The sequence below is a fragment of the Pyrus communis genome, chromosome 6, assembly GCF_041283825.1.
Source record: "Pyrus communis isolate YQ-2024b chromosome 6, ASM4128382v1, whole genome shotgun sequence".
NCBI classification, from domain to species: domain Eukaryota; kingdom Viridiplantae; phylum Streptophyta; class Magnoliopsida; order Rosales; family Rosaceae; genus Pyrus; species Pyrus communis.
In genome coordinates this window covers 13048132-13120220 of record NC_142570.1, presented here as the reverse complement: position 1 = coordinate 13120220, position 72089 = coordinate 13048132, and the positions used below count along the sequence as shown (strand labels likewise).

Sequence of the window (72089 nt, the reverse complement as noted above, 5' to 3'; positions counted from 1 at the left end):
ACTCTATAGATGATCACACATTTTTATTTCATGGTTTCACTCAGTGCTTACCATGCGCACTTAGTACGTAGTGTAGTGCACTCTTATGAACTGGTCAGTACATGAGTAACTTACATGCTAGAAGTTTGCTCATGAGACCAAATATATTGTGGTAAGCACTTAGTACGTAATGTAGTGCACTCTTATGAACTGGTCAGTGCATGAGTAACTTAGATGCTAGAAGTTTGCTCATGAGACCAAATATATTTGTTAATGCTCAAATATATCTTGTTAAGTTATGCTTGGAGCTAAACCTTGAACAGCTCGAGCACTAAGCCCACACTATATATTCTCCACTATAAACATACACATTTAATTACTGCCGGAATAAGAAAACAAGCAAGCTTCTCAATGCAATATGTGTAGAAACCCATGCTCAACAAGGCTAAACAAGTTAAATCAAACATGTAGTGCCAATAACAAGATCATGCTAATCGCGCGAAGTAGGAATGCATACCAAGCTATTAACTATGTGACTGAAATGCTTTCGAAATGCAGAAAAGAAAATCGTTTTTCCTGCACCAAATGGCTCGAGCAAGAGATTGAGTACTTCAAGCCATGCAAACATGCTGATTCAAGAATTCCTAGCATAGTCGATATTTCAACATACCTAGCAAGTCTGAAGTATTATCAGCCCCAAGCAATTCAAGAAATTCAAGCATTACAGTTGACTCAGGAAACCTCAATCAAAGTCAACAGAGCCCACACCCTTTACCTTTTAGGTTTGAGTTAGCTACCAAACACATGTTGATTGTTTACTATAACCATAGCTTCTGTAACATCCCACATCGACCAACGGAGAGGGGATGATGTGCCTTATATGTACATGCCCACCTCCATATAGCATGAGGCCTTCTGGGAGCTCACTAGCTTCGGATTCCATCGGAACTCCGAAGTTAAGCGAGTTCGGGCGAGAGCCTTCCCAGGATGGGTGACCAACTGGGAAGTTTTCGTGTGAGTTCCCAGAAACAAAATCATGAGGGTGTGGCCCAAAGCAGACAAGTGAGTTCCCAGAAACAAAATCATGAGGGTGTGGCCCAAAGCAGACAACATCGTGCTACGATGGAGTCGGGACTAGGATGTGATAGCTTCTCCGCCTAGATTTACTTGTTTTTTTGCCCTACTGTTTCCACTACATTTTTGCATGCTAAGCACCCTCATGCCTTCACATCCTAAAAAATACCATTTTTCATCAGAAACTTTATGCGAACACCTTTTCCACCAGCAACTTTATGTGAACATCCTTTCCACCAGCAACTTTATAGGAACACCATTTCCACCAACAACTTTATGCGAACACCATTTCCACTAGCAACTCTATGCAAACATCACTTCTACCAGTAATCACATTCAAAATCATAATTATGCTTTATCTAGGACAATTCGAACAAATTTTTACAATATCGACGCAAGCTTCCTCCATCACCAAAGCCATTGTTGAGACCCAAACTTCTTTTGTGGCCAAACCTAAAGAACTATAACCCGATCTTGACATGCCAAAGATTTTATGATGACCAAGCACATGATGAATGAAATTGTTATAACGTGAAAGTTCAACCGACTTATGCTAAAGTGTCATGCCTACAAGATGATACCGAGGTTAATAGACAATACCAAGCTATGAGCTATGCAAGTGAAAATATATGCCTAAACCATTTGAACAACATTCACGTGATTAAAAAATTATATCCAAGAGAGATAAGTTTTACATGTATCAGACACTCAGTTTTGGTGCAAGAAGCTTCCTTGCATCCATGCACTTATCCCATGCTTATTATTCCCCTTTCCTACCATGCCAATAAGCACTTGAATAACCATTTAGTGGGAACATGAAGCAATGCCATGTAGATGTCCATGTCAAGAGTGATAAAATTGAGGTTCCACCATAAAACCAATAGGCAATATAGGGAGTAGCTCAAGATTATATAATCTCATAGCAAGACATGTCCCTCACTGATGTGGGACAAACTTTTCCTCATATAATCAAATCTCAACACACCCCCGCACGTGTGGCCGATTTTCAAGCTACACATGGACAGCAAATGGGTGACGCGTGAGCACGTGTGGCCTTTGGACTTTTACACGAGGGACAACATGTTCTGATACCATGATAAAATTGAGGTTCCACTATAAAACCAATTGGCAATATGGAGAGTAGTTCAAGACCATATAATCCCATATCAAGACATGTCCCTCACCGATGTGGGACAAACTTTTCCTCACATAATCAAATCTCAACAAAGAGCAAGCTAAAAAGCACATGAAGAACTAATCATGCGAAGTTAACTACAATCAAGTGACCATGCCGAGCTAGTCATTATACCTTGACAAACCTTACTTGAAAAGCACTGTCAAACAATCAAGCTAGGCCTAGAGATCCGCAATTGCAGAGCATGCATGGGAACAACAAAAGACAACAATGACATACTAAATTATGAAGAAAGACACTCCTACTGCAAGAAGCACAAGCCTAATTTCATTAGAGAAATTTGTGCCCATACCTTCAAGCCTTAGTACTCGCCTAAACATGACAAGCATCAAGACCCTAAAATCCCTAGTAAGCATGCAAGCATAGGAAAAGTCAAAAGAAAATTCTGCAAAAATTCTTCTTCAATGAAGCAATAGGCGAAAATTTCCAAAGAGAAGACATGCCTATCTCTCATGGAAATCAACAAGGAGAAGTGGGAAAGAATAAGGATTTGTCATTAGGAAAGAAGAACATTAAACTACTAGCCTTCAACCAACAAGAACACCGAAAGTCCTTTTCAGGAAAATGAACTAAGCACGCATAACTATGAAAAAGATCATCCTGCTGTCGTCAGTTTGTACACAAGGGAAGGGAAAGAGTCCCATCAGGCAAAATGTGTTTTGAAGTTTTGGCCCAGGATTTTATTTTTTGGCCCAATCCAATTCTCTCATAACCTAAACAATCACGGAGGCTAATGTTGGGGCCCAACAATCTCACCTACAAGCCCAATCAGGTCTCAAAGCCCAATATTTACAAAAGCTTCACAAGCCAAGCTTAAATCCATGCATACAATGCAAAACAAAGAGTATGCAAATTTATGATCATGCCACACTAATAAAATAATAGTTTATTGGACGCCAATCTTATGCAAATCATGCATATTTATCGTGCCAAGCCGTATTGCAGTATTAATATATTAATATTATAACTTGAGTCACGCCAAGCATGTAACACGCTTAAATGAGCCTAAGCTACATAACGGGGCTTGCCGAGTGGTTCATGGAATTAGAATTGTGGAAGACTTTAGGTTGCTTGGGAGCACCAAAAGTCCAAGCTCATGATTTTGGATTCATGTGGGAAGGTTTGAGAGGGAACAAATCAAGTTTCCCCTTTCTCTTGCAAACCAACTAGGAACTTGGAAAACAACTAATGCCCAAAGTCGAGCTATCCAAATTAGAACCAAATCACAAGTTTACCTGAAGCCGCGCACCACATTACTAGAGAAAGAAGGAACTTTTCCTTTCCTTTCCCATCTTACACAGAAAAACAAGGAGAGAAAGCAGAGGCGAATGTTACCAAAGATGAAGTCGTATTGATTGACTTGGTGCAAGAAAGGTGTTGTGGGACTTGGTGCAGGAAAAGAGAAACTTTGGGCAGTATGCTCAAATAGGCTTCATGGGGCTCCTGGCCTCTGCAATGTTATACCAAAAGGGAAACCTGTAGCTGCAGCCATGGAAAGAGGAAGGGAAGACTTAGCAAATTTGGAGAATGAGAAAAAGCCAAGGGATTCTCCTAGCTAGAGCTTGGAAGGATCCATGCTTCTATATATAAAAGGCATCAATATGCTACAAAAGGAGAGACAATCACGTGGGGGGAAGGAGAACGACAAGGGTAGTAATGCACCAAGCAGAGCAAGCTTCTTCTAAGTGCAAGAAACCCTAATTCTTCAAAGATAAGCTTTTCTTTCATTCTAAACCTTCCAATAAGCTTCCTTACCTCTTGAAAAAACTACAAAACCATAGAACCAAGAACAACTTCTCTCTCTCTCTCTCTCTCTCTCTCTCTCTCTCTCTCTCTCTCACGCTAAATAAGTGGGATTTTGGCTTCGACACCATGCATCATTCAAGCAAGTCATAATTTATTATGATTACTCATTAATTCCCAATGTTTGTTAGTTTAACAAATACTCCTCAAAGCCACCGAAATCAAAAGGGAAACATTCGACTACTGAGGGAAGCACTTCGCCAGCGAAGGAAACATTCGACTAGCATGGGAAGCATTCACACTCATCGGAAGAGCTTCCATGGCTACGGGAAGAGCTTTCACGACTGCGGAAAGAGCTTCCACAGCTGTGGGAAGAACTTGAACTACCACAGGAAGCAACTCATCATCGTTGGAAGCACTCAACATAACACCAAACCAAGCATCCAAGAGCTGCTGGAAGAACAACAAAGCATTCCCTAGGACTTGCTTTTTCTTTGGGATGTTTTGGGCTTAGTCCTCGCTAGGTTAGACATGAGGTAGGTGAAGGTTTTGGCTCGCCTCTTAATAACAGAAGCGCATCATAGCCCTTCGGCACAAAAACCACCCAACATTTTTAAAGAAAGTTGAGCACTAATATGCTCTAGTACTACGAAAATTTTTATCAAACTAATTTGATAATATTAAAAATATTCTTAAAAGCACATATAATGTCTCTTAACTTTTTGAAATGGAACAACACTCACCATCCTCCCGTCTTAAATTCTCCTTTCACAAGGCAATTGAAATCTTGTTCAAGCAATCTTCACAAGAGGGTGTCTGACGAAATTTAACATACTATGTGTTTGATTTATTTATTTATTTTTATATGGTTTTGTAGTACCAAGATATTTTATAGAAACGATAAAGCACAATAACAAGTTTTTTCAGGATAAGCACGTGGCAGATTTTATATATATGATAACGGAAACATTTGTGAAACTATAACTATATCGTGTTTGATGCTTCTTTGACATTGTCTTTGAAATTAGAAGACAATAAAGCCGTTGCATTTCCCTCCTCACATTCCCCACTCACCTTATCTTTTCATTAGTTGTTTCTCTTTGCTTTCCCTCCAATCAATCCACCAGAAGAAAAAAAATGAATCCAAAATCAGATACCAAAAAACATCTGATCTTCATTTACTACTCAGCTCACTCAGTAACCAGAGAATTAGTGGCCTTGCTCAGTTCCAATGGCCACCAAATTAGGCTTCAATTTAACATCTCCAACCCCTTTTAATCCCTCTATTCAGAGACCCTTTGTGTCTGTTTCTTCTCCCTCCTCCACTAGGGTTGAGTCTTTTCAGATCAGTGGCAGACAGCTATGCCTCCGCCTCCGCCGCCGCCGCCTTTTGGTACTTCCGGCCAAGGCTACTGCTGACCAACAAGGTTAGGATCATATGTCCATCTAAGCTTCGAGTTTGATTTTTTTGTTGTAGCCGCTTTAATTGTAGTTCTGATTAATAGTAAATGAAAATGATCCATCATGTAAAGCAATATTCTAAACTACGGGAACGGAAATTAGAATGTAAGTGCAAAGGGTGATCACACTATTCTGGTGAACTGGCTTATCCATGATAAAGGGTGTACTAATTTATCAGCAAACAGATAGTATGTGGAAGATTCAATTTTTACTTCATTACATAGGTAGGGGCAGATTAGTAGGACCACTAACCTAGCCACCGCCATGAAAGAATATAATATAACAAGAATCTTCAATTTGAGATTTATTTTCTAAGTTTTAATGCAAAATGAATAAGGGACTTATTCATGACTCAGTCTTAAGTTATTTTAGCTTACACAATGGAGTGTGGACATTTTTTCCATATCAAGTTTTCTTGTACTATTTAATGAGTAATGTTATATAGATCACATTTATTAATCTCGTTTTTTATTGGTATGAGGGATCTTTTTTTTGTCAAATGATTGGTTTGTTAGATTAGATGTTAGATTAGAGAGCTGACGGGGTTTGAACATACGTAGTGGTGCAAAGGCAACACTTTTCTCCACCACTATGGTAGAGGGCCACTTGCGTACGAGGGATCCAATTGCATAATTTGATATCATGCGAGTCTTGTCCCTGTGAAAATTTTAATCAGCAATGTAGTCAATTCTTGTAAAAGTAGTAAGGAATTCTTGACGATATTGAGCTAGAACAACCTGTTTTTCCTGAATACCTCGATTCAACGCCAAAGAATTTCGTGCTGCTACTAGGGATGGGTTCGGTTTTTTGCCAAAATCGAAACCAAACCAAAATTTCAGTTCGGTTCAATTTTCTTTCGATTTTCTTCGGTTTGGTTTTTTTTTTCAGTTTGATTTTGTTCAGTTCGGTTCCTGTTATTTTTTATTTATAAAACCTGTTTTTTTATATGAATTTTTAGAGGAAAAAAAAAATTTGTATTGGTAGATTAATAATAAAAAAATGAAAAAAATAGGAAAGTAACTGTACATATACAAGATCATATATTTAGAAATAGGCTTGTATTGGTAGACTAATAATCTAATAATTCATCTCAATAAACTGACCATGCAACTACAAGTCTCAAACCATTCATGGCTTTTTTCCAATGAAGTTATCAATACAAGTCTCTGGCCTGCGACAGAAGTTTCACATAAAAAACAAAAACAATGACAAAGTCAGACCCAAAAAACAAATGAAGGTTCATAATAAACAAATAAAAGAAACAGGTGAAGGTGTCGTGTTGTTAAGGCTCAAATAATGTCGTGAGTCATTAAGTGTAAAGGGATTCAGTTCGGTTTTCGAACCTCTAAAACTGCAACCAAACCAATAAAGTTCAATTCGGTTTGGTTCGGTTCCTTTTTTTTTCGGTTTTGGTTTGATGGTCAGTTTGGTTTTTTTCGGTTTTCAGTTTTTAAACCCACCCCTAACCGCTACCATACCGTAGTCATCTTTACTTGGTGATAACTAAGTAAGTTTTTTTTTTTTTTTTTTTTTTTAATTTATACTCTTTGCATGGTTTGTTTTTGGAATACCTGCTGAGTCAATTCCGATGTCCTTTTTTCAGGCAAGGTCGAAAACGATGACGTTGTTGACAGTAAGATTCTGCCGTATTGCAGCATAGACAACAAAGCGAAAAAGTCTTTGGGTGAACTTGAACAAGATTTTCTTCAAGCTTTACAAGTAATTTTACACTACATTTTAATGTTTTACAGTACTATAGTGTTTTTCTATTGAACACACTATGATTCTATGGATGAAAAGATGCAAGAAAGTACTAGGTCTGGATCTCAACCAAGGTTCCGACTTAGTTCTTCGACCGCTTTCACAACTTATCCCGGTGGCATTTTGGTTACCTTCTTCAAGAAGTCAGCTAGTTTTTTATTAATTTGGATGGAACGTGTTAAAGGATGTTTGCATTTGAGATACTAACTGGTCTCTTCTTTTTTTTGCTCGTAAAGTCATTCTACTATGACGGAAAAGCTATTATGTCAAATGAGGAATTTGATAACCTCAAGGAAGAACTCATGTGGGAAGGCAGCAGCGTTGTCATGCTAAGTATGTACCGTTTCATTTGTTCAAAGAATGGGACTTGGCACCTCAATGTTTTGGGATTTCATAATGGTAATATTTCTAAGATTTATTTTCGGTTTCTGTTGTTTAATTTTACCATGCAGGTTCCGATGAACAGAAGTTTCTGGAAGCCTCAATGGCCTATGTGTCTGGCAAACCAATTTTGACAGATCAAGAGTACGATGAGCTGAAGCTGAGACTAAAGGTTAGTTTGTGCTGGTTTCATGTTTAGGCATGTAAAATATGATTAATGGTATACTTTCTTCTTGCCATCGGTCTATCGTTTCCATTTGCTTCAGTTGGTGAACATGATTTTTTTTCTTTTCCAGACAGAAGGGAGCGATATTGTTGTCGAGGGTCCAAGATGCAGTCTTCGTACTAGAAAGGTGCATAATGCTGAGTTTTACTCTTTCTCTATATATCCATCATATGAATTACCGTGTGTACATTTAATTTCGTGGTTTTATAAGTACTGCATTGTTTTAGATGGTTCCTATGCATCATGTGCCGCAAAATGTGAATGTAATTACTAAATATCAAAAGGATTATCTCTTTAAGAGAAAACATTTCTTCAGTTTTTTGTATTCGTGTGTTTGGTTATACATGTATGGATGAAAATCCATTACTTCAATACTGGATCTAAAGATTCTAAACGGGCAATTTCACTTGCTTGTTCCCCCAAACCTCCCTGCACTTCTGCAGATTGATTTACCATGTAAAAAGTTGTTTAAAGTTGTTATGTACTACTTGTTTTCAGTAAATTCTTATGTGTATTTGGATATTTAGCCGTCCTTTTTTCAACCTCTAATATAACTTTTTGGTGAGATTCCTTGCTAAAACTGAGTTGTGCTTGTATTGATTAACTTTCTCCCAACAGGTTTACAGTGACCTGTCTGTTGACTATTTGAAGATGCTCCTGCTAAATGTCCCTGCAACTGTTGTCGCGCTTGCAGCGTAAGTCAACTTCTTATATCATCAAGCATACGCTTGAAACTCACAAGCTGATGACATGCAATAGATTCTAGGCACTGTTATTACATGCTTGCTCCTTAACACGTAACCGAAATGTAGATCATTAAATCTGATGGCTCCAAAACCAACTGCTTAACCACTTCTCTTGTCACTGAAGTTCTCGTCAAGTTTTCGTAGATGATATTGAATCTACTAATTAACAAACATTTTTGTTTCCCCATCTGCTAGGTTCTTCTTTTTGGATGATCTGACCGGTTTCGAAATCACGTATCTTTTGGAGGTATATTGGTTTAACCACATGAACTTTTGGTTTCTGTACGTATCCATTTTATGCTCTTTCAAAAAAAACCTTTAGTAAATTCTTGGATTGCAGCTGCCGGAGCCATTCAGCTTCATTTTCACATGGGTTGCTGCTGTGCCTGTCATAGTTTATTTAGCTCAGGCACTCACAAAACTAATTATCAAGGATGTTTTGATCCTAAAGGTAGGTGTTTTGTCAAATGCTACCTTAATTTGTGGATACCATATTGCTTTTAACATTTCACGTTTATTTTTCTAGGGCCCTTGTCCAAACTGTGGTACAGAGAACTTGTCATTCTTTGGGAGCATACTTTCAGTTTCAAATGGTGGTTCTACCAACAACATCAAATGCTCAAAGTGAGTATAAAACTAATCACTGATTCTAGACAAAGCGTTGCAGTCAGTCATGCACACGTGAATGATTTCTGACTGTGTTTAGATACATGTTGACTCCACAGTGGAGCTCACTTGCACCAATAGTCAGAAATCATTCACGCATGTGCGAGAGCAACTGACGGTAGCATTTTTTTTTTTCTTTTTCTATCGACTTTCTTTGTTTTCCACTTGTGTGGTTTCATCTTTTGGACTTTACTTGGCTCCTTCATATAAGGAGTCATTCCTCCTTCATTGATAATGTGGCATCATTTCATTACAAAATCATAAAAATCCAAACCGTTCATTCTCTTTATCATTGTATAATGACTCATTTAATTTAGAAACTAGTTAGTTATTAGTATGAGTCAAAAAAGTTGGCGATTCACCATGAAGATGTTATTTGTTACTGTTGGTTTGTTCAACACATAAGAAAAAGAAAATTATTTCCAAATTGATTGATTTTTTTTAAGAGAGAATCTTTAGACAATGACAAAGACAATGAAATGGTTTGATTATAATGTTTGCACGGTGAAATGATGTTGATTATAATATTTGTACGGTAAAATAATGTAACGTCGTCGTTGAAAGAGGAATGGCCGGAGTCAAGCATTATACTTTTCTCTTGATTTGGATTCTGCGCTTCTTTGGACATGATTACAAAAGTTTTGCTTCCATTTAATTTTAACTGTGATGAGTAACATTTTACTGCAGCTGCGGAACTCCATTGGTGTATGATTCAAAGTCGCGCCTGATCACGTTGCCGGAAGGAAGCAATGCTTGACTAGAATTTGTGCCAAGTTTTTTCTTGTGCTGAAGAAGAAGAAGAAGAATATGTACTTTTTTTGGTTTCGTGAGGTCTCTCTGGAACATCTCAACAGTTGACTGTGAATATGAATACAAGGAAAGAGGAAGATGATATCATATGATCAGACGGTTCAGTTTTACTCTTGTGCCCTACATAAGCCTGTAGGTCGGAAACACAGTTGCCGGTGCGCGAAACTTAGAATAATAACTCAAATTCTAACGGCCTCCAGAAAAATGAGAATCACATCAAACCCTAATCGCGACAAAACATGTGACGCGCTCCTTCCCACTCGATCCATCCGAAATGCCGCCTCCGAAGAACCATCAGTGCTAATGCTACAGCCATCTTCTCTATAGGATCGCCACGTCCAAATAATCTCCCATCTACACAAAATGATAAGATGTGAGACCACCCCCTTTTTGGGTCAAACCCAATAGAGTTTGACATAAAATTTCAGTTTACCAGAAAGTTCAGATCATTCAGTGCCTTGCTTTCATCCACTTGTCTCCCGTTTCCATGAGAATTCCTCATCCCAACCTTAGAAACCAAGATATACACGATTTTAAAAATAAATAAATAAAAAAGGAGAGGGGCAAAAGTAGTTCTCAATTGTATGTGCATGAGTACTTCTCGATTGTGTATGTACCTAAGCTTAATTGTTTCGTTTCCCACCTCGCTAAATGCTGGAAAACGAGTAAATATCATACTGCATACGCACCCGTAGACTACCTCCAAATGTAATGGAAGATAAATTTCAAAATAAAAAGAAAAACGAGGGGACAACAAAACCAACTGGAAAGAATTTATCGGGATCTGATCAGTATGAGAAATAGTAAGGAATTTTCTAAAACAGCAAGTTTTAAACTAATAATTGCATACAACAGTTGAAATACAATTTCACATGTTTTTACCGCAAAGAGGTGAAAACACACAAAGGAATATCGCTTTTCCTATTGAGAGGATTTATTATTTTGACTTGAATGAGCATAATTTTGAGTTGAAGCACAAAAGAGGACTCATTTATCCGTAGAGTGGATCATAAAGAAATTGGTTCTTGGGTAATCTATCTCATCTTGATACGTGGATTTGAAGATCTACAATTGAAGGTAGCAAGTACCTGTTTCACCACAAAGCGACTGTGGTAGCAATTGAAGGTAACAATTAATACCAAAACTGCAAAAAAAATAACCTGTAGAAAACAAAACACTGGGGTTGCACATACCTTAGTGAAAACCCGAAGGAGCAGAGGGCAAGTCTGCATTGCATACAAAAACAAACAAAGCCTTTCATAAATATATCATATAAACCAGCAAAAAAAAAATTAATAATAAATTAAAAATTTGAAAAATACAGAAACCGTAAAGAAGTAACTAGCAGAGCTGAAAGTTAAAGAGAGTACCTTTTCGCGGTCGATGGGTTCGGAGTGGGGGCGAGGTGGCGGGGGCGGCGGACCCCCTGGAATGAGGCGGGGGAGGAGGAGGGAGTTGTCTTCAGGGTGGACCTCGGGTCTGGGGCCCCGGCCCGCCCATTTTTCGTCTAAGTTTCTCTCTTCTCCATCGTTGAAGTCCCAGCTTGAGAACGATTTCGGGTTTTTAGGTCGGGTTTTGGAGTTGATGTTATAGAAATTTACCATCCAGAAATTTTTCATTATGATCGGGACACAAATGGCACATCATATGTTTTTATATAAATAATGAAAATTTTTATTTTTTAAGTTATTAACTTTGTAACGCACATATCTCACAATTTGTATAGTCACACGTGATGTACCACCCGTATATCGGTCACAAAAAATTTCTCTTTAAGATGAACTCCAATTTAATTATCATATGAAAGAAAATTAAGTCTCTAAATTATTTTTTAAGAAAAATCAATCTTTGAATTATAAAAAGAAAATTTTATTTAAACACATATAACCTTTTACTACATCCAATTTAAATTTTAAATATTAATTGTCTATTTTACCTTATTGTGTAATTACTACTAAGAACGAAATGAAATTAATAATAAAATTCAAATATATCAATAAACTCACACACTATAATTAAATCCTAGTATCACCCTTTATTTATCTTATGTTCATTCCAACTAAAACTCTAATAGCTCAACTAATACTTGCACCATTCACCAAATTCATCAATTGCCATGTGCACATGAGATTGCAGAAATATAGAAGGATTGGTAAGCCAATCCCACTTGAGGCTCTTCATCCACATTGGAAAAAATTGGATTTTATCAATTTGCCAAATAGTAGTAAACAACCAATTCCTCCGGAAAAGTCACGAGTAAAGAGACACTTCTGCAAGTCTCATGATAGGGAATTTACCACAACGTAAACGGGCTAAAAACTCCTATAATACTTGCAAGAATGACAAGATTATTGTAGTATAAATGGATCTCGCAAGGTCGTCATCCACAGGGATTATTAAAAATCGAAGCAAACCAAATTCCAATTAATTATTGTAAAGCATAAAGTTGAGATGATTGATTTTTATAACATAATTTAATAAAAAGAATTTAATTAATAAAAGAAACTAATATGCAATATTAAAGATGAAGAAAAAGGAAACAGTTTTGTAGAAATCAAATTAAAGAAAGCACTAGGGTTCCACCATCACCTAGCAATCCTATGTATTTTTACTAATTACTTATGATCTACACATGCCACTTTGAAAATTAGGTCTTCCTAATTTATATTCTACTTGGAACCTCCAACATATAACGTATACCTAACATACAACCCGTCCAGACATTTGGATCAAATCTGAACATGAAAGACTCATTATGCTCTATGAAAACCCTTTGAAAAACCATGCAACCCCTAAGACGTGGTGTTCATCTTAAGCGAAATTACAATTATTAACCACATGAAGCCAGCACCAATTTCAAGGAACCTTCTAACCAAAATTGCATCAAATTACTTTTCTAAAAATCCTAATGGTGATCAGGCATTAAGACAATTAGATAGTTTTAATCACAGTGATTAGTAATTCAAAATGCACATGCAATCAATCATAAGCAATTAAATAAAAATCACATATTCATGCTACGGCTCAAGGCATCGCCCTAGCAAAAGGAATTAGTTACGCATATTCATAATTGAAATCATATAAAATATTATTAAGAATAAAAGGAATGAAAACACCTTAGAGTAGAAAATTTCCAAGAACCCTAGCAAAGTTCTTTGTCTCCGAAGTTGAATAATAATAAGTGTAGAAAAGACTAAGAACGGCAAAGCAATACATTTGCTAAGCCATAGCACAAACCCTAAAAACAAGGTGCTTTATTCTAACTAGGAAACTAAATAATAATAAAATATCTTAGAAAATAAAGTTCTAATTAAACTAGGAGAATCTACATAGAAAATGTCCAGCCATATTTTAGCCTCAAATCTCCTCCAAATCCAGCCCATAATAGCTTTTTTTGAAGATCAGGACGTTTTGAACACATCTTCTGAAGGCCATGAACCCATCTGAGGTCATCTTAGGCTCCAAAAACTCAAGTCAAGCCCAAAACGTCACTATTCTAGCATTGCACATTGCTCCTTTATTTTATTGCCAGAAAATCATCGTTTGGTAGAAAAATCTGATATTTTGATACAAACAAGCTAAGTGACTCACGATCGTCCTCCAACTAGAATTACTTCAAAATTCGTCCATTTGACCATGTTTTTCTCCAGAAGAAGTCGAAAGTCCTATATTGGAAATACAATTCAAAGTATCAAAATTCTTCCAAAATATTAACCAAAATATACTAAGAATAGCGTTAAATATATAATATAAAATATACTCATCATCTCATAATTGGAAAATTTCCAAGGAGAAATACCAATGTTCTTAGATTATAAACTTACTTGCTCGTTGATAACTAGAAGGGGATTAATTGTTTGATTTATTGCTTATGTGCATCAGAAGAAGAAAAAAAAAAAAAAAAAAAAGCAAATGTCTGGGTCTGGTAGCAAAAAGAAAAAAAGCAGTACAGAAATCCTAGTCATATACGACATATGCAACTATTGAGCTCACGGTGGGAGGGGGGAGTCAAAAGGTGCATCTTCGAAGGAAAAACAAATTACTTAGAGATGTTATTTTATAAAGAGGATAGGTGTAAAAAATAATTTTACACTTTGAATTGGATTTGAAAGGGTAGTTTAGGTAATAAATTTGGGTTTAAAGAGATCCTAATTCTTTAACAAAAAACAATATGGGTGAAGATAGTAAGTTAAAGGCGCGTTTACTAATCCGTAATCAAATTGAGAGGAATTGAATTGAGTAGGAATTGGATTGAGGAGGAATTGGAATGAGGTGGAGTCAAAATCGGATTCCTATTGAAACTGTTTACTTAAATGTTCTGGAATTGGATTCGAAATGACACTAATTTCATAAAGCTGTTTACTAATTTAGCAGAATCAGAATATAAACCAGTATGATTACTAAAATGCACTTGTCCCAAATCAAATATTTTATATACTTTTTTTAATAAAATTTGATATAATATATAATAGTAAGAAAAAAAATTATTTAAATTTTAACAATTCCCGTGTTTGTTATTTTTAATAAAACTTGAGTTCTGTTTACTTTTTTTTTTTTTCACTTTTTACTATTTAAAGAGTAAAAAACGCATTTAACAAAAAAAGTTAAAAACCCAACAACAAAAATAACAGGAGTTGGGAAAGGTTCTGGAACCTTCACGGTTCCACTTCCACCATAACCTTTTTTACTCTCCCCCCTTTGCCTCCTCAATTGATTTTTGCGATCATCTCCTGACCTTGTTCTATCGGCTTGAAAATCTCCTTTTGTCGGGTCATCGAGTTGTAAACGATGAACTCCTTGTTGGCAACCATTCTTGGATCATCTCAGTGTGCAAATCATAAGGTTTGCTTTTATCTATATACTCCTCTGCATCTGTCTCTCCACAACTAGAATGGAATCTGTGACTGTCCAAAGTTTGTTGGTAGAACTGTTGGGGTTGATTGGTGGTGGGTCTTGGCAGTATAGGAGGTGGTGCGGTGGTGTGAGTTGATTAAGGGGGGGGATGAGTGTGCTTTTCATGTTTGAACCGTGATGAAAAGGGGCAGGGTAATTTCAGTAGAGAAGTCTAATTCTAGAAGTTGGCTTTCTTTCGGAATTCAAATACCTCTTCCAAGTTGGTAATTGGATTCCGACAATATTAGGAATCTGATTACTAAGTTTAGGTGGAGCCCACAAATAATTTCATTCCCAAAATTTAGTAAACGCCGGAATCAGTTGGGGAAGAATTCAATTCCGTTTCTTCTACCTCCATTCCGATTTCGTAAACAGGCCATGAGTGTAATAAGAGGTTACATGGGTTCAAATGTAAATTACATTTTAACCCCTCAAGTTTGGACAAAATTACAACCTCATACAACATCATTAAAACATTTCAATTCCATACTATCATTTAATTTCAATATCATACGTTATGTTAAAAAAATCTGTTAACTCAACCGTTAAGTGATGATGTGGCACATATGGATTAATAAAAAATAATTAATTAATAAAAAACACATTAGGCCCCACCACCCATCCATCCACACCTTGTATCATTCCCATCTATTCGTCCCCTTCGTTCGTCCTCTCCCTTCACCACCAAAACTCAACTTCCCCCTCTGTTTTTTCCCTCTCCGTTTGCCCCCTCCCTTCACCACCAAAACCACATCTACATACTAATTCCTTCCCCTTCCATCCGTCCCCCTGCCTTCGACCCCAAAACCACATATGCACCCTTGTCCTCTAATCCAAAACCCTCGAAATCACACCCAATTCTCTGCAATTCAATCTTCTCTCTGTGATTCAAGCTCGTAAAAACCCTAATTTCAACTACCCCAACTTGAAGCTTCCCATTATCTCTCTACGATTCAAGCTAAAAACACTAATCTTCTCTCACTGCGATTCAAGCTCATAACAACCCAAATTGCAATAAACCCTCTTCCGTTCTCGTATGGAGCAACTAGGGAAGCTTAGTCATCTGGGTCGAGTTCTCCACGTTGCTCAAGGCAGTGAGAGATCTGGGAGTGGATTGGAGCCTCGTCGCAATGGGGGTTCGTGGGTCAGGTCGAACTCGAGCAATGACGAGTTTAAAAGGTGGTCCAGTTCAAATAAGGGGAAAAGTCACTGTGGGTCGGGTCAAACTCAAGCAATGCCGGATTTAAAGGGTGGTCCGGTTCGAATAAAGGGAAGAGTCATTGGACTCGTAAAGCAAGAGCTGTAATAACTAGGACAGTTGGGTCGGCATTGGCATCAGAGGTGGGATGCTGCAGAAGTTGGCGTAGGTGGTGGTGGTGGGCTGATGGGAAAGAAGGATGTTTTTAATATATTTATATTCTGTTTTTTAATTTATGTAGTGGGGCCAACTATGTTTTATTAGTATTAATTAATTGTTTTCAATTTGTTTTTTTAGCCACATAAGCACAAATGTGGATTCATATGTGCTACGTCATCACTTAACGGTTAAGCTAACATATTTTTTAACGGAACGTCAGATATTGAAATTAAATGATAGTAAATGTATGAAATTGAAATGTTTTAAAGATGTTGTATGAGGTTGTAATTTTGCCCAAACTTGAGGGGGTAAAATGTAATTTACCCTAAAACTTTCCATTACAAAAATTTGCCAATTACATCTCTAATATTATATTTGAAGCTACTATATTCAATTTTCCGTCAATTTAAGTCATGTTAATTGCATATGATACACATTGGAGGGTAGATTGGTAATTTTCTATAACGAAATAGTTTATGAAGTTAACTTTGGAGGGTAAATGAGACGTTAGATTCGCAACCTACATGAAATGCTTAGGGCTTATAGGCAAGATAGTGACAGTATTATACTCTAAAGTGTGTCAAGTGAATTGCTAATAGTAGGGATGCTATTAGCAATTTTTAATGAATTCAGGGACCAGATTTTCACTAAAATAATAGTTTAGGAACTAAATTGGCACTTCATCCTAGAAATTTATCATGTACTGAAACTTGATTAATTTTGCAGGTTATGGGTCATGACAATTAATAGGTACGGCATACAAGTACCAAAGTATAAGTCGTAAAAAAAAATTAAAAAAAAAAAAACTAACAAAGTGGTGGAGAATTCACAAATCACTGGCAAAAGTCACTTTGTTTGTACTTCACACCATTTGCTGTAAATACGCGTGGAGGGCTCATTTGTAAATATACCAATTCTCACTATCTCCATGAGAGATCAAGAAGCTATGTTAAGGCTAGAAAAAAGAGAGAAAATTAGAGAATTATTTTTGTATTCCTATTATTTCAGATAAGAATGTAAACTTCTCCTGCTGCTCCGAGAACGTACGCATACTTGTCGAACATCGTAAATATTTTGCCTTATTTACTTTAAATAACACTACACATATATCGTCTATTTCACAACACCTTATCAGCACGACAAGCTCTTGTGTCGGTAAAAACTATGGGATCATGATTTTCTAGGCCCATGACACATGGCACCTTGGGTGGCAAGAAGGATCGGAATACCATAGCAAGTGAAGTTCAGATGATTAGATTAGTCAAGCTTCCTAGTTAGGATCTATAATACCCTGAAAATTTAAAAATGTATGAATATGTGGAGTAAATTGAGAATAAATAGATTTATGGTTATGAAAATTTGATTAGAGAAATTTTAGAATTTTGTTTTCAAGAATTTATATTGATTTATTTGAATTTAGATTTTAATTAAACTAGTTACAAAGTTTGAAATTTGGAAATTAGTTATTTAAAATCCGTAAACCTTTCGAGGTCATAATTTATATTTTCGAATAAAGCTCGACCCTACGAGCGTGTAGGCGAAAACCGTTCGACAAACGGAGTTATAACGAATGAATTATTAACGTTTAAAGTTAAGGACATTTTAGTAATTTTACTTTAATCTAGAAGGCTCCAGATTTTCTGGTGTAATGAGTTGTGCCACATGTGTGGCTGGGGGATGAAAGGAAAAGAAGAGGAATGAGATAGATGAATGGCTGAGATGAAAAAGAGAGAAGAGAACGGAGAGAAAAGGGTGGGAAACTGCCTAATCAGGGAATGAGCAAGGAGGAAAAGGAGGAAGATCCGGGCGACCCGTTTCCCTATCGCAACCCCGTATAATTTATGGTGAAATTCATCAATTTCCTGAAGAATTGAGATGATTTACCACCATCAATCCTCACGTCGTTACTCCCTCTGCAATTTTCCACCAAAAATGGAGCTGATTTGGTCTTGTTTCACGACAAACTTGTGCCGTGGGTGTCCCGAAGCCACGACATCGATTTCACCGTGTCTGTGCATTCCGTCATGGACCACCATCATCAGTTCACTCACCTTGAACTCAGTAACAAATCCCAACCAAGATTTAAGGCGTCGGAGCTCAAAAAATGTCGAATTGAAAGGAACTCATGTCGAGGGTTTCTGGTGATCCGTTCCAGATTTCAAGTGTTTCCTGGCTGAACTGGACTTTGGCCCAGGTATGAAAGTTATTCCTCTTGTTGCACTCTACAACCCTGTAAAATTTGGTAAATTTTAGTGATCGTCAGAATTTGGGGTTCCCACTCGCCAGAAACCGCCATCGGCGGCGGCACGTGGCCAGAGGCCCGACACTGCCTTTTCATGCAGATTTTGATATTTTAAATCCATAATTGGTACCCATTTGATGTGATTCAATTGTGAAAGAAAATTTTGAATAATGGAGATTAATCTTGTGGGGAATTTGATTTTAAAAAAAATAAAATAAAATTTGGTGAATAACATGCAATTAAATCTTATGTTTTTGGTAAGTAGATTGGGTTATAGTTTTTGTGAGTGATTAAGAAATTTTGAATAAAGAATTGTGGTTAAGGATAGTAAAATAAACAAGAGTAAGTTATTCCAAAATAAAATTTTCTGGTCAGGGCGTTACAGGATCAGAGTAAGTTATTTCAACAGGCTAACCAGTCAGACAACTATTCAGCAACTTGTATCACTTGTCTCCCAAGTAAGGAGACCTAATTCAAGTCAAATTAGGATATCTTAGGGATTAGGCAATAGTCGCAATCTCAGGAGGATTGGATATATTATCATAGATTCCCTCCTAGATAGCTTCCCAATTTAATTAGAACTACTTTCCCTACAAGGACTCTTAAGATCTCTATGAATACTCTAGCTTGGGTATTTACAGAGGGCTTCAACCTTCTTTGGAGTCTTCATCTTCTCCAATACACACATATTATCTCTAAGCCTAACAAAGGCTCATTTTTCATACACATAAAGATCTATGCGCAGACACGTCCATGGATAAATTCATAGGCTTTTTTCATGGATAGTACACGATGTGCACGCTTCACACCATTATTTACTACACTTGTTGTTTGATTCTCCTTCCTGTAGATATGTAGGCAGTCCGATCTGGATTCAACCACACCCTCAATTTACCATATTCCTTCCTTTGCTGGAGATCATGCCCAATTTCTATGAAATTGGCCTCCGTTTGCAGATATGTGCAAATTTGGTTCTAATAATTGGTGTTTTCATTGAGAGAGAACTCATATTCTATCGTCCAACGACCTCTGCCATAAGCAACGATAAAAACAAGAAGATCTTGAAGATGAAGCTTTCATTGATGCTCTAAAGAACAAAATCTCCTACAATTCAAGACAACCACCAATCTAATTCTAGTGACTCACACGAAAGATACTTTTTAAATGATATTGTTGCTGCTACTATCCATGACCAAGGCCTAGGTTTTCCAGAAAAAACACAAAAAAAGAGGTTTTCTAATACCTTTGGTTATTGTCCTCTAATATGTGATTACTTCAAAATGTTTCAATCACTTTAGTATGAAAAAACTAAGAGCACAATCTGACTAATTATTATTGTTTTGCGAAATGGGTATATGCTGATTGCACATCCCATTTTTCGATCCTGCAACAATGGACTAACTCAGTCTCATACTATTCTTGTGGAGCTAGTAATCCTAACAACAACACAACTACTATGACGAGCATAACAGAGTTCCAACACTGGAATAAATTCACTGGGGGCAAGTCAGCCTAAGAAAAAACACAAGCATCAATTCCAATACAAAGCAATGATCATACTTCCAAATTGCTAGAGTTGCAGCTTACGTTAATGCAAGAACAATCTCATTAATGCTCTAGAAAAAGCTTAAGAAAACTGCCTCATACCTGAAGACGAAACTTGAGATAAAGGATCTTGAGAAAACTTATCTATACCTAAAACACAAGAGTTGTTCTGATGGTAGTTTGACCCATCATTCGAACTACACCCAATAGGTGTTACCTTTCAAGTATATATATAATCATCCATATGATATATGCGATGAGATCTTTCAAAATATTATAAAACTTCAGCTTTGCGTTTTGCTATATTTAGCCCATTGCATTAGACATGACATGTCTTTCATTGTTGATCTGTTGGTAAAAATGCAGCACTGGGCCTACACGCAGCCACTGAATTGGCATTAAATACATATTTTCTATTACCCTGAAGGTAATATAGATTTGTGCTTATCCCTACCCATCCCGAGCGGATCCAACCCCATGATCTTAGGAAATATGTTTGCCTTGTTTGTTATGCTGATGCAAGTTACTTATCAAACCCACACAAGGCATGACTCTACATGGTTATGTCTTTACCGTTAGGGATACCACAATATCTTGGAGGTCCACGATATAGACCTTAGTTGCGAAATTCAGAATCGTTCCAAGACTCACCACACATGGTTGAGAACTCTTGCTGAGCATATTCGAATTACATGTGGTTTTCCTCCATCGTTGAGATCCAACAACGATCCATGAAGACTATGCCACATGTATCAACTAGACTATGACATGATACATCAACAACGTCTATGCCAAGCATATTATGTTTACTTTACATCAACAAAGCATTAGGAGGTTGAATCCGATCCCAAATAACTTTTCCAACCTTTTCACGACGTCACTGTCGAAGTCTATCTTCTAGAAACTTGTTCGAGAAATTAGTATGCTTAACTATCTCATATGCAATGTTTGTAGTTATCATTTGGAAGTTATGTCAAACTCATCGGACTATCCAACAATATACTCACTTGATCATAATGTACTCTTTTCCCTATGATTAGAAGTATTTGTCCCATTGGATTTTTGCTTCCTAAGCTTTATGGAGGACCCATCCTAAGTTGGTTATACCCTTGTGAGCTTTTCTACTTGCATGCAAAAGACATAGTTTTGATTCAATTCAAATTTCTCACATGTCCTATTAGTCTATGAATTTCATCTCATCTTGGGTTTTACCATAGTGAGGTTTCATGAGTTTTACCTTTTTACGTTATTATTCCATTGATTTGGGACTCACATTCGCTCATTGTGCTGCTAAAGACTTGATGCACCATTGAGTTGAGTATTTACACACTTAAAGGGAAGGTAGTTTAGGAATGTAATTGTATACATCCTAGTATGGGAATCCACCTGTTTTTCGATAGTTTCCTAATTGTATTGTAATACCTAAAAGGTAAGGAATTTACCTTCCTTACTACTATAAATAAAGGCATAATGGGGGTAAGAAATCACATCTCAGAATTCACTCAATTCTCTCTTTCTCTATGCATACCACACCTTACCAGTCCTATATAACTCTCCAATTAAATAGGCCTACAACATTTTAACATACATTTGTGCTAATTAAAACTTTTAGAAATAAAATAAGAGCAAAATTTGTAAATTAAAAATATGATTGACTTTTTGAAAAAGACATTGACAAAACCTGTTTTCTTACAAATAGCCTATCACAAAAAGCCAGGAAGCTACTTTATTTCATTTCATGAGAGACCTTCAATCCTGCTCAAAATCTGCGTTTTCCCCCCTTTTTGTCTGAAGGCTTCAATCCTGCTCAAAATCTGCGTTAGTTGCCAATTTCCCCTTTCTTCTTTTGGTCTCCTATTTTCCCTTTTTCTGCTGCTTTTTTCCCTTGCTCTTCATCTCGATTTTTCCTTCTCATCTTATCTTACTGGCATCCATTTTCCTCCTTCATCTAAACTTCAATCTTCAGCCATATTTTCTATGGAGATGGTGCGTATAGTTCCAGTGCTTTACCTAGCTCAGGTGTTCCTGAAGCCACCACCTTCTCTCTATTGTTTGCTATTCCTAGCAGTGATGCTCATGGTTTTGCATGGACTTTTTTTGCTTGATAGCCAACTTGTTTATTTCAGTTGTTGGTTTTCTTTACTTTGTGACTGTGCTCGGAAAGCAGACTGGGGTTGGATGATGAGATTGCTGAGGCGATATTATGTGGTGAGCATGGATTTGTGCATGTCGAGAAGCATTGTTTTGGCTAAGGCGGTAGTAGTTGATTTCTTGATTTTCTGTTTTTGGGCCTCAATTGTTTAGTTTGGCCCTTGTTGGTTTGGCCCCTTTTTTTGGGTTGTGTATGCTTTTCTATTTCTGGGCATTTCATTTGTAGATCTGTTTCTTTGTAGTTAATAATATTTTCCTTGACCAAAAAAAAAAAAAAAAAAAAAAAAAAAAAAAAAAAAAAAAAAAAAAGTTAGGAAACTAGCAACAAAAAACAGCCATACAATTCATAACACCTACAACCCAATTATCGTATTAATCTAAATTAAATTAAATGAAGTTAAACTCACTAGAGAACTATGAAATTTTAACGTGGAATAATTTTGTATAGTAGACTTCTTCGATTATAAGTAGAAAGTCTTAGGTTCGACTTGCATATATACCGAATTCGATACTTAATTGTTAAGTTGGCCAAACATGTAGCTTAACCTGAATCTCTTATAAAATGGGATATTATTGTATAAAAAAAGTGTAATGCTTGGAATGTACTATTCCATGTTGTTCAAATATTACACTTCATCTCCTTGTGCTCTTTCTAAATGCTTGGTCCTTACTTGGATTTGTTGAAGTATCTCCAAGAACACCAACTATACTTTTGTTTCTTTAGGCCATCTTTAACCGGGCCGGCTAAAGAGCTATAAGTTAAAACATGGCCCTTCTTGACATAAAACCTATATCATTTCTACACTATTTCTACACCATTTCTCACATTCTTTTCACCATTCTATACTATCTTGCCTCATTTTTTTTTAATTCTTCACATTCTATTCACCTCAAACACTTTTGGGAAATTTTATTTAAACCCATGTAACCTCTTTTTACACCCAACTTAAATTTTAAATGTTAATTGTCACACCCCGACTGAGATCAGGGCATGCTGGGCGTCACGTGGAAGTGACGTAATCATGTGCACAGTGCGGAAGCTAAAAAAATAATAATAAAAGTACAAATAAAAACAAACTTAGCTATACACAAGGTAAATAACATACATGTGCAAGCGTAAGTGTGAGAAACAAAGTTTAGAGCACGGAAGACCTAATGCAGTCCGGGCGAAACAACACTAAATAAACACACCCAAAGGTGGTCCTACACTGGTGATAATCTGTCAAGTAAGTCGGGAAAATCCTTTGCGGAGCCACCAAAAGCACAAGCCAAACTAGAACCTGGAGGGGCGCAAAACAGAAAGCGTGAGTGGGCAAAAACAAAGCTTTTCAAAAACCATTTCATAAACAAAGTTCTAACCCCTCGTCGTAAAACCTGTATACATCCCAGAAAAATAGAATATATATATATATATATATATAATAACCATGCTCGGAAATACGCCATGCCAAATGCCTCGAATTAAAATGCAAGTACTCAGGTAATGCCAATCCATGCTATATAATCTGTCAACCGGAGTTACCTAACGTGACCTGTACGGCTGAAACTAGAGCTCAAATCTCCAACTCACTAACTACACCTGCACATGAGTCGGAACCACCTAAAGTGGTCTGTACGACAGGACTGGGTGTATAATAAGTACGCTCAAGTGCTACGATCACATGAAGACTGGGCGAATAATCGCGGGTCACCTACGAGTCGGAACCACCTAAAGTGGTCTGCACGACAGGACTGTGCACCTAACTTGGATCCAAGATGAGCGTGTGGTGCGGGAGGTGAACATCACGTGAAGGACTGTGCCCAACTCTGGGCGGGAGCACTAACACCGGGGGTGCAGATTATGAGCTCTCTATGCATCTCAAATCACTACTGAACATAAACAAAAACATAACTCACCTGGCACTTACCTGTGCGTCCGCAGCACCAACACACACACACACACACACACATATATATATATATATATATATTTATGCAACTAATAATGCATAATTAAATGGGTAAACATAATGCATGGCATAAAAACGTATAGATGTTTCATTTCACTTTCTGGGAAAAACATAAGTATATAGGTATATACGGAAAACCAAAAGCCCACTCACTGGTATGTAGAAGGGTCGTAACCCCCTTGCCTCGAGTGACCACGCTCGTCCTCGGGATAGGTCTCACCTATATGCTAAACAACTATAAATACGTAAATTTTAAAGCACATAACCAACAATACGAAATAACTTTTCATACAATGCTCAAATGGGGTGTATGAATACACCAACGTGATCTACTCAACCTCATGAATATCCCAATATTTTTAAAATAATTTTCCGACGCCGCACGCGCCCTTACGCGCCGGCAAAGGCACGGCCACACGCGCCGGCCATACGCAAGCACGTGCCTGGCACACTGCCGACGTCAGTTAACGCCATTAGGAATATTTCGTTAACTCTGACGGATTCCGTTAACGCCATTAGGAATATTCCGTCCAAACTGACGGATTATTCCGTCCAAACTGACGGATTATTCCGTCATCTTCTCCGGCCAAACTCCGGCGCCGTCGTCAGCGCCGAAAAATCGGGAAAATTTCAAAGCTTGATATCTTCTTCGTTTTTCAACCAAATTTCACAAAATTGGTACGAAAATGAACCTTACAACAAGAAGAACAAATCCATACCACTTTCAAGCACTAAAACCCACGAAATCTCGTCGGAAAAACACCACCAACTCCTGCCAAACCTGCAACTCACCATCCCGACATCCAAAACCTTCAAACGAACCACCCCGAGCCTCCTAAGGACCTCACCAAGCTTCTTACAAGCTTGAAATTCCCAAAAACACAAGAATTAACGTGTGCATGAACAATGACCAAATCGGGGGATCCCGAGTTCAACGTGAAAATAAAGGTATCCTTACCTGAAATGGGTATGGTTGAACTCCTAAGGACCTCACGAGCACAAATATGTAATTTGTTTCCACGATCCGTGAAGTTTCCAAGGGTTATGGTGTTGTCCGTACAAGAAGATAGGAATAGGAGAGAGAGAGGGTCTCGGGACAGGGTAGAGAGAGAGAGAAAATGAGTGTAGGTGTGTGTGGGGTCCAAAATCAACTAACCAAAGCCCAAAAATGACCACACAACGAAACAAACATACTAGGGGCAAAACTGTCATTTCACCCCTACGGTATGAAAAGTCCGGGACGGGCTGTCACATAATTGTCTATTTTACCCTATTGTATAATTAATATTAAGTGCAAAATGCAATTAATAATAAAACTCAAATTTCTCAATAAACCCAGACACTATAATTAAACCGTAGCATCACCCTTTGTTTATCCTACGTTCATTCCGGCTAAAACCCTAATAGTTCTGATAGAGAAAAACTTCTCTATTGATAGATAGTGATTTTGAAGTTTTGAATTCTCCACTTAGGTATGACTCGATTTATGAATATTTTGTTTGTTTGCTTCTTCTTTGGATTAAATTTTATACGTATTATATTATATTGTATTTGTTTTTTTTTCTGCCGTCTGCCTGTGCCCCAATACACCATTACAAGAACTTTTGATTAGTAGTGCAAAGATATATAACTTGATTTTTGGTGTAAATAAAGATTGCCCAACCTCATAAACCTTAACCACTATAACTAGCAAGTGGCATGTCTCCATCCAAATCCAAAGCATCAAGGTCAAATGTTTCTGGCAAAGTGATGGATTGAACTGAAGCTTGCATTGCATTCTCTAGCAAATTCAAATCTATGGAAGGGTCTCTTGGATCCTAAGTTTGTGGATGGGTTTGGTAGCAGAAAGAAGAAAAAAAACATCCATGGAAATGCTAGTCATATGCAATTATATAGGGGCAAAAGACACCTCTTTAAAGAAAAAAAAAATATTCAATTAAAGATGTTATTTTATAAACGGAATGGGTGTAAAGATAACTTTACATTTTGAATTGGGTTTGTGAGGGTAGTTTAGGTCATAAATTTGAGTTTAAAGAGATATTAATTCTTTAATAAAAAAACAAAATGGGTGAAAAGAGTAAGTTGGGTGTAGAAAGAAGTTAGATGGGTTCAAATAAAATTTCTCAACACTTTTTTAATATCTGGAGGCTTATTGATTTTGCGACAAATGACACTTAGAATATGTTTGGAAAGAACAAACTTCAAATAATAAATTATTGAAGGGGCTAAAAAATAGCCCTATTCGGTTGGAAATGGTATATAAATATGGTTGGTGTCACATCCCCGCCTGGGGTCCACCACATCTCGGCCCCGTTCCGCCACTGTAGCACAATATTGTTCGCTTTGGGCCCCGACCATACCCTCACGGTTTTGTTTCTAGGAACTCACACGAGAACTTCCCAATGGGTCACCCATCATAGGAATGCTCTCGTCCCCAACTCGCTTAACTTTAGAGTTCCGGTGAAACCCAAAACCAGTGAGCTTCCAAAAGGCCTCATGCTAGGTAGAGATGGGAATATACATATAAGGCTTACAGGATCCACTTCCCTTAGTGATGTGGGATGTACAGCTGGGTATTAAAAAATAATTTTTTGCAAGACTATAATATAGATGGAGGCTAAACATAGACATTCGGTTGCTAGCTAGGGTTTGACACTTGAGATACTGTTTTAGCTAGTCAGTTATTTAAATATTATTTATTGGAGTTTTTTGTAATAATTTTATTTACTGTTTAACTTTGGGTTAAATTCGATCTCTCTTGATAATTTATGAAAACTTCAATTCTTTAGTATGTTTAACAGAGAGATGTTTGGCTGTACGAAATTATGAGGAATTCCTATTAAAAACGGTTGGTGATTGGTTTACGAAACTTTCGGTCTGTGATCTAAGCAGTTCATATTATCTTTGTAAAAAAATTAATAAAATATGAGATAGTTAGAGTTTTTACCTAAACCAAAACTTTGGACGGAAAGGGATCTCCATCTATATTTTAGTCATGTAAGAAATTATTTTTTGAGTGTCAAGTCATATATATATATATATACCATTTCTAATTGAATAGGGCTATTTTTTAGCCCTCTCAATAATTTGTTATTTTAAGTTTGTTCTTTAATTTTATTAGTAAATTAAATTAAACTACCATATTAAAACAAAGTTTCCAAACATATACTAAGTGTCATTTGTCGCAAAATCAATAAGCCTCCGGATATTAAAAAAGTGTGTTGAGATAAATAGAATGTGAAGAATTGAAAAAAAATGAGATAAGATAGTATAGAATGTTGAAAAGAATGTGAGAAATAGTGTAGAATTGACTAAAGATGGACTAAGGATACCCATCACTGCACTGCAGAATAATAGTCCACGATCTGGAAAGAGATCCTCTACGGATCTCTTCTACCTAATCTCACTCATCAAACAATCCGGACCCTTGAAAGTTGATTCAATGGCTACAAACAGAGATCCACTCTAAAAGTTATAATAACTTTAGTTATTGGATCAAATTTCAAAAATTCGGATTGTTTGATGAAGAAAACTAGGTGGAAGAAATCTGGAAAGAATCCCTTTCCCCACGGTCCAACAATAAAGGCCAGAAAGAAGTCGATTTCTTGAAGCAACCGTGATCTGATCATGTCAGGCAAATATTGCCAAACCGATGCGTCTCAATGATCTCATCTTTAGCTCACAAGTTATTCTCAAAACAAAAGCAAAAGCAAAAGCCGAAGTATAAGCAAAGCACCCCAAAATTCAGGGTCACGCTTCTCCCTTTTCTGTACTTGATTATTGACTAAAAGCAGCAGAATTAGAAGCTTCATATTGTTTTCTTCAATTGGCTGCCTACTGAGGGAGAGAGTAAAAGAAAGATGGGCGTTCTGGCTGCTACTTCTGTGCTTCCTTCAGATTTCAAGCCTTCACTCTCTCTTTCTCATCACAATACAAGAACACCGAAGAAAAGAAACAGGGCCATATTTCCTGTAAGTTTCCTTTTACTTTTAATCATTTTATGCGCAGAAACTTTTTTATTCAAGCTATATTCTAATCGAATCTCCCATATGTTGGCGAGGGATTCTAACTTGGGTGCTTTTGGATTTTCAGTTTTTTGTTGCTGAGTATTGAAATAGAACTCTGGGTTTGATTTTGATATGATTTGATTAGGTTAATGCAAGGCTATTTGGGCCAGCAATATTTGAAGCATCAAAGCTGAAGGTTTTGTTTTTAGGAGTGGATGAAAAGAAGCACCCAGGAAAGCTTCCAAGAACTTACACACTCACTCATAGTGATGTCACCTCAAAACTCACTCTGGCAATTTCACAAACAATCGACAGCTCTCAGGTTTTAAGAATTTTGAATTGAAGTCTAAATTTTTCGATTAATTATTGTAACAAAGAATTTAATGGAAATTGGGAAATTTGATGGTGCAGTTGCAAGGGTGGTACAACAGGCTGCAAAGAGATGAAGTTGTGGCTCAGTGGAAGAAAGTCAAGAACAAGATGTCTCTCCATGTTCACTGTCACATAAGTGGAGGCCATTTTCTCTTGGATTTGTTTGCAAGGCTCAGATACTTCATCTTCTGCAAAGAATTACCTGTGGTAAATCGGCAATTAATTAATAAATTTTTATCCAACTAATAATTTTCCGTTGTACATTTGATACATGGATTTATTATCAGAGATTACATCCGTAACAGTTGTGGCTACGAGTGATAGTTGACTTCTCTGATTGACTTATTTGTCTTGATGATATTCATTAAAACCAATATTCCCTTCCCTTGGTAGGTTTTGAAGGCCTTTGTTCATGGGGACCGCAACTTGTTCAACGGCTACCCAGAACTGCAGGAGGCTTTGGTATGGGTCTACTTCCACTCGAGCGTTCCAGAATTCAACAAGGTGGAGTGCTGGGGCACACTCATAGACGCCGCCGCCGCCGCACCTTCTAGTGAATCATCAGGCGGGGCCCACCACCAGGAAAACAAGGGCAAGGGGGAGGAGGCCACTTCTCCAAGCAACTGGGCGTTACCACAGCCGTGCCAAGAGGACTGCGACTGTTGCTTCCCACCAGCGACTTGGATTGCATGGCCCCAACAGCTTCCCCAGGCAAATCAAACTAGGGTTGGGACCCACCAGAGCTTTCACGGGCCAACCCAAGATACAAACTAAACATTTTTTTTCTTTTGTTTGTTTAATTAATGTAAGTAGATATATACCTATTAGTTGGTGCTTATCAGTTTGGTCACAGACCAATCTCGTTCGACAACTGTGTGAATTCACGCTGCATCTTGTCATCAAATACATGTCCAAAGTTTGCCAACTTCTGTTTTATATATGGTATTTAATCCCATTACAAGTTTGGTAAATACATTATGTGTTGTTTTATTAACATGAGTACACGTCATATACTAACATCTATTTTCTCAATTAAAATTTATCTTAATACGCTTTATTTCTTTTTCATACTACCCTCACATCACACATTTTTTTTAATTTTTATTTGTTTTTTAAAGAAACTATAGTAGTATTGTATTTCAAGAAATTGCAAGGTACAAGAGGGCCAAATAATGGCTGGGGAGTCTCCTCAACCAGTGAGTCCGAAATGAATACCGGTGGGGAATCAACCCAATTACAGCAAGTCGGTGACCAAGACACGACGTGCCATATTAAGAAATATAAGCTTCTCCCGTCGTTGATTTCATGGATGATTTCGAGAAATAATACGTATATTGCATGACAAATCGGGCACCGTCGATTTTGAAATGAAGCAGGTAAAAGAATACTGTGATAAAATTAAGGATAAATTACATTTCACAATCCTTAAAATTCGATGTAATTACAAATTTATATAATATTTTTAAAACATTTTAATTTTATATATTTATTATCATTTTATTTCAATACTGTATATCTGTTAAAAAGTTTATTAAGTTAATCGTTAAGTGATGACGTAACAATTATAAAATTTACAGATTTGACTGTTAACTTTGCATCACGTGGATAAAAAAATAAAAGTAAATTTTTTTTTATTATTAAAAACTTGAAAAAATATATAGAAAAGGAAAACAAATGGGAAGTCCATCTCTTTCCTCTTCCCGATTTCTTCCTCACCATCGCCACCCTTCATCCATTTTCCATTCCGTCCTCCACCTCGTCGCCGAGCCCACTGTCGACGACCAAATCCAGCAGGCCGCTTACATCAACTCCAAAAACTACCTCGAGGCGCGATGGGTTCCCAACTCCTCTTCCGACGAGACCCATCCCCGACGTTCTCCACCTCTGATGCGCTTCTTCTCCAGCAAAGCTCATGACAACTGCAGCTCTGCCTTTTTTCTTGTACTTAAACAGCAACCATGCCAATTTTTATTTCTTAATTATATTCTTGTCTAGCTTAATTAATGATCAAAATCAGATTTTGAATTCGACACAAAAATTCGATTTCCAAAAAATTTAACTGAAACTTGATATGAGATACAAAACCCACCAAGATTTTGAAAAATGGAGTGGCTAAATTGGGGGGCGGCGAAGATTTGGAATAAGGGCAGGAGGAGCGCAGAAGTGGCATTGGAGCAGAGATAGAGGTTAGATCTCGGCGCGGCTGCGTCGCATTCGGGGTCACCTGAATCGGGTAGCTCTGCGGTTTCGGTTTCTGGTAATGATAATGGTGAGCGTTTCTGCAGAAACTTGGAATTCGATTTCCTCCTCCTCGATGGGGCTCTTCGATTCGGGGGCTTGGGGTTTGAAAATCACCAAACAGAGACTTGTGTTTGTTCCACGAGAAACACTGGGTTATGGTGGTGGTCTGACGTCGACGGAGAACGGCGGTGAAGCCGTCGTCTGAGTCGTCAGGGTGGGTCGGGAAAATCGTCGGACACGACATGAACTGTGGCAGGAGCCACTAAATTTGGGGCTCAATGGAGATTTGCAGAGAGAGAAATGAGGGAGAGAGAGATTGAGTTAGGTGGTTTTGTTTAAAATTAGTTTTTTTATTGATTTTTAATATTTTTATTTGCCGCGTTATCAAATATGTGAACTTAATATTTGTCACGTCATCACTTAACAGTTAAATTGACGGTTTGACTAATAAATGTATGAATTTGTAATTAAATGATAAGTAAATGTATGTGACGGAAATATTTTAAACATATTGCACGAGTGACATAACCATCCACTCAAAATTTTCCACGCAGTAAGTTTTAAGTATGATATTTACCATATTTTTGTATTTAAAGTCTTCATAATTAATATTCTAATTCATCTAATCTTCTATAATTTTCCTTTCTTTATCTGTCTCATTTCGTTCTCAGGTTGTCCCACTGCTTTTCTTGCATTTCTTCATAAACATATGCAACAATAGGAAGAGAAAAAAAAGGGAAAAAGAATTCACTTTAGAACCAAAGAAAACATCAACCGTGTTATAATTGAGAAAATAAACCACCCTATAAAATCATCGCCTAAATGCATTTTGAATGAATCAATAAAATAATGGAAGCATCTTTATCTCTTCTTATGGGGTTTGAATTTCTGTACAACAAACTATAAGAAAATTTTCGTTTGAAAATGGTAGATTTAACTTGTATCATCTTTCTTGGATATTAGAGATTTGTGTGTTAATCAAGTCAAGCTCATAGGATAAAATCAGTTACTGAATTGAAACCAAAGAGGACAAAATCGGTTGCTGACACACCCAGACCCAAAATCAAGGCGTGCTGGCCGTCACGTGGGAGTGGCGTAACCATGTGCACAGTGCGGAAGTTAAGAATAATAATAAAAGTATGAATAAATAAAAACCAAGCTATACACTAAGTAGATAACATACATGTGCAAGCATGAAAAATAATAATCATAGCACGGAAGACCTAGTGTAGTCCGGGGGAAACAAACACTAGAATAAACACACCAAGAGGTGGTCCTACACTGGTGATAATCTGTCAGATATGCTGTGAAACCCTTGAGAGCCACCAATAGAGCTATCCAAACTAGAACCTGGAGGGGCACAAAACAGAAAGCGTGAGTGGGCAAAAACAAAGCTTTTCAAATTCATTTCAATAACAAAAGTTCTAACCCCTTGCCGTAAAACCTGTATAATTTCCCAGAAAATAGAATATACCCATAAATAAATCATGCTCATAAATATGCCATGTCGATGCCTCTAAATAAAATGCAAGTACTCAGTAACTGATAATCAATGCCATGTAATCTGTCAACCGGAGTCACCTAACGTGACCTGTATGGCTGAATCTAGAGCTCAAATCAACAACTCACTAACTATACCTGCACACGAGTCGGAACCACCTAAAGTGGTCTGTACGACAGGATTGAGTGTAAAATAAGTACGCTCAAGTGCTACGATCACGTGAAGACTGGGCGAATAATCGCGGGTCACCTACGAATCGAAACCACCTAAAGTGGTTTGTACGACAGGACTGTGCACCTAACTTGGATCCAAGATGAGCGTGTGGTGCGGGAGGTGAACATCACGTGAAGGACTATGCCCTACTTTAGGCTGGAGCACTAACAACGGGGATGCAGGTTATGAGCTCTCTATGCATCATACATCACTACTAATCACAAACATAAACCATAACTTACCTGGCACTTACCTGTTCGTCCGCAGCACCAAACATACATATATGCAACTACTAATGCATAATTAAATAGGCAAACGCAATGCATGGCATTTAAAACATATAAATGTTTCATTTCGTTTTCTGGAAAAATCACAAGTATATAGGTATTTATGGAAAACCAAAAGCCCACTCATTGGTATGTAGAAGGGTCGTAACCCCCTTGCCTCGAATGACTGCACTTGTCCTCGGGATAGGTCTCACCTATATGCGAAACAACTATAAAAACGTTAATTTAATGCACATAACCCAAACTAGGTAAAAACTTCTCATACAATGCTCAAATGGGGTGTATGAATACACCAACGTGATCTACTCAACCTCACGAACATCCCCATATTTTAAAAATAATTTTCCGACGCCGCACGCGCCCCCACGCGCCGGCCAAGGCACATGCCTGGCACACTGACGGCGTCAGTTAACGCCGTCAGGAATATTCCGTTAAGTTTGACAGATTTTGTTAAAGTTAACCTAGCGCCATTAGGAATATTCTGTCAAAACTGACAGAATATTCCGTCGTCTTCTCCGGCCAACCTCCGGCGTCGTTGCCGTCGCTGGAAAACCGGAAATTTTCCAAACTTCATATCTCACTCGTTTTTCACCCAAATTTCCCGAAATTGGTACCAAAATGAAGCTTACAACTAGAGGAACAAATCCTTACCACTTTCAAGCACTAAAACCAATAGAATCTTGCCGGAAAAACTCCACCAAATCCGGCCAAACCTGCAACTCACGATCTCGACATCCAAAACCTTCAAACGAACCACCCCGAGACTTTTAAGGACTTCACCAAGCTTCCTACAATCCTGAAATTCCCAAAAACACATGAATTTACGTGTGCATGAACAGTGCACCAAATTGGGGATCTCGAGTTCGACGTGAAAACAAGGGTTTTCTTACCTGAAATAGGTATGGTTGAACTCGTATGAAGCTCACGAACACCAAGGTACAATTTTCTCCCATGATCTGTAATGTTTTCGAGCACTTTGGTTCTTGTCCGTACAAGGAAGGAAGGAAAGGGAGAAAGAGATAGATACGGGACAGGGCAGAGAATAGGAATGAGTGTGGGTGTATGTGTGTGGTCCAAAATCAGCCAACCAAAACCCCAAAACGTCCACACAACGAAACAAAATCATTAGGGGAAAAACCGTTATTTCACCCATGCAGTACGAAAAATCAGGGACGGGCTGTCACAACCTACCCACCTTAAAAAAATTTCATCCCCAAACTCATAACAACCACTCACACCAACCACTAGCGATCATAGAACAGCCGAGGATACAAATCTCTCATCCGATCTTCAGTATCCCAAGTGGCCTCCTCCACTGAATGGTTCATCCACAAAACCTTCACCACATTCACTATCTTGTTCCTCAGAACCTTTTCCTTCCAATCCAGAATCGTCACTGGTTCCTCATCATAAGTCAAATCTGGATTAATTTCTAAGGGTTGAAAAGGTATCACATGAGACAAATCCGCAACATAATGTCGAAGCATAGACGCGTGGAAAACATTATGCACTTTTGCCAGCTCAGAAGGCAACTCAAGTCTGTAAGCCACTTCACCAACTCGCTTAGTAATCATGTACGGTCCGATATACCTGGGACTTAGTTTACCTTTCTTTCCAAACTGTACAACACCTTTCCACGGTGAAAGTTTCAGAAACACCCAATCGCCAACCTCATACACTTTGTCAGTAGCATGCCGATCTGCTAAGCTCTTTTGTCGATCTTGGGCCACCTTCAGGTTAGACTTGATTACCTCAACATTTTGAGTAGTCTCCTCAACAATCTCTGGGCCCACCAAAACTCTTTCCATGACCTCAAACCAACACAAGGGTGTACGACAAGATCTACTATACAATGCCTCAAATGGTGCCATGCCGATACTTGAATGAAAGTTGTTGTTGTAGGCAAATTCCATTAAATCCAACCGCTTGTGCCAAGCATCACCAAACTGTAACATCGAAGATCTCAACATATCCTCCAAAGTCTAAATGGTTCTCTCTGACTGTCCGTCTGTTTGAGGATGATATGTTGTACTATAAAGTAACCTCGTACCCAAAACTTCCTGAAAAGCCACCCAAAATTTAGAAGTAAATCTTAGGTCACGATCTGAGACAATACTCACAGGAACACCATGATACTTCACAATCTTCAAGATGAACAACTCAGCTAATCGGCCCAAAGAATACTTTTCCCTCACTGGAATGAAATGTGCTGACTTAGTAAGCCGATCAACAATCACCCAAATGTTATCAAAACCATTATGTGTACGTGGAAGCTTGTACACAAAATCCATAGTAATGTTTTCCCATTTCCACTCTGGAACGGGAAGCGGCTGCAAAAACCCAAACGGCTTCTTCCTTTCAGCTTTAACTTGCTGGCAAATAGCACGCCTACTCACATACTCAGCTATAGCCCTCTTCATACCCGACCAATAATGAAATGGTCGAATGGTATGATACATTTTAGTAGCTCCTGGATGCATAGCATAAGCCGAGATATGTGCTTCATCGAGAATCGCTTTCTTTAAATCTAAATTATTAGGCACAAACATCCTACCCTCCTGCATAAGCATGCCATCCAAATCACGAATTCTGAGGTTTTTCCTCTTCCCCTGATTCCTTGCTAGGATTATTTCTTGAGTTTCTCCATTAGCTATCTAAGCTTCAAGCACTCGATCAATTAAAATTGGCCTAACTTGAAAATTAGCAAGTAAAGTCACCTCTTGATCTTCTGCCTCTAACCTCACTCCCGTGGATCTTAAGTCTGCCGGAAGAGGAACATGACTAGTGTACAACGCATTGATACGACCCTGAGACTTCTTGCTAAGTGCATCAGCTACCACATTTGCACGACCAGGGTGATAATCAATCGTGCAGTCATAATCACTAAGCAGTTCCAACCACCTCCGCTGATGAAGATTAAGATCCCTATGCGTGAAAAGATACTGAAGACTCTTATGATCTGTAAAAATCTTGCATTTTTCTCCATAAAGATAATGTCTCCACAACTTCAACGCAAAAATAATGGTTGCTAACTCCAAATCATGTGTAGGGTAATTCAATTCATAAGGTTTTAATTGTCGTGAAGCGTAAGCAATTACCCTACCATGCTGCATCAACATGCATCCCAGACCATTCAAGGAAGCATCACTATAGACTTCGAAGTCACCACTATCGTCCGGGAGTGCCAAAACAGGTGCATGAGTGAGACAATACTTCAACTGCTGGAAACTCTGCTCACAATTATCATCCCACTCAAATTTAACATCTTTCCTCGTTAACCTCGTCAGTGGCAAGGCAATCACGAAAAAATCATTCACAAACCGTCGATAATACCCTGCCAAACCAAGGAAACTCTTCACCTCAATAACGGTTCGTGGTTGCTCCCACTTCTCCATAGCTGCCACCTTCTGAGGATCCACCAAGATACCTTGAGCTGAAATGACGTGCCCCAAAAATGCTACTTGATCTAACCAAAACTGACACTTGCTAAACTTAGCATACAGTTAGTGTTCCCTTAACCTTTTCAACACCAAAGTAAGATGTCAGACATGCTCTGATTTAGACTTAGAGTACACCAGAATATCGTTAATGAAGACAATAACAAATCTATCCAAATACGGCTGGAATACTCGGTTCATCAAATCCATAAAGGCAGCTGGTGCATTCGTCAATCCAAATGGCATAACCAGAAACTCGTAATGACCATAACGAGTCTTGAAAGCTATCTTAGGGACATCCTCCCTACTCATCTTCAACTGATAATATCCAGACCTCAAGTCAATCTTGGAGAATACACAAGCACCTCGAAGCTGATCAAACAAATCATCAATACGTGGCAATGGATAATGGTTTTTAATTGTTATCCGATTCAATTGTAGGTAATCAATACATAGCCTCAAAGTTCTGTCTTTCTTTCTCACAAACAACACTGGAGTTCCCCAAGGTGAAGTACTAGGCTAAATAAAACCCTTATCCACTAATTCCTACAACTGAACTTTCAATTCCCTCAACTCAGCAAGAGCTATACGATAAGGAGTCAAGGATATAGGATTAATACCTGGAAGCAAATCAATGGTGAACTCCACGTCTCGGTCTGGCGGCAAACCAGGTAAATCATCAGGAAAAACATCAGGAAAATGTCTGACTACCCTTACGTCCTCCATATTACTAGGAGCAGATCGTTCAACACCACATGAGCTAAGTATCCCTGGCAACCCTTCGATAACAACCTTTTCGCTCACATAGCAAAAATAACGCCATGTCTCACCCCACTCTGCTCGCCCACAAAAGTAACCACAGGTAATTCAGGACGATGGAAGGTAACTATTTTCCCGTAACAATCAATATTGGCACGATTGAAATGCAACCATTCTGTGCCCAAAATCACATCAAAGTCAACAATATCCAACGGGATAAGATCAGTTGGCATAATAACATCCTCCACCATCATTGGACATCCTAGGTACACACAATCAACAATACATCTCTCCCCTCTAGGCATAGCAAACTCTAAATCATACCCTAGAGGTGTAGGGTGAGGTTGCGTCACTTAAGTAAAGGTATGAGAAATTACAGAATGTGTAACACCATAGTCAATTAATACTCTAGCAAAATAACCAAGGATATTTAACGTACCCATGATCAAGTCTGGATTATTCTGAGCATCATGCAAAAAGATATTATGAATACGCCCCTGGGTCTGCTGCCATCTACCACGATATCTACTCATCTGGCCACCATGACTCTGTGCATCACGCCCCTGACTAAGCTGACCAGACTGCCTCGAAGATCCTGCACTACTCACAACAATCTCCCCTTGCTAAGGTTGTCCTCCCTGGTACCATTGAGACCCACCTGCTGGAATTGGAGGATACAATACATATCCACCCGAATACTGGAGGTATCCACCCTGAAAATATGGATCCTGGGGATATGGATACTGTCCTGGGGCATAAGGAACAACATTGCCCTGATAGTAATAGGCACTACCACGACCCGTCTGCCCATAACTACCAGGACCAGAAACTTGCTGGATCAGTGTAAGTGGTGGCAAGAAAGTATGTTGGGGCCTCTACTGACTCTGGGGACAATTTGCAGCCCGATGTCCCATCTGCCCACAAGTAAAGCAACCGCCGCTGCCTCTCCTGCACTCTCCAAAATGTCGATTATTACACCTGCGGCAAACCGGAGCCCTTCCTCTACCAGCATCACCCTGCCTCTGGCCTTTAGCACCCCCATCAAATCTACCACCACGACCCTGACCAGTGGCACTAAAACCACCACTAGAAGAACTAGAAGTAGTGCCACCACGCTTAAAGCTCAGGGTCTTGCGAGGTTCGAGCAATGCTTAACCTTTGCCCTTGTCATCTTTCCTCTGGTTACCATCTTTTTCTTCCTCCTCACTCTCGCTGGGCATATTCTCGGAATCCTCAATCCTTAACAGAATCTCATAGAACTCCTGGTAGGTGTCACAAGGGGTAGTGGTCGCCATAGAACGCCACTTCTTCTTAGTACCCAAACAGAAACGACGAAGCATCTCTGCCGGATTGGCAGCAACATCCGGATGATAACGGGACAAATCAGTAAACCTTTGGTAATACTCATTTGCCATCAACTTCCCCTGCCTTAACTAAGTGAATTCCTGCTTTTTGCGGTCTATATACTCAGGAGGCACAAACCTTCTCCTGAATAACTCTTTGAGCATTTCCCAATCAGTCCTCTCATCTGGGGATAAACGACGAATCTCCTACTCCCACTAGGATGCAGAATCCTTACCCAAAAACCAAGATGTCGTCTCAACCCACTTCTCAACAGGGAGATTCCCCTGATTATGCAAAACACGAAAAGTCTTCTCAATATGTTCTAACCACCGCTCCGCTCCCTCAAAACCCTCATGGCCCTCGAACTTATCCAGCTTCAGATTCTACATAGTCTCCAGAGGAGTCATCTGGGGAGGGTGGAGTGCCGACTAAATAGCGATGGCGATAGTTTCCCCCAGTTGAGCTACATCGGGAAACTACACTCAGCAAAGTGACGTGGTTCCCTACGAGGAGACATAGTTCTGACAGAAGACACCAAAACAATTAGAATACTCACAAAAGTACAGGACTGCCAAACCTATGCTCTGATACCAAACTAACACACCACGACCCAAAATCAGGGCATGCTAGCCGTCACGTGGGAGTGACGTAACCATGTGCACAGTGCGGAAGCTAAGAATAATAATAAAAGTACGAATAAATAAAAACCAAGCTATACATTAAGTAGATAACATACATGTGCAAGCGTGAAAAATAATAATCAGAGCACAGAAGACCTAGTGCAGTCCGGGGCAAACAAACACCAAAATAAACACACCTAGATGTGGTCCTACACTGGTGATAATCTGTCAAATATGCCATGAAACCCTCGAGAGCCACCAACAGAGCTATCCAAACTAGAACCTAGAGGGGCGCAAAACAGAAAGCGTGAGTGGGCAAAAAAAAAGCTTTTCAAATTCATTTCAATAACAAAAGTTCTAACCCCTCGCCGTAAAACCTGTTTAATTTCCCAGAAAATAGAATATACCCATAAATAAATCATGCTCAGAAATATGCCATGTCGATGCCTCTAAATAAAATGCAAGTACTCAGTTACTGATAATCAATGCCATGTAATCTGTCAACCGGAGTCACCTAACGTGACCTGTACGGCTGAATCTAGAACTCAAATCCACAACTCACTAACTATACCTGCACACGAGTCGGAACCACCTAAAGTGGTCTATACGATAGGATTGGGTGTAAAATAAGTACGTTCAAGTGCTACGATCACTTGAAGATTGGGCGAATAATCGCTGGTCACCTACGAGTCGGAACCACCTAAAGTGGTCTGTATGACAAGACTGTGCACCTAACTTGGATCCAAGATGAGCGTATGGTGCAAGAGGTGAACATCACGTGAAGGACTGTGCCCTACTCTGGGCGGGAACACTAACACCGGGGGTGTAGGTTATGAGCTCTCTACGCATTATACATCACTACTAATCACAAACATAAACCATAACTTACCTGGCACTTACCTGTGTGTCCGCAGCACCAAACATACATATATGCAACTACTAATGCATAATTAAATAGGCAAACGCAATGCATGACATTTAAAACATATAAACGTTTCATTTCGTTTTCTGGAAAAATCACAAGTATATAGGTATACACGGAAAACCAAAAGCCCACTCACTGGTATGTAGAAGGGTCGTAACCCCCTTGCCTCGAGTGACTGTGCTCGTCCTCGGGATAGGTCTCACCTATATGTGAAACAATTATAAAAACATTAATTTAATGCACATAACCCAAACTAGGTAAAAACTTCTCATACAATGCTCAAATGGGGTGTATGAATACACGAACGTGATCTACTCAACCTCACGAACATCCCCATATTTTTAAAATAATTTTTCGACGCCGCACGCGCCCCCACGCACCGGCCAAGGCACGTGCCTGGCACACTGACGGCGTCAGTTAACGCCGTCAGAAATATTCCGTTAAGTTTGACAGATTCTGTTAAAGTTAACTTAACGCCGTTAGGAATATTCCGTCCAAACTGACTGAATATTCCGTTGTCTTCTCCGGCCAACCTCCAGCGCCGTTGCCGTCGTCGAAAAACCGAGAAATTTTCCTAACATCATATCTCACTTGTTTTTCACCCAAATTTCACGAAATTGGTACCAAAATGAAGCTTACAACTAGAGGAACAAATCCTTACCACTTTCAAGCACTAAAACCAACGGAATCTCGTCGGAAAAACTCCACCAAATCTGGCCAAACCCGCAACTCATGATCCCGACATCCAAAACCTTCAAACGAACCACCCCGAGACTCCTAAGGACCTCACCAAGCTTCCTACAAGCCTGAAATTCCCAAAAACACATGAATTTACATGTGCATGAACAGTGCACCAAATTGGGGATCTCGAGTTCGACGTGAAAACAAGGGTTTCTTTACCTGAAATGGGTATGGTTGAACTCGTATGAGGCTCACGAACACCAAGGTACAATTTTCTTCCACGATCCGTAATGTTTTCGAGGACTTTGGTTCTTGTCTGTACAAGGAAGGAAGGAAAGGGAGAGAGAGACAGATACAGGACAGGGTAGAGAATAGGAATGAGTGTGGGTGTGTGTGTGTGGTCCAAAATCAGCCAACGAAAACCCCAAAAAGTCCATACAACGAAATAAAATCACTGGGGGCAAAACCGTCATTTCACCCCTACAGTACGAAAAATCCGGGACGGGTTGTCACAGTTGCTTTCTAGTTTCATGATATGAAAAGTTAGAGAAGGTGGATTCTTATTTTTTCAGATTTTTGCGAAGAAAAGCAAGGGGAAGAGAAAAGACAATATGCGGCTAAGAAGAAAATCTGACAAGAAAAAGGAGAGGAGGAATTGAGGAAAAAAAATGAGAGGTGTAGTAATTTAGTAGAAAATTTTATTAAGAAAAAATTAAATATAAATTTATAACAACTATTGTAGATAATGCTTATTCAGTGGTATGTTTTGAGTGGATGGTAGTGTCACTCAACATTGTCCAGTGGCAAGCCAAGCCTACACAAGTTTTTCTCCTAGTTTAGGTGTTTACGGACTTTGCATTAGGTAATCAAGGTCCAGTACGCATGGATGAGTCTAAACTGGAGGTTTTTTATCAGAAAATTCGTGTGTCTCTAAGACCGGCCTTGAGATTTCAAGGGTCTGTGGGAAAGTAATAATGCTAAGAATGTAATTTCATTTCACTTGTACTATAAATGTAATAGGACTAAGATTTTCATACAACCAACTAATGGTGTGGTGTATTCATGTTTTCCCTTAATTTTAACAGGCCAAGGGTTCGAATTTGTGTCATTTTATTGTGAAAATTCATGGATTTAATTAAGGGTAAATTGCAGGTTGACCTCTAAACTATCACTCTAGTTGAAATTGATCCCCTAAATTATTTAAAATCAGTCAATTAACCCCTTGTGGTTAGACTGCGGAATCAATTATGTCAAAGGGCAAATTAGGCATTTCATCATTAATTGTTACTTGGCAACTATAATCACCAATAAAATTTTGACATATGGACACAGAATAATTCAAAAACATATAGCATAATGAGAAAACATTAAAAAAAAAAAAAAAAAAAAAAACCAAACATTTACATAACGGACCATCTCACATTGTCATTACACATTATTTTGTTTTCAATTGTCATAAGTTTATTGGTGGTTATAATTGGCAAGTAAGAATGGATGAAGGAAACACTAATTTTCCTTTGAATTTGACCAAATAATAGATGGAATCTACGAACAAAGGGTTAATTTACCAAAAAAATAGTTCAGGGGTCAATTTCAACTGGAGTAATAATTGAAAGGATCAAATGGCAGTTTACCCTTTAATTAAAGAATTAAAAAAAGTTAAAAGAAGTTAGATGCAAGGTTCAAACCCACTTCCAGGCTTCCGTGCTAATTGATCACTTTTGTAAACTAGCTACACATTTAAATATATAGACTAGAATTCTCTCTCCTTCTTTTTCCATCATCTCTTCTCACATTCTCTTATTTTATCTTTCTCTTACTATAAAAAATTAATATAAGATATTAACGTGGCTTAACTGTGACCGCTCAATTAGAAAGAACATAGTTGCTAGGTTTTGGCGACTTTGATTTATTATGAGATGAGTACCTAATGTTTTGGTCGTCGGAGTTTGTCATGTGAAACTTACAAAAGTTGATTCAACAAGCTTGTAATTTAGTGGTTAGGAATTTGTTCTACAATGAAAGGGGAGTGGCCTTGAGAGCTCGGACAAGAAAATCTTAGAATCCATGTTTTGAAAATAATTCGGGGTGTTTTTTAAAAATAATTTTCTTTCTTAATACCAAGGCTCAAACAGTCATTTCATAGTAAGGTATACCAGCCCTTAATAATACATTTTTAAGTGGGATGTATTCAACAATATGTAAGGTGCTAATAAAAAAACCTACACTATTCTTTATTTTTGCAATTTGCTTCAACGGTACGTAGAACTGAGTGGTACGGAAAATGAACATTTGAGACTAAAAAAGAAAAGATACACAAACTGAATGTTTGAGACAGAAAATGAAAAATTTAATAGTCGTAGAACTCAAATCTAACGGCTAAATCACATGTAGCCCTTAATGTTATGTAGTATTAACCTCTTGTGACCTTTTTTTTTTCCTTCGACTTCAGAAACTTTTCCTCCTGCTCCTACTCGTTCTCTTCTCTTCCTCTTAAAATTTGGAACTTTTGTCTTCCAAATCAAAAAACTTAGAAGTTAGAACTTATTTTTGTTGTTAACGGTTGTGAGAAACCATGAAATTTGGTGGAAGAATTTAGACTGAAAGGGTGGTTGTGTGAACTTTTCAATTCTCTTTCGGTTTTTGTTCTCGGATCAAATCCTTTAATTCAGTGTAGCTGAAGTAACCTAAATAGAGTGTTTTTCAGACATTTTAAGATTAAATTGAAAAAAAAACCTATATATAAATTTTTGAAAAAATATGTAATTTCATGTACCGTCGTTTGGAACCTTAATTTCAAGTACAAAGAAGACCCTTTAATTACATTCAATTTGTGGTTGCGCCGCCTTGTGCGATCAGATTTGGCGGCTCTGCCATGGCTGGAGTGTCTTAATCTTCCACAAAGATGAGCCAAGCAGTGGTTCCATCCCCAAAGTAGTGTAGTTTTTTTTGTTGTTTTGCCTAGCAAGTGTTGTAGTCCCGCTTGTGCAGTAATTGGATGTGGCCTTCACCTTTGATGGATGAGTTATGCAATCTTGTCTTTCAACGATGACTTTATGTGATCACGCTCCTCTGTAATGACTATATGGCTTCACACTTTAGCGAAGATTGGTGTGTTTGCAGGTATAGGTTTGTTGAGTCTATCGGTTTTGTGATAGATCTGTATTGGCAGCATTTGTAAGTTCATGCAGGTAGTAGCCGTTTAGAGATTTACTCTAGTTTGTTTGGTGGCACGTCTATATTTGTTTGTGATGATCAATGAAATAACAATTTTAGAATTAAAAGTTCTCTTGTAAAATTAATCTACCAATTCTAGAGTAGTTTAAATTCTGTAAACAAAATATCACAAAATATTATAAACAAAATTGCGTTAAACATTCAAATCTGCATCTCACCTTTCAAGAAGTTGCACATGCTGTCGTTACGAATCACTTGGTGGCGATTCAATCTATAGCCACAGATCGGAAGGGTGTTAATCCTAACAAAGGAGAAGGTTCTGAATTGTCAAACATTGTGAATTATATGGTTAATGGTCCATTGGTTTAAGGCAGCTCTATTTGTAAGCCCTTGCATGATGACGGAAGTTCAAACCTTATCGGTGACTAATCTAACATCTAATATAACAAAATTCAATGTTCGTCCAAGGATTTCGCACGTGCGAACGCAATGACACGAACTAGAGTCGCAAAATCAAATCACCTAATTTTCAACTAAAATGTGAAAATAAAATTGCGATCCATTTACAAAGAATGTGAAGTAAACTTACACCACAATGACCCAACTTATCTCCCAGTGTATCCTCCTCTTTAAATACACAAAGTACGGGCGCACCGAGAAGGTGAGCATAATTGATCACAACCCCCCTTCCATACATTATATATAGTAGACTACTTATGTGGGAAACGAGAGTAAAAATCGAAACCCGACCAAACCCATCACTTCATCTCTCGTCTTAGCCTTTTGAGGTCCCGGCATAATCTATGCTCGTCTGTGATATCATGTCAAAAAGGAATGACATCGTCCAGATGTTCCCATCCTCAGGCGGTCTGAGCAACTGTGAAGGTTGCCAAGTCAGTATATTGACGTCATGTACAAGGTCACCGGATAACCGTTCTTCCAAGAGATGATGCTCCAATTTCACTTTCTGTGTTCTGCAATAACAGTTTCATTCATATGACATGAGTTGTATTCCTCTTCAGCCCGAAATAGATTCAAGGGTAAAGGGTATGAAAGGGAACAGCTAGATGCAATTTAGTCTTTGGTTCAACCAATTTCACTTCACAGTATATAACGTAAGATAACGTGATTATAAGGATATAGAACACAATTGTTAAGCGATGTCAGGGAAGGAAAATAATCAATGCTACTAAACTACCCTTGTTTTTCTCTAATGGTCTTACTGGTGAGCAACTCCTACGAACTAAAATAAAATGTGGACTTTACAACGACAGAAAAGGAGTTCTTCAGGAAGCATAATCAATTATGTATCCTTTATAACCTAGTCTGATAACAATTAAGGAAGAGCTACTAACCAAATCATTTGCGTTAAACATTCCAATCAAGTACTGAGTCTTTTACCTGGGACTTAGGGGAAGGAAACACGTTCCAAAATCTTAGTGTTTCATCTCCTGCTCCAGTGACAATTGTCTGAAACAATAATCAATATGACAGATCAAAATATGCCTAAAGGAATGAAAAGTAATTTGCACAACCATAAAAAAGGGGTAAGTAAATTCAGAAGGAATTGGGTAAGAACCTGTCCATCAGGCGAGATGGCAAGATAAAGAACTCTGTATGAATGGCCCGTAAGAGTTGCAAGCTATATCAGCAGAAGAAGATGAAAAATTAGCAAAGAAAATAATGACGTTTATTGGTTACAACCACAGGGAATTGACAAGACTCTTTTTTTACCTTTGACATGGTGGGATATCTCCAAACTATTATCTGATTTTGGGAGTACCCATGGGTGCTGACTAGTTCATTGACATTTTTTGACCACACAAGATTGCATACCTGCAGATATAGAATGGATATAAGTACAGCCTAGCATTGTTATCAGAAATAGGGAGGGATTTCAGTCACTGACTAAATTCATGTCTATGAACTGAATATATCAATATCATCACAAATGAGATGAACCCAAATTTTTTTCCAGGTGAATTAGTTTTTCTTTTGATTTAGCCCCTATATGAGATACACAACGAAAGTAACTGGATTCAAGTTGCGAATGTTTCAACCCCTGTTTCCTCCCTTTATTATCACATGGAAAAGGTGAACTGTAAAAAAAATAAAACAAAAAATTGCCAATTTCCATCACTTTATATTGGCGAAACTCACTAGAAAAAGAACTATGTTAAGAAACAACAACAGGGTTTATAACTATTGAAATAATGAATTTCACTGCAATCAGTCCAGGTTCTCTAAATATTCCTCATCAGGAAAAGCTTCCTAATTGCATGCATGTTCAAATAAGCAACAAGCTGTTCACCTGACTTCCAGTGTCCATGCAACTCAAATGCGAGTTGGTGGTTGTATTCCAGAAGCGAATACATCGGTCTGCAGTTCCTCCCCCAGACGCAAGAAGCCCATGAAGATGGGGAGACCATGCAATAGCTTTCACAGCTGCAGTATGCTCACAGTATTTGAGCACCGGTTGAGTTGAATGTTGATTCCAAACAAAAAGCTGTATAGCACATTATTGGTTATGAATAGGTAGCATGACCAAATTAGAATGCACAAAACATAAGTCGGACTGAAAGAAAAATTTCCACAACATACCCTATTATCATTCCCGCCAGATGCCAGCTCACGGTTATCATAAGACCACTTCAGTCCGCAAACCTAAAGGACAATCATATGATCTTCAGGGTGAGAAATATGAAAATGAAAAAAAAAAAAAAAATGGTATGCAAGATACATGGACCATAACATGACAAAAGACAAACGGCATGTTACACGAAGTACAAATTAGAAGAACAAAGGATTAGAATGAGTAACATTGAAAGTTGTATCTGAAAGTAGAGTGGAAATCCAAAATTTTAAAACCATCAGTTTCTTGTAGAACCAAGAAGTTCAATCAAATTTAACATGAACTATAAGATTCTGACCTCTGACTTGTGTCCGGAAAGTTTGCTAACAAAATCTTCCTGAGCACGAATATCACGTTGAAGAATAGTCTTGTCCCGGCTACCAGAAGACAGCATAGATGAACTCCAGGCTAAGGCCCCAATGCGTAGTCGATGGCCCTCCATAGTTCTTACCCTCCTACAGCGTGATGCATCCCATATCTACACAGTAGATAACAAGTGCATCAACCAATTATTCAGCAGCATATATACAATACAAATGTCACATGTCTAACAGTAAAACTCAAATGAAAATAATCAGACAAATGGTGGTAGATATGAAATTCCTGTTATAATACAGCACAAAAATGAGCCCATAAACTGCTCCCATGAAACTGCGTTGAATATCCAATTTTAACATAAGTTACAATCCTAACCTGATTATCGTATACACTGTGATCTGGTTCTAACCAAGGCTGGACACAGAGGGCATGTTACAGATCACCAGTCAAAATTTTATTCATGTTTGAATAATTGTGCAACCTATCAAACTAACGGAAGTCACAAAACCAGATGATTGTGTTCAGAGTCGCATTACCAAAACCGAGACAGACTCACAATGTAATGAGCAGGGCATGGAGGTTTCAATTAACCTATTCCTATTCCTATCGAAATCCACGTAGGGAATCTGGTAAGCAAAACAATACTTGGAGATTCTAGAATGAGTAATAGATAATGTCTAATTTTGCCCCATCAACATTTGATATGATGTGTTGGTGGGACTGTCTGCACCACAGACCAGACAGGAATATGCAGCTAGACAGGACCTTGTTACTTGCATTAGTTAGTCTACATTCTAATTACAAAACTTTTCCACGACTTCTGCGGTTCATATAAGTATTTCAAGCATTATGTTGTTTGACGAGATCATCTTCACAGTATTAAAGTCACAAACTTGTTGCTCAAACACCTAGATTGTGAATGTTGTTGCAACTCCACTTGTAATTCCACTTTGCAATATCAGAAATATAAAAATAACATCTAAATTTCAAATCTAAGAATGCAACGTGTCTATCAGATGCGATCAGGTACCAGTATCTCTTACTTGGACGTTTCCATTGCTAGTTCCAACCGCAAGATGAGTTCCACGTTGAGCCCAGCCAACGGAACAGACACTATCATCAATCCCCAAGTCACATAACTTAGTTACCTGCAAGTAACATCCAATCATAAAGTTAAAAAAATAAAATAAAATCACATTGGCACAGACTTAGAGTGATCAATTTCATAAATACACCAAGAAAATCACACATGACACGATCGAAAACAGTTACAATCATACGTGACTTGTGACATCGAAAAACATACAGTTTGCCTCAAATTACAACAACAAAGTTAAAATTAGAAGGGTAAGCAAAGTAAAGCAAGAGCTCACCTTGCTACTACAAGCATTCCATAAATAAACACAATTTCCCAACCCAACGGCAAGCACATTGTGCGAAGACCAGTCGACAAGATTCAGATAGAAATCATCTTGCAAAGCAGGTGCATCCAAAACCTGAACAAGAAACAAAACTTCCATAAAACAAAAAAAAAAAAAAAAAAAAAAAATCACAAAATTCAAAATCCAACCAAACTCAAATCGGCAAAAGACCAGAAATTGATCAAATTCACCTTGTAAGGCGACCGAGGGACCTTCCGAGGAGCCTTGACCGGGCCATGGTGAACCCCGGTGACCACATCGTCGAACCCGAAAGGGGAAAGCGAGTGCATTGATCGGCGAGTCTCGGTCTTGAACCGGAAGATGTTGGGACTAGGCGGGTTCATCTGAATCGCGCTCCTTTTCTCAGGCGTCGCCGGAGGGACGACGCCACCGGAGTCAGGGCCAAAGAGGGCAGCGCGTAGGAGAGTGCCGTAGGCGCTCGACGAGTCATCGCGGCCCTCGGATGGAGTATTGGAGATGTCGAAGAGGGGGAAGTTGGAGCCGGATCTACTGGGGATGAACCTATCGGAGTAGATGGTCCTGGACGGCGATTGGTGGTGGTTGAAGTTGATCAGGCGGTCGATGTGCCGAGATGGGGTTAGCGATCGAAGGGCCTGAGGAGTGCGGAGCAGTGTTGGAGGCGCATTGAGCTGGGAGGAAGATGACGATGGGGTTCTCGGTGGCGCCGTGGGATCGTCCATAGAGGATCAGTGTGTGGGTGTGTGTTTGTTGTCTCTCTGTCTGAGAGAGAAGTATTTGGGATGAAGATGGAGAGACAGGAAAAAAGAGAGAGAGAGAGAGAGAGGAAGGGGAGGAGAGAGAAGGGGTTGATGCGTTCTGGTAATTTTCCCGGGAAAACTAGGTAGGAAAGGGGATAATTATCCCGGGAAAATCATAAGGGGGTTATTGCGGTGCGTTTGGTAACAGGCTTTGGTAAGTCCTGTTCGCCCTGCATACTGTTAAAGCTTAAGCACTTTTACCAACTTTACTTTTTTTTTTATTTTTTTTTTATTTTTTTTTATTTTTTTATTTTATTTTTTCTTTAAGGCAAAATTGGATTGAGTTTTGACCAAATTTCAAATAATGCTTAGAATTTGGAAATAAGAAAGTTTGTCTTCCCTGTAGAATTGATAATCTACTTTAATCTAATAAAATTGCAGGAAGCTGATGTGAAAAATTCTAACATTTAAATTAAAACCCTATGATTATAGTATATGAAAGTAAGGATCGTTTTAGCCGGGGATTAGAAGAAATACTAATCTACTCAATTTAAACTCTAAATCACCAAACTAGACTCAATAAAAGAAAACTAGACTCTTATGACTCAAAACAAACTAGAATGACTTAAAATAGCACAAAACAATGAAACTGACTCGAACCAGAACCTAGGGACTACTTTGAACGAATTCTAACTTTAACTTGACTCAAAATACTAAAAGACACAAAATTGGGCAGATTCTAACTAAAAGACACAACCATGTAAAGAGGGATTGGATTTTGGACGAAATTAAGGTAAAAACAAGCAGATTGTAAACTTAAACTAAGTTGCACGAAATTGGGGTGAAATAATGGGTGAATGCCTAGCTAGAGGGTTATTCTCCACACATGACATATATGCATATAAATCGATTTCCAGTTATTATTCCTATAAACCATGAATGACAATGCCCCAAATTAATCGTGAACTGCACAAATTAATTCTCAGATTTTCCTAATTTCATTGAATTGGATGGACAATGCATCGGCAACCAAATTATTCTTGTAACAGCATGTCCCTAAAAATGATAATTTTATAATTTTAATACGTCATTTTACGAAAATACCCTTTGAGGTGAAGGTGTTTGACTTCCGTTGGCCATTCGAAGTCACAATTAATGTTTCCGATTAGATTTTGAAGCTACAGACACATAGGCGAAATCCATTTGCGAGTGCGGATTATAGCGGTATAACTACGAACATTAGACATTGTTTCACTAAACTTTAGATTTAAAAGAAAATTAAATCCTACCATGTGGGAAGTGTAGCCAATTAGAAAATTAGGGAGGAAGGAGTGGACCAATTACACAAAAAAGGGAAATGACCAATTAGGAGAAAGAGGTGGACAGCCAATCAGGAGAGGGGATTTCCCTCTTCCCGTCAGCCACACCCATGCCCACGACCAAAACCGGTTTCAACCTGATTCTAATTCCAGGTGATTTCCACCAAGTAATCCGACAAAATTCACCCATTCTCCACCTGTAAATGATCCCTTGACCTCCCTTCTTTCATTTTCACCCAAGATTAGGAGGAATTTGATGGTAAATTGTTCTAAAAACCGGCGGTGGGTGCCGTGAGACATCACTCGGGATTCACTAATTGTGAATCAATCTCCTTCAATTACCACTACCACAATACTTCCCTGGAACTCAGGAACAAAGCCCAGACAGTGGTGGAGGCGTTGGAGCAAGTTTGGAGGTCAAATCGAACACACTCAAGTATAGGGTTTCCGATGGGTTTTAACAAAATTGAAGCTCTTCCTGGCCTAATTGGCCTTGGCCACATGCAACATTGGTTCATGATGTCTTGATATGTGTGCTACGGAGTCATAGCGCGAACCTCAGGTGAGTGGGTCTTTTCCTTTCTATCGTGTGTGTGTGTGTGTGTGTGTGTGTGTGTGTGTGTGTGTGTGTGTGTGTGTGTGTGTATGATTGATAATTCCACAAACGTTTATAAATCGATTGTTGCTTATGATTACTATGAATGCTTTGAAGTAATTATTGTGAACTACAAATAGCTTGATCCTTGTTTAGGGTACATAGGCAGTCTAACGAGACATTAGATGCAGCCATACAATAAGTGAGATTAAATAATTGAAACAAAAGTTTTGTTTGGGAAAATGAGCAATGCGAAGGAATTTGGTGAAAAATATGAGATTTAACCCTATGTCTTGGTGGTTAAATGTTGGTTATAAATCAATGTATGAAGAATTAAGAAATTGAAGTAAGGAGATGTAAGTAGTGATAGTTAATTAAACTAGTGTCTAGTTGAGCTTATCATCGATAATTATTCCCAAAACTAAATAGTTTGGAAGTGGGGCGTTATAGATTATGCATTTCATGCTATGTTATATTATATATATTTGGAAACACTATGAAATGTTTGGGTTTATATTGTATCATGGCATATTCATATGTATATTACCTGAATCTAATTATTGTGAATGCTTTGAAGTGCCAAATGACGCTGCGGACGCTCAGGTGAGATTTAGGTAAGTACACTTTGATGATAATGATGGTAGTGAGTACGATTGTGTTGAGATATATTAGGGCTCATAAACTTGCACCCCGGTGTTATTGCTTCCGCCCGTGGCCAGGGCCTAACCTTCACGTGATCATTCACTTCCTGCACCACACGCTCACCTTGAATCCAAGGTAGGTGCCAGCCTGTTGTACAGACCATATTAGGTGGTTCCAACTTGTAGGTGACTTGCGATACTTCACATAGCCTTCACGTGATCGTAGCACTTGAGCGTATTTATTTACACCCAGCATGTTGTACAGACCACTATAGGTGGTTCCGACTCGTGTGCAGGGATATGTGATGAGCTATGGGTTCAGCCGTACAGGCCACAAGAGGTAGATCCGACTGACATATTACTGAGATATGAATAAGTCGTACAGGTCACTATTGGTGACTCCGACTTATATGCTAGCCATGATTGATGAGATATGTGATGAGATATGAATAAGTCGTACAGGTCACTATAGGTGACTCCGACTAATATGCTAGCCATGATTGATGAGATATGTGATGAGATATGAATAAGTCGTACAGGTCGCTATAGGTGATTCCAGCTTGCGTGCTAATATGGTTTATTAAGCACATGATTATTTATATTGCTAATGAGATGCTGAGTAGTATTATACTTCTGAGTTTACTATTAGTATACTTTTGATCTCATACTTCTACGTAGTATGATTTGCTGAAAAATATTCGAGTTTTACGGCGAGGGGTTACTACCTTTGATAATGGAAATGATTTTGAAAATCTTTGTTTTGACCACTCACACTTTCTATTTTTACACCCCTCCAGGTTCTAGTAGCATGGTTCCGTATGGGCGTGGATATGTGGCACTCCTAGTTCTGGTGGCATATATTGATGGTATAATTATTATCTTTGTTCACTGTACTTGTTTTATGCTCTGTATCATGCGTGAAATGGGTCCATACCCGCTCACCGCGTAGTTGTGTATATAGGCACTTTTAAGTTTAAATTTATTCACACTTTACACATCATCACATTCTATGGCTTCGTCACCTTCTAGGTGTTGGCCAGCACAGCTCGATTCAAAGTCCTATTGAACTTTCTGGGTCGGGGTGTGTCAGTTTGGTATCAGAGCATAAGTTGGGGTAGTATTGTGTTTATCACACGAGTGATGTGAGCATTCGTGGTTCTTGTGTTTAACGTTCGAATCATGCCACCTCGTCGAATATGGAAAAATATGCTAACTTTTCTTACGTTTTGGACAGTTATGTTGTCTTCATGACATTTTAGATGATCATTTTGGCAATGTCCTTAGAATTATAACGAAGATTTCCCTTGAGGGGGAAAGGTGTAGATTTGAGGCAAGTTGATAGCCTAAGTTAATGTATTGATAATCGTGTATCACTAGAGATTTTACCAAATAATTCCATCATCATTCTTCCGTTGTTAGAATTTATCCTTTTGAGATTGGAAATCTCAGCTAGTTTTGATTTCTTGGTAGTATTGTTAGAATATCACTTAATAGAAATCTTGCGAAGTCCCCTTTTTGTTAGGACTTTGGAAATGTCTCATATAGCAATGTGGTGCCAAAATGGTAACACTTGACAGAAGAATAGGTTGGGAAATTTCTTTTGGTCACTGGTAGTTCAATATTTTGTGACGTTACTTTTCGATCATCAAGAAATCTTGTTAGATTATTCTTAAAATTTACCTCTCTATTTTTGGCCTGGGACAAAGTTGGAATTGTTCAGTTTTTTTTCATAATTCATCACTTTTGAAATCGTTTGACTTTTTAATATTAATCTGCATCAGCTTTGTTCGTACCTTTAACTTCACCTCCTAGTATTGAAGGCAATTGGGTTGATTTAGAGTCATCGGCCTATTTCCCATATCAATTGGATATGTACAAACTGTTCAGGAGGATCACTTAGACATTGAAATTGTATATTTAATCAGGATATCTTGTACTCTAGATTTCATGAACTTATTTTGACCCTCAAATTCTTGAATGTTCTTTTAACCTTTTTGACATGGTTTCACGCTCGGTTAGTGAGGAATTCATGACAGATCGATTTGGCGCGTGTATGCGCCACTTTCACATTGATGTTAGTAAGAACCATTTGGAATGAGCTATTTTATCCATGACTTGAAGTTAATATTTATCATTTTTGCTTAGAAATCAAATGATATATCTCCATGGAGAACGTGTCCGAAATCTTTATCAACCTTAGAACTTCTTATATACGCTCAATTTTTTTTTTGAAACAGACTAAGTTTTTTATAGTGGTAGTAAAAGAATTTAATCAGCAATTATGAGTATCGATATGGAGTTACCTTTAACCTATCAAGAAATGGTTCGAATGATTATAATCATTTTGTTATATGAGTGGAAGTTGGGAAGTATCATTATTCATTATCAGTTCGAGATATTTTGTATGTGTAGAGAATGTGAAAGTCAATAATTTTGATGCTGAACCAAGGTTACACTCATGTGGTATTTCGATTGGTGGTAGTTTTACTTAAGTAGAAAACAATATTCTTCTAGCTTTAAAACTTAAAGTATTGGCAATAGTTATTTCCTTAAAATGGGTGTTGAAATTTCAACAACAAGACACTTGTGAAGACAACTAAGATAGAAGTGGGATGTAGTCAACTTCTTCGAGTAATGTGATCTAGAACTTCTCTTTGTGACATGATCAAATGTGGAGGTAGGAAAGGAATAAAATCGAGGCTCCCTTTGATGTGTTTTAAATGAACCCTCACTTTAGATGCACCTCGCTTTTGAATAATGTTAGGGGGATATTGAGGATATAGAGTTCAAACTTCGTGGACAACTACAGTTTTCTAATTGCGTCCAGAGGATGAGAACTTTTTGAGAAAACTGCTCCTAGACTTCTATACAAATTCAGGCAAACAGAAACCCGAAAAGATTATCATCATGGTGTATTTATATTTTATTGTGTTACATGTTTCACTTCCAAGCCTTTGGAAGTCTGTATGAAGGTTTTGAGTATTAGAAGTTGTTCAGTATTGTATTTCTACCCCTAGACTAACGAATAGTCTGAAATGAGTTACTCAAACCTTAGTGGACGAGTTGCATCTTATTCGTCCCACCATTAGCATGGTTGCAGTATATCCTTATCTCTATTTTAGTCAATTGTAACCACTATTACACTTTTGGGTTAACTATGGTATCATTGGAGTTGGCGTATAGAGATTTTATGCACAGTGCATATTTATTAGACGCTTACTTTTGTTAGAATTATGGGTAACTATGGTTACATTACTGTTTAGGAGTATGGTATCATTTTAAACATAATATAAATATTGTATGTGCAGCTTGTGATTTACAGAAGAATATTGCGAACAAATATTTGATTGACTGAGATTGTGATGTAGAAAATTTATGTTATTGACAATGTTACCTAAGAAGGTAGCGAATGAGCATGATCGAGGCGTGTATGTGTATTTCCCAATGAGGGGCAAGATGGTACTATTGCACTCTCGGGAATAGTCACTTGCTTATCGGGACAATAGTGAATTGTCAATATTGTGGACTGCAGACCGTAATATTAATAATTTATTCGTTGGGTTCGTTAAGTAGGTAAACAAGTAAGTCATTCTACATTAGTATTTGTATTTACTTATTTAATTAGTGATTTGTTGTTTGGGCTTGACCCAAAGATATTACATACTTATTTTTGAAGTACATTATACTATGAGTGCGTCTGTGAATAATATTATATTTTGGCATGGTACTGATGAAGAGGGAAAGTTTGAGCTTGGAGGCATAAAAGAGGAATCATTGCACTTCGATCGCTACAGAATGACATTCTCTTTTATGCAACCGCTCTAGTTTGATTTCTTCCTTATGTGTACATTTCTTACAAAAAATTTTCGGAGTATTTTATGTATAATTAGTGATCCCAAATTTCGAGGACGAAATTTTTTAAGGTGGGTAGATTGTAACAGCCCGTCCCTAAAAATGATGATTTTATAATTTTAATATGTGATTTTACGAAAATACCCTTTGAGGTGAGGGTGTTTGACTTCTGTTGACCATTCGAAGTCACAATTAATGTTTCTGATTAGATTTTGAAGCTATGGACGCATAGGCGAAATCCGTTTGCGAGTCCGGATTATAATGGTATAACAACGGACAATAGAAATTGTTTCACTAAACTTTAGATTTAAAAGAAAATTAAATCCCACCATGTGGGAAGTGTAGCCAATTAGAAAATTAGGGAGGAAGGAGTGGACCAATCAGACAAAAAGGGGAAATGACCAATTAGGAGAAAGGGGTGGACAACCAATCAGGAGAAGGGATTTCCCTCTTCCCGTCAGCCACACCCATACCCACGACCAAAACCGGTTTCGACACGGTTCTAATTTTGGGTGATTTCCACCAAGTAATCCGACAAAATTCACCCATTCTCCACCTGGAAATCATCCCCTGACCTCCCTTCTTCCATTTTCACCCAAGATTAGGAGGAATTTGGTGGTAAATTGTTCTAAAAACCGATGGTGGGTGCCATGAGACATCACTCGAGATTCATTAATTGTGAATCAATCTCCTTCAATTATCACTACCACAACATTTCCCTGGAACCCAGTAACAAAGCCTAGATAGTGGTGAAGGCGTCAGAGCAAGTTTGGAGGTCGAATCGAACACACCCAAGTATAGGTTTTCCGACGGGTTTTAACAAAATTGAAGCTCTTCTTGGCCTAATTGGCCTTGGCCACATGCGACATTGGTTTGTGATGTCTCAATATGCGTGCAAGGGAGTCGTAGCCCGGAGCTCAGGTGAGTGGGTCTTTTCCTTTCTATCGTGTGTGTGTGTGTGTATATATATGCATGATTGATTATTCCACAAACGTTTATAAATCGATTGTTGTTTATGATTACTGTGAATGCTTTGAAGTAATTATTGTGAACTACGAATGGCTTGGTCCCTGTTTAGGATATGTAGGCAGTCTAACGAGACGTTAGATGCAACCATACAATAAGTGAGATTAAATAATCGAGACAAAAGTTTTGTTTCGAAAAATGAGCAATGCGAAGGAATCTGGTGAAAAACATGAGATTTAACCCTATTTCTTGGTGGTTAAATGTTGGATATAAATCAATGTATGAAGAATCAAGAAATTGAAGTAAGGAGACGTAAGTAGTGATAGTTAATTAAACTAGTGTCTAGTTGAGCTTATCACCGATAATTATTCCCAAAACTAAGTTGTTTGGAACTGGGGCGTTGCAGATTATGCATTTCACACTATGTTATATTATATATATTTGGAAACACTATGAAATGTTTTGGTTTAGATTGTATCATGGCATATTCATATGTATATTACCTGAATCTAATTATTGTGAACACTTTGAAGTGCCAAATGACGCTGCGGATGCTCAAGTGAGATTCAGGTAAGTACACTTTGATGATAATGATGGTAGTGAGTACGATTGTGCTAAGATATATTAGAGCTCATAAACCTGTACCCCGGTGTTACTGCTCCCGCCCGTGGCCAGAGCCTAGCTTTCACGTGATCGTTCACCTCCTGTACCACACGCTCACCTTGAATCCAAGGTAGGTGCTAGCCTGTCGTACATACCACATTAGGTGGTTCCGACTCGTAGGTGACGCCAACCCGTCGTACATACCACATTAGGTGGTTCCGACTTGTAGGTGACTTGCGATACTTCGCACAACCTTCACATGATCGTAGCACTTGAGCGTATTTATTTAAACCCAGCATGTCGTACAGACCATTATAGGTGGTTCCGACTCGTGAGCAGGGATATGTGATGAACTATGGGTTCAACCGTACAGGCCACAAGAGGTGGATTCGGCTGACATATTACTGAGATATGAATAAGTCGTCACTATAGGTGACTCCGACTTATATGCTAGCCATGATTGATGAGATATGAATAAGTCGTACATGTCACTATAGGTGACTCCGACTTATATGCTAGCCATGATTGATGAGATATATGATGAGATATGAATAAGTCGTACAGGTCACTATAGGTGACTCCAGCTTGGGTGCTAATATGGTTTATTAAGGACATGATTATTTATATTGCTAATGAGATGCTGAGTAGTATTATACTTCTGAGTTTACTGTTAGTATACTTTTGATCTCATACTTCTTCGTAGTATGATTTGCTAGAAAATATTCGAGTTTTACGGCGAGGGGTTACTACCTTTGATAATGGAAATGATTTTGAAAATCTTTGTTTTGACCACTCACACTTTCTATTTTTACACCCTTCCAGGTTCTAGTAGCATGGTTCTGTATCGACGAGGACATGTGGCATTCCCAGTTCTAGTGGCATATATTGACGGTATAATTATTATCTTTGTTTACTGTACTTGTTTTATGCTCTGTATCACGTGTGAAACGGGTCCATACCCGCTCACCGCGTAATTGTGTATATAGGCACTTTTATGTTTAAATTTATTCACACTTTACACATCATCACATTCTATGGCTTCGTCACTTTCTAGGTGTCGGCCAGCACAGCTCGATTCAGAGTCCTAGTGGACTTTCCGGGTCGGGGTGTGTCAATTCTTCAATAGTTCCCTACATGAACAGCATAATAGAAATACAATCAAATGTCATTAAGCTTTGTGAAAATCATAAGCATTGACAAGGCATTCGTAACTATGAACTGCATGATACTTCTGCCATGGATTTACTTAACGCAATTGTGACTAGCAACCTCCACTACTTATAAATATAAGTTCATAACGATTAGGTGAAATTCCCTTATATTTTAGCATCAAATTCATGCATGCAAACTAAGTGGACCTCCTCCTTAATCAACATACAAGAATAAGTTATCAATCAAATAGATAAGTAAATCGCATTCATGATTCAAGAAACAATAACTGGAGGAAATCAATTCATATCACATATATGTTCATGGCTTTGAATTCACCTCTAACTAAATAGAAATTAGTTCCTCATCTTCGCAATTAAACAAAGACAATTAAATTTAAACATTGAAAACTAAGATAGAATACACCTAGAAACGCTCCAACAATCCTACGTCTTGAATGGCAAGCACGGCTCCAGGTGGTTCCTCCTTCCTTCCTTGCTGCGACACAATGGGGATTTTCTGAATTTAGGCTCTTGAGGTGTGGTGGATGGTGTGGTGATCTGATGGTAGAGGGTGGTGCTTGATTTATGCGGCAAAATGTAGTATTTATAGGGCTAAAACACACGAAGAATTAAACACTCCAAATCCACAAGAAAAAGGCCATCTAGAAATCAGAAACCAAAGAGAATAGGGATAAGGGACACACGGCTTCTAGAAGAAAAACTAAAGGGACCATGTGACATAGATTTAGGCTTCTAGAAAGGGATAGGTGCGGCACCAATGTAGGAGAAGGATAAGGCTTCTAGAAACTTGATATTTAGGTGTTCTAGTGTCATTTGGATGTCCCCCTTGCAGCAGGAATTAAGGTAGCAAAAGATTAGGATAGGATAAGATAAGATAAGATTGGATAAGGTTTGGATAAGATAAGGCTGTTTGGATAATGTTCCTTCTTTGTAGCTGATTCCTTATCTTCAATGCTTCCAAATTTGTTTCTCCAGATATTAAGCACATTCCTAGCCTCTCTTGATCTTCAAATTCGTCATCCACCTTACTCTATGCATGTGCGATCCATTCCAAGCCCAAGACTGCTCTAAAATGCTCCAAATTGCACTTTCTTGCCTACTTTGGCAATTGAACCTACAAACACACGAAAATAGTTTAAATCACTATAATAAATAGAAACTAACTATGTAAATGCAAGAAAACAGGCTAACTAAGTCGCATAAATATGCTCTTATCAGAAGCTCAAATGCATAAAGAGGATCAATCTCGCTTTACTACATGTAAGGTCATCTCTAATGGAGAAGGCTAAAGACTAAAAGTAAAAAAATGGTCTGATTTGTCAAAAAACTCATATCCAACCTATGACTATGCTATAATTCTAAGGAGCCTACCAGACTATTATTTGGCCAAAGGAGCATCAGTTGGCCAAGGGACGATAATGCTAGCCAAATGTAGCCCCCTCTTAGTCTTTTTCGGAACCCAACTCCTTAGTTGCAATAATTGATTCAAATTCAATGACTAGATTTGAACAAATTCAACAATAATTTAACTAAATTAACCAATAAATTTAACGTAAACTTAAAACTAATAAATTATTGAGGGGGTTATTGTAGCCCATTTGGTTGGAGATAGTATATTAGTATGGCCTAACACTGTTCATTTAAAAATAATTTTTTAGGGGGCTATAATTTTAGACAGGACTCTATTTAGCTCTTTTGGTTGGAGGTGACCTAACATGATACGATTATTGCCTTAAGTCATATCACATGTAAGATAGAGCTTAAAATGGAAAGGTCAACCACACAAGAAAAACTATATATATCGTTAATTTATGTAGAACCTCTTGACTTTATCAAGCCACTTAAGATTACAGGTATACAAAATGTTTGTTATATGAAGGGTTTTGATTGTAAGTTTATATATGTTGTGGTCTAAAATGTTTATTTAATTTTTAATATATTAGCCACGTTACACTTATGTAATTATGTTTTAGGATCATTTATGCTTTGTATTCAAGGGCATGAATTGGCATAAAAGAGTGGCACACATGAATTAAAATTTAATTTAGGATTTGAATTGTTCAATTACTTGTATAGGAAATTGTATGAATTTACATACAAGCTAAAGGTAAATATTTATGTACAATTCTTTGGTATGATTAATTTTTTATATTAAGAATATTGATTGCTTTATGATGCATGCGTACGAGAACGACAAACGGTGAGCAAAAATTGTGGTATTGCATGTGCAGAACGAAACAGTTCAACTGTTAAAGATGATTAAAGCAACATAAAAAATAGCCAACAACTTATAACATAACATATTATGTTATACTCTCCAAAGGAACAATGCTTCTCAAAATTTCAAATGGGGAGTTGGAATAGAATTGATTTTTCAGAGATTTTGGATGCGGTTTTTAGCTATTAATATTCTTTGATCGAAATCTTATTATTTTTCAATCTTTGATCAAATTCTTTTAACTTTGTACATTTCAGCCTATTAGTATCAATCCATGTCAATTTTTTTTTTTTTTTAAATAAAAAAAATTCAAGATAATTATTTTTCTCACTCAATTGCCAAAAGTAATTGCCTGAATTCAAAATTCTTATCTTCATCATCTATATTCAAAGAAAACCAAATTGTAAACAAATAAGGTTTTTTCGTTCAACTAATTTGAAATTCTTGATCATTGAGTAGATAAGGAATGGACCCATAAGCAAAACAATATGTACACATTGCGTACAAATGTGCCCATTTGAATACGCTCCTCGATCATGATTGAATGTACCCACTGGTTGCAGGCTATGCTCATAAATTGAGAAAAGTTTGCTGTTGTAAGCATGTTTTATACTAATTTACCAAATAATCTTTTCTCTTGTCAAAATTTTGCTGGAAAATGCATCATTAATCAATTATAACACACAAAAGAAAAATGTACCTGTGACGACCTATCCCAAATTAAAAAAATATTTTATCCTTGAATACGTGGAAATGACGATTTTACCCTTGTGATCGTTGTGATGTGAATGTATTTATATGGTTTAAATCATTGCCCCGTTGACAAAAAAATTATTGATATTAGAGGTTACGAGGGTCTCGATGTGAATTAGTGGCTGAGTTGGATTCATAGTGGAAATATTAGTAAGGAAGAGAGGAAATTGGGTTGGACCCAAATTGCATGAGCTTGGCCATGCAGCCCAATTAGGACTTAGGACAATTTAAAATGCCCAATTCTATTGGACACACGTACACACATGTGCAACCTTCTTCCCTTCTCTCTCTTTTTCTTGAAAATTCTTTATGTCCGTACAACCGAGCCTTCAACCTTCAAACACCATCAAAACACCACAGATCGAACTTCTAAGGACCACCTTTGGATTCCTTGCAAGCCTAAGAACCTAATCATACTAGTTGTTCAAAGAAAAGACGTCGGGAACTCGAGAACTCGCGAGCTCCGACGGGGTACCCTGTTACTCCAACATGATCGTGGATCTTTCACAGTATTTTAAAACTCAAAAAGGGTCCTAAACGTTTCTACTAGGATCTTAGGCTAGTTTTGGAGTGGTTAGAACGTCGAAACGCTTGGGTCTGTCGAGTTTCAGGTTTGGTCGGTTGTGTCGAGCTATTTTTGGACCGTTTTCAATTGGTGTTAGGACTTCAAAGTGGTAAGATCATGTTATACTCGTCCAGGGCTTCAATTTGATATAAATTTTATGAAATTTTGTTGAAAAATGGCGAAGATATTAAAGTTTAAAGTTTTTCCAGAAACCGGCGAATGTAGTAGTGGCCGGCGCCTGAATCTGGCGAACCATCGGAAAAGACAAGGAATATTCCATCAACTTTGACGGAATATACTAACGGTGTAAGGTAACACCGTTAGTTTTTAGACGGTATATGCTGATATTTAACTAAATATTCCCTAACGTCGTTAGGGAATCCGTCCATGTGCCAGGCACGTGCCCGCGCATAGCCGGTGCATTGGCCAACTCATGGGGGCACGTGGGACGTCGGTAAATTATTCTAAAAATTCAGGGATGCTCGGGGTGTTGAGTAGGCCATGATAGTATATTCAAACACCCCAATTGAGCAACGTATGAGAAGTTATTTCATAGTGATGGTTATGTGCTTAAAAATAACATTAAAATAGTTGTTTCACATATAGGTGAGAAGTTTCCAAAGGACGAGCGCAGCCAGGTGAGACTTGGGGGTTACGACCCGACTACATACCAGTGAGTGGGCTTTTGAGTTATATATATATGCCTTATGTTTCCCATAAACTATTTAATTGGTTTTTACGCTTTACATGCCATGTCGTATGCATTACATATTAGAATATACTTTATTATAGTTGTGCATATTATTGCTCGACGCTGTGGACGCTCAGGTAAGCTTTAGGTGAGTATATAGCGATAGTTGTGATGGTAGTGTGTATGATTATGATGAGTTTCTTTCAGTGATTTATATCCTGCACCCCGGTGTTAGTGCTCCACCCTACACGTGATCATTCACCTCTCGCACCATACGCTCACCTTGGATCCAAGGCAGGTGCCAGCCTGTTGTACAGACCACATTAGGTGGTTCAGACTCATAGGTAACTTGCGATACTTCGCACAACCTTCACGTGAGTTGAGCGTACTTATTTACACCTAGCCTATCGTACAGACCACATATGTGGTTCTGACTTGTGTGTAGGATTTGATTTGATTGTTGAGTTATTAATTCAGCCGTACAGGTCACATTAGGTGACTTCGGCTGATATGTCACTTTATATTAGTGCAATTCACCTAGCTTACTTATTCATGGTTGAGATGATTGTCATGGCATACACATGGTTTGGTTAATTTCAAGTATAGTTTTCATATATGTTTATAGTATTATTTTCTGGGAAACTTATACGGGTTTTACAGTGAGGGGTTATTACATTTGAAAAGATAAATGGTTTTGAAAGTTTTGTTTTTGCCTACTCACACTTTCTGTTTTATGCCCCTCCAGGTTCTAGATAGAAGTTTGTGTCGGTGGCTCACTAGGACTTCACGGTGGTTTTGACAGACATCCACCAGTGTAGGGTTTCTTTTATGATCTGTATAATTATTACTTAGTCTCTTGGACTGCACTTCGATATCTATGCTTTGGTTGTGTATGTCTTTACTCTAATCACTTTCACTCGTATTTATAGGCTAGTCTAAGGTAAGATAACTAGTGATTTTTATTTATTCGCATTTTCGTGTCATTACCACTTCCGCACAGCGCACATGGTTACGTTACCCTCACGTGACGGCCAACATGCTTCGATTGAGGTCAGGGTGTGTAAGTACCCATGTACTCCAACACACAAACCCAATTGCAAAATGAATGGGAAACAAATTGCAGTACATTTTGCAGTAGAAATATACCCATCTGACCAAAAAATACATTCAACTCATAAAAATATACATAAACAAGACAAAATAATTAAACGAAGAATATAAACATGGGTACACTATTGCACAAAAGAGTGACATTAGATTTTAAATGGACTTTCTGATTTTAACTTAATCATAATTTAAATTGTCTAAAATATAGATGAGATCCCAATTCATGATATGAAAATTCAGAAATTAATATGCATAAATGAGTCAATATAATAGTACGTTTGATGTGTTGTTTAAGTTAACAACTAATTAAAAAAAAAATTAAGCAAAATGGTGACATGTAATGTTTTAAATGCAAAAGTGCTGATGTGGATACAGTTAAGGGACTTAGATAAAAAATTAAAAAACAACAAGGTTTCAATAAAATAATGTTGTGAACAAAGGATGAGATCCTAATTCTCTACATAAAATTAAACTCATACAATGCTAATATGATGATGAGCAAATCTATTCTTAAAAACATTGAGTGGTTTTGAGGAATTTCCTTTTTTTTATTACATTAAGAGAATGTTATAAGTACGATTTTTTGTTGTCGTTATAATTGAAAAATTGTTGGGTTTTTATATACGTTTTTTGGGTTCAAAACCCAGATTCTTAAATTATGTAATAATTTCGAATCTCTTTTCCTTCATTTAATAATAATAATAAAAACAAATTATGGCTAAATCGTGATTTAATGGTTTAGATTTGGCTTGAATGATCACAAATCCTTCATGAAAAAATTGAGATTCCACTATAAAATTACTTATAATCACGTTCAAGGTCTATTCTTTCTCCGATGTAAGATTAATATTTCTCTGATGTACGATTGATACTCTCATCATGTCTCCTCTTACGTGGTGATTAAGTCTAGACCCCCTTAGAATATCATTGTATATACCATTCAACTTGATGTCTGATTGATGCCCACTTTCTCAATGTCACTAGCATAAAAATTAAAATAAACCACAAACAAAAAATCCACTGCAGGTATATTGCATATTGCCTACACCTGCGCAATCGTTTGTTCAGTTTAACTAATGAAGGTAGAGTAGAACTCATATCATTTGCAAGTTGTTAGAAACTAATTCACATAAAAAGAGGAAATCTCACTGCATCCATATAGCAGTATTTTGGCTGTTGTGGGAGTTTGAATGGACGACGTTGTAAAAGTGGCTAGGTCCCCCTAATCGCTTTGTGCAAAAGGGAGGGTAGGTTGTAAAATGAAAAACATAATTTAACCCAAAAAAATGTAAAACATAATACTAAATTTCGGAGTTGACCCCTTAATGAAACTTGTAAAGCTTTTCATTACAAGTGATTACATTTTTCACACTTCTACAATAATTATTATTAATTTTATTAATTTTTCACTCAAATAAATATCATTGTTGATGAGATTTGGAAGGTTTTAAAAATCTAAACGACCATGTAACCTTGCCAATGGAACTCAAAGCTTACATGTTATTCCTTTTACAAAATCCTCAATTTTCATAAATCATTATGACATAAGATTTTGTGGTATCCACTTCTGTAAATATTTTAAATTGACGATCAAATTAGTTCATTGTATTCATATAGGATCAAGAAGTGTAGTTGTAAAAAATCATCAAAATCAGAGTTAAAATAACCGTTAAATCGTGATTTTTCGTTTATAACCGTTGAAAAGTTTTGTCATGTTACTTGATCTCTGAATGTTTGTTTTTTGCAATTTTTGGCGTATGCGATCTCGAAGCATATATAAACAAGTTTGACGGTTGGATCATTGAATTTAGTTTCATAGGATGCGTATTCCATTAAAACGATACATTAACTAACACTTAAGTTTATTTATACTTTGATTAAGTATAACATAAGATTTTGTGGTATCCACTAATGTAAATATTTTAAATTGAAGATCGAATTCATTCATTGTATTCATATAAGGTCAAGGAGTGTAGCTGTAAAAAATCATTAAAATCGGAGTTAAAATAACCGTTAAATCGTGATTTTTCGTTTATAACCGTCGAAAAGTTTTGTCTCGTTACTTGATCTCTGAATATTTCTTTTTTGCAATTTTTGGTGTATGTGATCTCGAAGCATATATAAACAAGTTTGATGGTTGGATCGTTGAAATTAGTTTCGTAGGATGTATATCCCATCAAAATGATAGATTCACTAACACTTAAGAGTTTATTTATACTTTCATCAAGTATAACATAAGATTTTGTGGTATCCACTAGTGTAAATATTTTAAATGGAAGATCGAATTCATTCATTGTATTCATATAGGGTCAAGGAGTGTAGCTGTAAAAAATCATCAAAATCAGAGTTAAAATAACTGTTAAATCGTGATTTTTCGTTTATAACTATCGAAAAGTTTTGTCTCGTTACTTGATCTTTGAATGTTTGTTTTTTGCAATTTTTAGCGTATGCGATCTCGAAGCATATATAAACAAGTTTGACGGTTGGATCGTTGAAATTAGTTTTGTAGGATGCGTATCCCAACAAAACAATAGATTCACTAATACTTAAGAGTTTACTTATACTTTCATCAAGTATAACATAAGATTTTGTGGTATCCACTAGTGTAAATATTTTAAATGGAAGATCGAACTCATTCATTGTATTCATACAGGGTCAAGGAGTGTAGCTATAAAAAATCATCAAAATCGGAGTTAAAATAACCGTTAAATCGTGATTTTTCGTTTATAACCATCGAAAAGTTTTGTCTCGTTACTTGATCTTTGAATGTTTGTTTTTTGCAATTTTTGGCGTATGCGATCTCGAAGCATATATAAACAAGTTTGATGATTGGATCGTTGAAATTAGTTTCGTAGGATGTGTATCCCATCAAAACGATTGATTCACTAACACTTGAGAGTTTATTTATATTTTCATCAAATATAACATAAGATTTTGTGGTATCCACTAGTGTAAATATTTTAAATTTAAGATCGAATTCATTCATTGTATTCATATAGGGTCAAGGAGTTTAGCTGTAAAAAATCATCAAAATCAGAGTTAAAATAACCGTTAAATCGTGATTTTTCGTTTATAACCGTCGAAACGTTTTGTCTCATTACTTGATCTCTGAATTTTTGTTGTTTGCAATTTTTGGCGTATGCAATCTTGAAGCATATATAAACAAGTTTGACGGTTGGATCGTTGAAATAGGATGCATATCTCATCAAAACGATAGATTTACTAACACTTAATAGTTTATTTATACTTTCATCAAGTATAACATAAGATTTTGTGGTATCCACTAGTGTAAATATTTTAAATTGAAGATCGAATTCATTCATTGTATTCATATAGGGTCAAGGAGTGTAGCTGTAAAAAATCATCAAAATTAGAGTTAAAATAACCGTTAAATCGTGATTTTTCGTTTATAACCGTTGAAAAGTTTTGTCTCGTTACTTGATCTCTGAATGTTTGTTTTTTTCAATTTTTGGCGTATGCGATCTTGAAGCATATGTAAACAAGTTTTACGGTTGGATGGTTGAAATTAGTTTCGTAGGATCCGTATCCCATCAAAACGATAGATTCACTAACACTTAAGAGTTTATTTATACCTTCATCAAGTATAACATGAGATTTTGTGGTATCCACTAGTGTAAGTATTTTAAATTGAAGATCGAATTCATTCGTTGTATTCATATAGGGTCAAGGAGTGTAGTTGTAAAAAATCATCAAAATCAGAGTTAAAATAACCGTTAAATTGTGATTTTTCGTTTATAACCGTCGAAAAGTTTTGTCTTGTTAATTGATCTCTGAATGTTTGTTTTTTTGCAAATTTTGGCGTATGCGATCTCGAAGCATATATAAACAAGTTTGACGGTTAGATCATTGAAATAAGATTCATACGATGCGTATCCTATCAAAACGATACATTAACTAACACTTAGAGTTTCTTTGGGTTAAATATTAGGCGGGAAATTAATTATTATAATTTTTTTATGTGTTTGGTATTTTTAAATTACTTGATATTTTTATTTTTAATGTGTTTTATGATTTTTAATCTCAATCTTTGCCTATAATATACTATAAAAATAAATAAATAAATAAAACTTAAATTTTAAAATTTATATAGGATAATAATAGAATAATAATTAATAAAAAATATATACATATTCATTATATCTATTGCATTTAATAGTACGTTTTTTTTAGTAGTTTAAAAAATTAAAATCATCAAAATAGCATTTTTCTTATCGTGTCGAAACAGGTTATCCGCGTGTCACTCTTGTGTAAACCTATTAAGGATCCGTTATTAACAGGTTATTATCGTGTGACCCGATAATGACCCGATTAGTTATCGTGTTGACCCGAAACCCGTTATTTTCGTGTCGTGTTAACGGGTCGTGTAAAAAATTGCCAGGTCTAATTAATTTCAATGTAAAATGATGGTTAAGATCATTTTGAAGTTTGAAGACACATCAATGGTTTTATGTAATCGCATTCACTACCATAAAATACTATTTACCCGATCAAATATTGCCCGACGAACTATATTTTGTCGGGTCAAGAGATTTTACCCAACAACAATATACGTTTGTCAGGCAAAGCTGATCAACATTTAGGGTTTTGTCAAAATTTTTGTGCACTGTTCTAAAAATCCCCCGCCTGGCACCGCCTAGGAGCTAAGTGGTTGACCACTGTCCTAATTAATGCTTATGTGTTTGAAAATCAAGAAACAACACCTAGACCTTCTTAGGCGTCCGCTTAGCCCGTCTAAACCCGTATAGGCACCCGCTAGGTCGTGACTCTCACTTAGGCATAGAATCGAGAACTTTCATTTTGCATTTAATATTTGTTCAATAAATTATAAGAGACTTGTTGAATACTGGGATGAACACTCATTATATGCTTGTTCTCCATATTTTCAATTGTTATAATAGTTTAATCTATATGTCATTTTATTTTTCAAGTTATGTTTCCCAATACAATTATATATATTTTAAGTATAAATAGACACCTATTTATAAGATATATAAGAAATTTTACTTAAATCCACATAATCCGCCTAGGCGCTAGGCCTTAGCCCACCACGTGACTGGTGCCTAGCCCCTTTTAGAACCTTGGTTTTGAGCGATGAAAATATTTGGCACGGCAAGATATAATTGTTAGGCAAAATTTTGGCACCAAGAAAAAAAATGGCACATATTGTGTAAAGGTTTGCTTGACGAAAATTATGTTTGTCGATTTAATTAGTTTTTGGCCGACAATATATTTCATCCGGTCATGTCTATATGCTATTGGGTAAAGTTCCACAGTGACCTGTCAAAAAATACCACTGGAAAACCTATTATTTGACGACTTGGGTCGTCGGGCAAAACCCTATTCCTTAAGGATCATGCTTTCTTCTTTCTCTCTTCTCCTTTTTTTTTTTTCCCTCTTCTTCCCGCTCGCTCGATGTTTTACTCTTCTTCAAAAAAAAAAATCTCTCGCTCTCCCTTTCCCTCGCTCCCCCACTCACACCCATATCTTCCCCATCTTTTACTCTCCCAATTGATTTAAGGTTAATGTTTTTTATTTGTTAAATATTTTTTTTTGTTTAATTGTTTGATTAATGAGTTTTGTTTGTTGTAAGTTTGTAATTGTATTGCAATAAAATTAAAGGAAGGGTATGTATTTGTCTCTTAATTTATGCTTTTTTAGTAAGTTTTAATTTATTTAATTGTGATACATATATGTATTTTGCAATTGTAGGTTGTGTGAAATTTTGAGTTTGTGTTGGTGAAACATATATAGCTTAGGTCAGTTTAAACGCGGTGTGAAATTGTTTAAAATTTCATAACCGTTTATATGAAGTTAATTCTGTTGAATAACTTTGTATTATAAATTCGGAAAAACCTGTTTGAGAGTGTTGGATGTGCATGTAGAACAGTTTTAGACTGAAACAGTGAGCAAAAGAATTCAAGTGTTTAGATTGCGTTACCAGAGATGAACTCTAGACAGGTGTATTTATAATGTGGGGAGAAAGACTTTTTAGGATAGAATTCTTGTTCTAAGCCGGAAGAATCTTAAAGGATATTTAGAAGTAGACATTGCATGACACATCCCAACCCGGATTGTCCACTAGGACTCCGAATCGAGTTGTGTTGGCCGACACCTGGAAGGTGACGAAGTCATAAAGTGTAATGATGTGGAAAATGTGAATGAATTTAAACCTAAAAGTGCCTAAATACAAGAGTGCGCTGTGAGCGGAAATAAACCCATTTCACACGTGACGGCAGAGTATAAGTAAAGTATAGTAGAGTGGATTAAGAATCATACCATCAAAGGTAATCTCCAATACCAAGATTTTCCATGAATTCTCGTCGATAAGAAAGCTCAGTTATTAAAACCTGGAGGGGCGAAAAATAAGGGTGAGTAGACCTAAAAATAAAGTTTAGATAAAAACCTTTTGAAAGCGTTGTAACCCATCGCTGTAAAACCTGTATAGTTTCCAGAAAATTATACTACATATAAGTATGAAATCAAGTGCAAATCAATAGTAAATCCAAAAATATTCCAAATCACTAAATATCAGCAGCAGCATAATAAAATCAGGTGCTCGTCAATCTATGCTAACACACGAGTCAGAGTTGCCTAAAGCAACCTATATGACTCATAAGCAACCTGTACGACAGTGTTGGAGTTGCCTATCGCAACCTGTAGGACAATGTCAGAGTTGCCTACTATTGCAACCTGTATGACAGTGTTGGAGTTGCCTACTATCGTACAGGTTGAAGTTGCCTATTATTGCAACCTGTACAACAATGTCGGAGTTGCCTAAAACATAAATATAGTCATGCCATAACTCAATCATTTCAAATAACACCATAAACTCACCTGAACTTCCTTGCACGTCCCGCGTTCACCTTAGCACTTCCAAGCATTCACAATAATTATATTCAGGTAATATGCATATGGATATGCCATGATGCAATCTAAAACTCAACCATATCATAGTCTTTGAAAAAAAAATATATATATATATGACATGGCATAAAATGCATAAATCAATTTAAAAGCATTTGTGGAACTATCAATCATATATATACTATAAAAAGGAAAAGACCACACTCACCTGAGGTCCGCACTACAACTCCCTAGCATGAACATCGAGGCGTCACGAACAATCGGCTCCTAGAACAATTATCAAATCACATCTCAGAATTCTTATTGATAAGACATGTACCTTACATAAAACACATCCCCAAGGACGTTCTAAAATGATTTGAAACCTATTGACCAAAAGTCAAAGGTCGACGGTAGGGTCCACAACCTTACGTAACTTGACCTAGAAGATCCGCACCTCATATATCTGATTCGTAACTTCCAAAGATCCACATTATGCTTCATATTAAAGTTTTATTACTATCCAAAGGTTGGATCTCCGCCAATTGCAATTTCAAGTGGCGGTCAACGTTTTATTTTACGAACTTACAAATCCAAATCGGGAAGATCCGTACGTCGGATCGTGATCCAGAAGTGTCAAAGGTGATGCAGTTATTTATACGCACACAAATTAAACCCTCTTTTTATCAATTGTAGTATAAGTATAAGTAGGGATCGTTCTGGACCGGGGATTAGGAGGGATTGTTAATCACTTGGAAACTGACTCAAAAACGTAAAAACAATATAAAACACTAAACTAGACTCAAAGAATGCGAAACTAAACGTTAAAACACTAAGACAGAATGTAAATATGAAATTGATGAAATGGTGTTGAAGTTTTCCTTCTTCGTGCTAGAATATTTTTAGTATAATGGCACAAATAAGGGTGTCGAATCCACAGGGACTAATTGGACCTAAACAACTACTTGTTTTGCAAAAACTCTATAAGAGAAATAAAACTAATCAATTTAGGTAGATTTGTTGTTGTAACTTGAAAGCACAAGAAAATGAAGTAGACACAAATAAATGAATCAACAACTAATGAAATGAGATAGCACAAATAGAGATGTAGCTAGAGATTCGATTTCACCATTGCTAAGCCAAGTCCATGCTTGTTAAGTCAGATTATACTCATCCATCTACTTATTTCTTGGGTTTGTTTCACTTAGATATGATCAGCCATATGATGTGTGGACTTGATCAAATGTCCCTAATCATGAACCTAATTGTGATGTGCAACTTTGGTTCCTAATCAAGAATATGTAGTGCATAAGAAACTTTCACAAAACCAAAGGGAACACTCGGCAGGATGTTTGCAAAACATTCCCTTCATTCATTCACATATCCACCAAGATTATGCATGATGTGTGCTTTAATCTTGGCTAAACAACCTGTGGTTAATTCAAATGATGATCAAGCACTAAAATCAACACTAAGTCACAATTAAATCGGAGAATGAAACAAGAAATAGATAGATTAAATGAGAATTCTGAATTAACTACATGGCACTCTTGCAAGGCTACATCGAATCCCTAGAGAGAGATTAGTTACACTTCATGTTTACAAAAGGTTTGACATAAAAATATATAACATGAGTGAACATAGGATTAAGAAGAAAGAACCCTTGAAGCAAAACTGATGTCGAAAGAGGAAGTTCCTCATGGTACAAAACAAAGAGAATCAAAGAAACACCTAAACATTCCAACAACTCAAACTTGAATTGTATGAACGTTTAGGCCCTCTTATCTTCCTCTTCGTCGTAGCACAAGGTCTAAGGGATGTTGTTGGTGTGTTGAATGGATTGGGGAATTATGGAAATGGATGAGGAGTGGTGTTTGGATTATAAGGGAAGATTGGATGTGTTTGTGGTG

General features: G+C 37.3%; 4 protein-coding genes across 4 annotated transcripts; 2 read left to right on the top strand and 2 right to left on the bottom strand.

Moving 5' to 3' along the window:
• The first annotated feature begins 3441 nt into the window (after positions 1 to 3441).
• Positions 3442 to 10152, top strand: LOC137710862 (PGR5-like protein 1A, chloroplastic). The gene is made up of 10 exons (XM_068450014.2): positions 3442 to 5418; positions 7056 to 7171; positions 7450 to 7546; positions 7666 to 7766; positions 7891 to 7947; positions 8439 to 8515; positions 8762 to 8813; positions 8907 to 9017; positions 9093 to 9190; positions 9920 to 10152. Exons 1-10 carry the CDS (start codon positions 5223 to 5225, stop codon positions 9987 to 9989), a joined length of 975 nt encoding a protein of 324 aa, XP_068306115.1. The 5' UTR covers positions 3442 to 5222; the 3' UTR covers positions 9990 to 10152.
• On the bottom strand, positions 10104 to 11653 carry LOC137710025 (uncharacterized). The gene is made up of 5 exons (XM_088695814.1): positions 11413 to 11653; positions 11236 to 11268; positions 11131 to 11149; positions 10476 to 10550; positions 10104 to 10396 (listed from the first exon to the last, which is right to left on the bottom strand). The coding sequence occupies exons 1-4, from the start codon at positions 11644 to 11646 to the stop codon at positions 10507 to 10509; spliced, it is 330 nt and encodes a 109-aa protein (XP_088551940.1). The 5' UTR covers positions 11647 to 11653; the 3' UTR covers positions 10104 to 10396; positions 10476 to 10506.
• A 16038-nt stretch (positions 11654 to 27691) lies between these two features.
• Positions 27692 to 29529, top strand: LOC137711575 (protein STAY-GREEN homolog, chloroplastic). The gene is made up of 4 exons (XM_068450826.2): positions 27692 to 28150; positions 28332 to 28508; positions 28598 to 28765; positions 28952 to 29529. The coding sequence occupies exons 1-4, from the start codon at positions 28040 to 28042 to the stop codon at positions 29330 to 29332; spliced, it is 837 nt and encodes a 278-aa protein (XP_068306927.2). The 5' UTR covers positions 27692 to 28039; the 3' UTR covers positions 29333 to 29529.
• A 14727-nt stretch (positions 29530 to 44256) lies between these two features.
• Positions 44257 to 49064, bottom strand: LOC137710692 (B-type cell cycle switch protein ccs52A). Its single transcript, XM_068449794.2, has 10 exons — positions 48306 to 49064; positions 48067 to 48189; positions 47737 to 47841; positions 46674 to 46853; positions 46345 to 46407; positions 46055 to 46249; positions 45478 to 45579; positions 45323 to 45385; positions 45145 to 45213; positions 44257 to 44717 (listed from the first exon to the last, which is right to left on the bottom strand). The coding sequence occupies exons 1-10, from the start codon at positions 48813 to 48815 to the stop codon at positions 44664 to 44666; spliced, it is 1464 nt and encodes a 487-aa protein (XP_068305895.2). The 5' UTR covers positions 48816 to 49064; the 3' UTR covers positions 44257 to 44663.
• Between the last annotated feature and the right edge of the window lie 23025 nt (positions 49065 to 72089).

Excerpts from the sequence above, each read along its gene's own strand:
- LOC137710862 (XM_068450014.2), top strand. The coding sequence starts at position 5,223 with ATGGCCACCAAATTAGGCTTCAATTTAACATCTCCAACCCCTTTTAAT. Across the intron at positions 8,516-8,761 it reads ACTGTTGTCGCGCTTGCAGC|GTTCTTCTTTTTGGATGATC; the intron begins GTAAGTCAACTT and ends CCCATCTGCTAG. Across the intron at positions 8,814-8,906 it reads AAATCACGTATCTTTTGGAG|CTGCCGGAGCCATTCAGCTT; the intron begins GTATATTGGTTT and ends CTTGGATTGCAG.
- LOC137710025 (XM_088695814.1), bottom strand. The coding sequence starts at position 11,646 with ATGGTAAATTTCTATAACATCAACTCCAAAACCCGACCTAAAAACCCG. Across the intron at positions 11,269-11,412 it reads AACCCATCGACCGCGAAAAG|ACTTGCCCTCTGCTCCTTCG; the intron begins GTACTCTCTTTA and ends TATGCAATGCAG.
- LOC137711575 (XM_068450826.2), top strand. The coding sequence starts at position 28,040 with ATGGGCGTTCTGGCTGCTACTTCTGTGCTTCCTTCAGATTTCAAGCCT. Across the intron at positions 28,151-28,331 it reads GAAACAGGGCCATATTTCCT|GTTAATGCAAGGCTATTTGG; the intron begins GTAAGTTTCCTT and ends TGATTTGATTAG. Across the intron at positions 28,509-28,597 it reads AAACAATCGACAGCTCTCAG|TTGCAAGGGTGGTACAACAG; the intron begins GTTTTAAGAATT and ends TTGATGGTGCAG.
- LOC137710692 (XM_068449794.2), bottom strand. The coding sequence starts at position 48,815 with ATGGACGATCCCACGGCGCCACCGAGAACCCCATCGTCATCTTCCTCC. Across the intron at positions 45,214-45,322 it reads CCATCTCGCCTGATGGACAG|ACAATTGTCACTGGAGCAGG; the intron begins GTTCTTACCCAA and ends TTATTGTTTCAG. Across the intron at positions 44,718-45,144 it reads TTCCTTCCCCTAAGTCCCAG|AACACAGAAAGTGAAATTGG; the intron begins GTAAAAGACTCA and ends CTGTTATTGCAG.